Below are 70,338 nucleotides of genomic sequence, written 5' to 3' on the forward strand. Positions count from 1 at the left end.
TTAATGTGGTGTGTCACACTGATTGACTTGCAGATGTTGAAAAATCCTTGCATTCCTGGGATAAATCTCACTTGATCATGGTGTATGACCCTTTTAATGTATTGTTGGATTTGGTTTGATAGTGTTTTGTTGAGCATATTCTAAGAAAAATGCAAATCAAAACTACAGTGAGGTATTACTTCATACCAGTCAAAACGACTATCATCAAAAAGTTTACAAACAATAGGGGAGTTCCCATTGTGGCTCAGTGGTTAATGAATCTGACTAGGAACCATGAGGTTGCAGGTTCGATCCCTGGCCTCGCTCAGTGGGTTAAGGACCCGGCGTTGCCATAAGCTGAGGTGTAGGTTGCAGACACAGCTCAGAGACCGCGTTGCTGTGGCTCTGGTGTAGGCTGGTCGCTACAGCTCTGATTCCACCCCTAGCCTGGGAACCTCCGTATGCTGCAGGTGTGGCCCTAAAGAGACCCCCCCCCAAAAAAAGGCAAATAAAAGAAAATGGGGCTGGGGTCATAATATTTAGAGCAAATAAGTTAGAATCATACAAAAAGAATTATAGGAGACAAAGTGGGATACTTCATTATAGTAAAGGCTACAATGAAAATATAACTCCACAGCTAAAACTTCAGAAACTACAGGTGATGCAAGAATAAAAAAAGAAACAAACCGATAATTGAAGACTTTAACACACTCTGTATTTAAAGATACACATGAGGAGAAAAAGGATTAATATGAAATAACTAAATAATAAAATCAATAAGTTAGATCTTACAGATATGCATCTCTCAATCCCCAAATTTAAAAAAATTCTTGTTGTAAATGCACAGTATTATTTAACAGTGAAAACTTAGAAACAACCCAAATGTCCATTTACAAGGGATTGACTAAATAAACTACCCTATGGCCACAGAATGAACTACTTTGTGGCTGAAATGGAATGAAGACTATCTCAGCATCCTACTGTGAAGTACTCTACAGGATAAATTAATTGGAAAAAAAGCACGTTGGAGCCAAGTGTGTATAGTACACAGCCACTTAGCTAAGAACCGAGGGGGATACCAATATGCAAAAAATACTTATATTTAAAACAGCAATGAGAAGAGAAACTTTCAGGTAGAAAGAGGACTCGCTATGGGGGAGTGAGTGAAGGCGTAGAAAGACCACGGAAGAGAGATGTGACCTCCTGGACTAAGCCTGACTTTGCAGAATTTGCTTCGGAACCATCACTACTGTGCATTACTCACACAACAAAATTTATATATATTTAAAAAGGGATTCCTGGATATCAAAAAGAAGCCACTGATGGTGGGCTCCGTTCCATGCCTGTTGGTGATGATGTATGGTTCACTCAGGTGTTTAGCATCCAGCAGGTGATCTGTGTGAAGGCTGAGCATTCCAAAAATGATACTGAGCAGAGAGGAGGTGCAGATGAGGGTCTGTTTTTTTTTTTTTTTTTTTTTAACTATATCAGGGAAACCTGTAAGAAAGGAGGAGGCTTCTGAGCTAGAACTTAAAGGAAAAATAAGAAAGTGCTGAGCTGATGTGGGAGAAAAAGGGTCCTAAAGGAGATACAGCAGCACAAAGTGTGGAGTTTGTATTACTTACACTTCAGGGACTATGGCAGGATTTAACAGCCTTAATTCACTTCTATGTGAACTCTTAGACAACAGCAATACCTCATGGGTTCTTTGAGAAGAAAATGAAGACAATAATGTCTGGAGTTCCTGTCGTGGCTCAGTGGTAACAAACCTGACTAGTATCCTTGAGGACACGGGTTCGATCCCTGGCCTCGCTCAGTGGGTTAAGGATCCAGCGTTGCCGTGAGCTGTGGTGTAGGTCGCAGACAGGCTTGGATTCAGCATTGCTGCGGCTGTGGTGTAAGCCAACAGCTGCAGCTCTGATGCAGCCCCTAGCCTGGGAACTTCCATGTGCAGCAGGTATGGCCGTAAAACAAACGAACAAACGGAGGCCGTCCATGAGATCCCCTCGTTTCCCCTCTCCAGGGCACCAGTGTTCTGCCCTGTCTGACAGCCAAAGCCTAAAAAATATTGTTTCTGTTTTTTCCTGCTTTTGTTGTTGTTGAAGGCAAGAGGGTAAATCCAGTACCTGTTGCTCCATCTTGACTGGAAGGGTTAGTCCCTCTCTTCTGTTTTCTCTTTTTTTTCTATTCTTCCATTTTTTATTATTATTATTATTATTATTGGCCACACCCTCTGTGTGCAGATGTTTCCAGGCCAGAGATTAAAGCCAGCCCACAGCAGCGACTTGAGCCAGGTCGGCAGTGACTACGCTGAATCCTTATTTACTGAGCCTCTAGGCAACTCCTAGTCTTCCATTATTTAAAAAAAATAATTTTAATGCAAGCAAATATAGTTTCTGTATTTGTTTCCTTGGCTTTTAGGACACTACAGATGCTTTTCTTCATCTGCTTTATTGTCTCTTAACAATATATCCTAGGAGTTCCCAATGCGGCTCAGTGGGTTAAGAATCTGAGTAGTATCCACGAGGATGGGGGTTCAATCCCTGGCCTTGCTCAGTGGGTGAAGGATCTGGCATTGCCACGAGCTGCAGGTGTGTAGGTCACAGATCAGGCTTGGATCTGGTGTTGCTGTAGCTGTGGTGTAGGCTGGCAGCTGCAGCTCCAACTCAACTCCTAGCCTGGGAACGTCCATATGCCATGGGCACAGCCCTAAAAAAAAGAAAAAAAAAAAAACAAAAAACAACACAAAAAACAACGTATCCTGGAGAGTACCTCATAATAGAATACAGAGATAGTCCTTATTAGTTTTCCTGCTGAATAGTACTTCATGATGGGAATGCATCATAGCTTATTCACCGGTACTTTATTGAAGGACATCCAGGTTTGTTGCTGCTTTGTTTTGTTTTTCCAAGTAGCACTGCTATGAAAAATCTTGCATATTTTCATCTTTTCATATTTTTGCTCAGCCCCTTTAGAATCATTTATAAAATGGGGATAGCCAAGTCAAACAATAACACTGCTAGTTATTGTCAAATCCTCCTAAGAAAACTATGAGCGTGCCTATTCCCACATAGTCTTGCTATCAGAGAATGTTGCCAAATTTTGAATTTTTGACATTCTGACAGGTGAGAGGTAATATCCTATCTAATTTCATTTCTATCCTTATGCATGAGATTGAGCATTTTATATGTTGAAGAAAGATTTGCATTTTATTTTTCCATCAGATTTTGGCCTTTTTTTTTTTTTTTTTTTTTTGTCTTTTTGCCATTTCTTGGTCCACTCCTGAGGCATATGGAGGTTCCCAGGCTAGGGGTCTCATCAGAGCTGTAGCTGCCAGCCTACACCAGAGCCACAGCAACGCAGGATCTGAGCCGCGTCTGCGACCTACACCACAGCTCACGGCAACGCCGGATCGTTAACCCACTGAGCAAGGGCAGGGACTGAACCCGCAACTTCATGGTTCCTAGTCAGATTCGTTAACCACTTCAACACGACGGGAACTCCAGGATCTAAGTCTACTGTTATCTAACTTCAGATTTTTGGCCTTTTATCTAACTGAATCTAATTAAAAGTGCTTCAGACATTAAGGCTATTAAACCTTTGCCCTTGATATACATTGCAAGTAGTTTTATTTTCATTTAATCATTTATCTTTTTACTTTGTTTATGGAGGGTTTTTTCCCTATGAGTTTATTTCATACAAATGACGGAATTTTCACTATTAGACATTGATTGCCAAATGCGTGTGCAAGTAAGAGTGAAAAAAAAGTGGCATTCCCATGGTGGCTCAGCAGGTAAACGACCCAGTGTTGTCTCTGAGGTTGCAGGTTCGATTCCTGGCCTCACTCAGTGAGCTAAGGATCCAGTGTGGCCACAAGCTGAGGAATAGGTCATAGATATAGCTCAGATCTGACGTTGCTGTGGCTGTGGCATAGGCCTCAGCTGCAGCTCTGATTCAACCCCTAGCCTGGGAATTTCCATATGAAATAATAACTTGCCCCACACAGACCTAATTCTTCCCTGCATCGGGCTCCTAATTTCGCACCCTCTCCTCTACCACAGCTGTTTTCTGCTGTCACTCCTTCAGCTGCAAAGCAGATGCTTTGAAAGTATAAGCTATGACACTGAATTTGGTTACCATGGTGTTCAGCTCGGGGCTGAGACAGGCATCTTAGTGACACGTGTTTGTTGAGTGAAGGAAGGCATTTTGACAGCATAGGGACAGGTAATCATCCTTTAAAAATGTATGTCTTCGCACTGATGGAGAAAAGAGAGAAACATTCCAAACGAAGGCATCACGGCTACAAATGAGGAAAACCACAAGATTTACATGACATGTTCCTGACACCCGATAAAACCCTTTTCTGGAAGTGAAGAGTCTATCTTTAGAATGAGACTTGTTTACCGGTAACCATGGACACCGATGCCTCTATTAACATAGAAATAAGATGGGAAAGACATTAACCCCCCCCCCCCCAGTGGTGACACTGGGTCTCCTTCAGCTCTAGACTGCCCAGTGTTGCCCTTGCTGCTGGAAATAAACATCATTACCTGTTGAAAGCCAATCAGCCAATAGGATCTGCTGAACATCTACTGTCTTTGCTTGAATTCCACCCAAAGCAGAACCTGAGACAGAGGCGCGGTGGCTGCAAGATCCGGGAAGCACAAGTGAGGAAAAGGGAAGATAAGGCAGGAGAGAAAGGGAAGCCCAAATGTTGGTGTTAAGGAGGGGGTTACCGCTGTGGGCTGTTGGGGAACGAACCTGAGGACATGCCTGAGGCTGGAGGCAGCTGACACCATGCTCTTCTGCCTGCCTAGAAGATCCCGCAGAATCCACTGAGCACGCGCGTTAACAGTGAGTGAAATGAAACACAAGGCAGACTTAGACAATCCACAGATTTCTCATGTGCTTAGTCTTAGGGCAGCCGAGTCGAAAGGGACAGAGACTGGAGCCATGAGATCGCAAGCAGGTTTATCGACCAACAGAGTGCCCGGGAGCACGGAGCAGAGAGAACTCAGGCTCCCCGCCAGTAGGGCAAGGGCATTTTTCACAGGCAGGGGTCTGCGTGTTGGGTCATCTGTGTGTTGGGTCACGTAGTCTTAAGGGGGAAGGGAGCTTGGGAAACAGAGAGGGAGGATTTGGGTCCTCCTGCAAAACTGCAACAGTCCCTTTGATTCTGCTTCTGTTGAGGTGGACAGGTCCTTAGGTTATCTTTGTGCTGGGGCCCCCATCCCTGCTGGGCTCTGCTTCCCGCTGGCTTGGTCAGCTGAAACCCCATCTGGAGCCTGGGTGGACTTTTGATGATATGGCCTGGGTGCTGCAGAGCTGACCTGGACACAGGGAGAGATCAAGCTTCCACGGAGGGTCAGGGGACATCTCAGCAGGGTCCCCGAAAGGGGGTGTGGCCTCGGACACAAAGACCAGCTCTGGCAACCCCTGGGCGCTTTCAGCAGATCTGCCTCATTCAGTTACACCCCCTGCCCGGCAGTGCAGGCGGCCCCTCTGGAAGGCAGACTCAAGCCTCTGCTGGAGTTCTCACCATCAGAATAAAGCAGAACAACTGTGTATGAGGACAAAGGAGTCACTGCGTGTGACTCGAAGTAGAACCTGCAGAGACTGGGCTGAACTCTCTATTGGCGCCTTTCATAGGTGAAAAAATATAATAAAATGAAATAAAATAAAATGAGATAACATAAAATACATGCCCCGAAAGCTGGGGTTTTAAAAGATCGTGCATTGTGTTCGATCTTTCCAAAACTTTTCTCCTCTTACTCTATTTCTGTCTCTTTAAAAATGTTTTATTTAATGATTTTTATTTTTTCCGGCAGAGCCGGTTTACAGTGCTCTGTCCATTTTCTACTGTACAGCAAGGTGACCCAGTCACACATACGCATACGCATTCTTTTTCTCACATGACCATGCTCCGTCGTAAGTGACTAGATGTAGTTCAGTGCTGTTCATCAGAGTCTTATCGCTTATCCAGTCCAAATGCAAGAGTTTACGTCTATTAACCCCAGAGTCCCAGTCCATCCCACTCCCTCCCCCTTGGCGACTGCAAGTCTCTTCCCCAAGTCCATGAGTTTCTTTCCGCAGAAAGGTTTATCTGTGCTGTATATTAGATCCCAGATATAGGTGGTATCATGTGGTATTTGTCTTTCTCCTTCTGACTTATTTCACTTAGTTTGAGAGGCTTTAGTTCCATCCATGTTGCTGCAAATGGCATGATTTTATGACTCTATTCATGGATGTTTTATCGCCTCAGGTTAACTCTCCCCCCGCCCCCCGCCACCCAAGGACTAGAAAGTGATGTGTTAACTTGCCTACTTTCCAGACAAAACTAGACAGGGATCCATGTCCTTTAGCATTTATGGGAAGTTGACTAATCTATGCTGTTTGGCAGGGGTAGGCAAAATACAATTACTCAGGACCCAAATGTAAAATCTTTAAAAGAAGAAAGAGTAACAATCACATTCCCTTTTCAGTGCTAGGAGAGACGTTTATTTTCATACATGGAAATACCAATACATAAGCAAAAGTTGTGCAGATAATACCCAGGAAGACTTCGAGGGCTGCTGTGCCAGGGGGTGAAAACCTGTGGCCCCACCAGTGATGGAGCCAGATTCCTGAAGCAGGAAGGATGGATTCCTGAAGACAAGGGGAGGAGTGTAGGGGGAGTTTAATTTCCGAGGAGGTTCTGAATGAGTTCCCTGAGAAGGGAGGGAGTTTGGACGGAAGTAAGAACGTGTGCTCAGTGGGGCTGGGGTCTGCTCTGGAGACCCAGGAGATCAATTCTCGCGAGCAGGCCGCATTTAAAGAGGAGAATCAGCATCTTTGGGGAGGGAGGAGATGAGGAAGCAGTGTGTCCAAAGGAGAGATTCAGCAGCAGGAGGAGGCACAGCACGTGGGGCGGGGGCAGGTGGAGATGACACAGATGGGGCGGTAGCAAGTGGTGTGGCAGGAGACCCGGCCACAGACGGGGCGCAGGCAGCAGCAGGGGTGGCAGCAGCTGGAGCCACAGGGGCTGGAGCCACAGCAGGAGGGCTGGCAGCACTGGGGCCTGCAGCAGCTAGAGATGCAGCAGCGGGGCTGAGAGCAGGAGGGCTGGCAGCACGAGGACTGGCAGCACGGGGGCCTGCAGCAGCTAGAGATGCAGCATCTGGGGCGGCAGCAGGTGGGCTGGCAGCACACAGACTGGCAGCATTGGGGCCTGCAGCCGCTGGAGATGCAGCATCTGGGGCGGCAGCAGGTGGACACACCGCAGCTGGGGCGGCAGCAGGTGGTCCTGCAGCAGGTGGTCTGGCAGCAGCTGGGGCTGCAGCAGGTCTCCTGGCAGAGGTCTTGGCCACAGCCCTGGTCAGAGCAGACGGAGCCACAACACGAGCTGACCATGGTGTCCGAGGGTGGAGGTTGGGGGTGCGTTTCCAGGGCAGTGAGCTTCTCGAGTTTGGGAGGCTCCCTGGCCCTTAGCCCCCTTTATACCCTGCTGAAGGGCTGCTCGGATTATGTCATCATTTCCTTGTTATTATTTATCCTACTAGAAAAATTAATCACGTAATCACCCAGTGGTGTGCTTCTGGTTAAGTATCCAAGATGGAGACAGTAACCATTTCCTTTCCCCGGTGCGCCCCCGTCTCCCACGGAAAGCCTCGTCACATTTCCTCCTTGGTGGTGTCACCTTTGTCCCTGGTGGGAAAAGCACTTGTCACATGACTCTGACATTGTATCTGGGACTGTCATGGTCCCTCCGCCCCCTGCCCCCTGAATATCGTGGAGACTAGTTCTGAGGCTGCTCGTATATCTTTTATTGTCAGGGACGAGGGGAACGTGCGAGAGGCTGGAGAGGAATTAGAAAGAAAGACACACTTGGGGGGAGGGCGTCCCACCTGCCACGAGGATGCCTGTGGGCCTGTGGGGCATCTTGCTTGGGCGGGGAGAAGGCTGGACCCCAGGGAAGGTCCCAACTCCATGTCTGATCTTATTCCACTGCCTCAGGCTGAGGCGCTGAGTGATTGATGACTCACGGCATCTATTTATTTTACTTTTATTGTATTGTGTTGTGTTGTCCTTTGACTAAGTCAGAAATGTTTGTTTTTATTTGTTATCCAAGTGTAGTGGATTTACCATGTTGTGCCTATTTCTGCTGTGCCACTTAGTGACCCAGTCATGCATATACACTCATTCTTTTTCTCATACTATCTTCCGCCGAGTCCTATCCCAAGAGATTGGATATAATACAGTAGGACCTCACGGCTTAGCTATTTTAAATGTAATAGTTGGCATCCATTAACCCCAAACTCCCAGGCTGTCGCTCTTTCCCCCCCCCCCGGGCAACCACCGGTCTGTTCGCTCTGACTCACTACTTTTCAATAGTGAAAAACACATTTTTGCTCTATGTCTTCCAGGACAGGCATGTCGAGTGGGAAGTTTTGCTTTCTCTTTAAGTCATCAACCTTATACAAGGGATATTTATTACAGAAGCACTCATTATATGCAAACCATATTTAGAGTGATTACGCCTTCCATAATATGTATCCAAGGCATTTTGTGGGTATCAAGAGAACCTAAGAGACAAACCGTCATCTTTTTCCTGTAGATATTTGAATAAGACACATGCATAGGAAAGAGTTTGGCAACAGTGAAAAGAATGACAATTATTTGGATGCAAGAACTAAAATCAGGAGTTCTCGTCATGGTGCAGAGCAAACAAATCTGCCTGGGAGCCAGAAGGACGCAGGTTTGATCCCTGGCCTCACCCAGGGGGTTAAGGATCTGGCGTTGCCAAGAGCTGAAGTGGAGGTCGCAGATGTGGCTCGGATCCCGTGTGGCTGTGGCTGTGACGGAGGCCAGCAGCTGTAGCTCCAAGTCAATCCATAGCCTGGGAACCTCCAGATGCCTCAGGTGCGGCCCTAAAAAAGAAAAAAAAAAAAAAAAGAACTGAAATCACAATATGGAGTGTGTGGGTATGTTCTATACACCTTCAGGAAAAGGTGAGGAAATAAAAACACTTATCGGTTGTAAATTATTCACTCTGTACTGGGCATACAGAGTGAATATCTTCTTATATTTGTTTTTAATCTTGAAGGTGACATATAAAGTAGTGTGTATTTATGCTACTCCTTTAAGCAGTGGGCAAAAGAAGCATAGAGAACTTAAGAGGAAAAAAAAAAGCTGTGCAGAATTAAACAGAAAGTGAGAGTGTCTTAGTCTTAGGACACCTGAGGAAAGGTAAAGAGTAAAATCTGCAAGCCTTTGCTGAAGTTGCTTCATCTTCCCGAACTGTTTCTCCTTTCTTCTCATCTCTGCAAACTCCTATTCCTCTGTCAAAACCCCAACTTCCCCCTTATGCTCCCCCCTCAATAATAACTTGCCACATACAGACCTAATTCTTCCCTGCATCGGGCTCCTAATTTCGCACCCTCTCCTCTACCACAGCTGTTTTCTGCTGTCATTCCTTCAGCTGCAAAGCAGATGCTTTGAAAGTATAAGCTATGACACTGAATTTGGTCACCATGGTGTTCAGCTCGGGGCTGAGACAGGCATCTTAGTGACACGTGTTTGTTGAGTGAAGGAAGGCATTTGGACAGCATAGGGACATGTAATCATCCTTTAAAAATGTATGTCTTCGCACTGATGGAGAAAAGAGAGAAACATTCCAAACGAAGGCATCACGGCTACAAATGAGGAAAACCACGAGATGTACATGACACCTTCGTGACACCCGATAAAACCCTTTTCTGGAAGTGAAGAGTCTATCTTTAGAATGAGACTTGTTTACCGGTAACCATGGACACCGATGCCTCTATTAACATAGAAATAAGATGGGAAGGACATAACTCCCCCCCCAATGGTGACGCTGGGTCTCCTTCAGCTCTAGACTGCCCAGTGTTGCCCTTGCTGCTAGAAATAAACGTCATTAGCAGTTGAAATTTCATTCAGGGCAATTGCTAAGTACCGTATCTATTAAGACGAATCAGACACTGTCTGATCTCATGGGTGCAGATAAAAGAATTGGAAATAAAGATGCAAATCAATTATCACGTGTGATACCCTACATCACAGGCATATCTTGGAGCATAAGGGAGGGAAGGATTCATTTTAAATGTGGCAGATGTCAAGAAAAATATTAGAGATGAGTTGGGATCTGGACTGGATGTTTAAGTATGAGCAAGAATTTGATGAGATGACAAAGGGAGAAATCCTATTTACACAAATGAAAGTATTAATCTATATACCCTCTTTGAACATCCCGCAGGAAAACCACCTTCCCTGTTGACTGTGTGACTTCAATCTCTCTGAGCCTTAATTACCTCATGTCTGAAGAATTAAGAAAATTGTATCTGCCTCACAGAGTCCTTGCCCAATGTAAACAAGATAACAATTATAGAAGACTCGGAAAATTCCTAACAGACAGCAGGCACTCCAAAATAGTAGCTATTAGTCTTGTATTTCTTTAGAGGCTTGTGAATTTAAATACATAATTGTTATTTTGTTTACTAATCACTCAACCCTCTAAATTTTTACCAAACTTTTGTTTGTGTGTCTTATTTGCTTTACTTAAGTGCCTCTGGGACAGAAATTAAACCTTAACCCCTTAATCTCTCATTTATATCAAGGGAAAAAAAACTCAACTCTATCTTGCAGAGATAATGCCTCAGAGTATAAGAATATATTTCCATAACACTTCAATTATAGATATCATTGGGTATGCTGACCTACCAAAACATAGATAAAATATACTCACTTACCATATGTTATCTTTGAAGAACACGTCCACAATAATTTAATAATTTTATGAAGGACTCATCCATCAGGCACATATGTTTTTTACTACTTAAAAGTGGTGAATCACTGCACTAGAACACTTTGAGTATGAATAGATTCAAGAAGGAGAAAAGAGGAATTCCCGTCGTGGCTCAGTGGTTAACGAATCCGACTAGGAACCGTGAGGTTGAGGGTTCAATCCCTGGCCTGGCTCAGTGGGTTAAGGACCCGGCGTTGCCGTGAGCTGTGGTGTAGGTCGCAGACACAGCTCGGATCCCGAGTTGCTGAGGCTCTGGCGTCGAAGGCCAGTGGCTACGGCTCCGATTCGACCCCTAGCCTGGGAACCTCCATATGCTGTGGAAGCGGCCTAAGAAATGGCAAAAAAGACAAAAAAAAAAAAAAAAAAAAAAAAAAGGGAAAAAGAAGAAAAGAAGAAGGAAAACAGATAGGAAGTCTGTCGGGATCTTTGCACTTCACTGACTCTCCAGGAAATACAGAGAAATTGGAGCGTTCTTCGCTATAACGAATGATTCCTTCCCTCCAACCCAGTTCTGGCTCCAAGATAGGTCTTTTATGCATTTTCCTATCAGCAGTTCATGTGACTTAACCCCTTTGACAGCAGAGAAGACTTAGTCCTCTTAAAATCCACTCTCGAGAGTTCCCATTGTGGCTCAGTTGTAAGGAACCTGACTAGCATCCTTGAGGGCGCAGGTTTGATCCCTGGCCTTCCTCAGTGGGTTAAAGATCTGGCGTTGCCATGAGCTGTGGGGTAGCTCAGGATCTGGCATTGCTATGGCCAGCAGCTACTGCTCTGGTTCGACCTCTAGGCTGGGAACTTCTATAAGCTGCAGGTGTAGCCCTAAAGAGTCAAAATAAATAAAATAAAATAAAAGTAAAATCCACTCTCAGTGTATTATCCTGGAGTTAAGTACATGAAGAAGTTAATACCTGTGAAATCCAGTGAAACAAAGTCCTGTAATGGGTCTTCTTTAGAAGACCCATCAGATAAGGAAGAAATAGGAGAGTTAATTCACATAATAAACAGGAAAAGGAAATATGCCTTATCTATATTTAGGACTATTTACCAGATACACACAATTATCTAATTTACTGAAATGAATTAGTCTTCTATTAAGATGAAAAACAACAAAAAGAAGGGTCCTGCACCTGGTCAAAGGAGCCCTCAGTAGGGTATAAAAGGGACAGAGGACAAGGGGAGATCACACTCAAGAAGCTCACTGCCCTGGAAACCCACCCCCAACCTCCACCCTCGGACACCATGGTCAGCTCGTGTTGTGGCTCCGTCTGCTCTGACCAGGGCTGTGGCCAAGACCTCTGCCAGGAGACCTGCTGCAGCCCCAGCTGCTGCCAGACCACCTGCTGCAGGACCACCTGCTGCCGCCCCAGCTGCGGTGTGTCCACCTGCTGCCGCCCCAGATGCTGCATCTCCAGCGGCTGCAGGCCCCAATGCTGCCAGTCTGTGTGCTGCCAGCCCACCTGCTGCCGCCCCAGATGCTGCATCTCTAGCTGCTGCAGGCCCCCGTGCTGCCAGTCCTCGTGCTGCCAGCCCTCCTGCTCTCAGCCCCGCTGCTGCATCTCTAGCTGCTGCAGGCCCCAGTGCTGCCAGCCCTCCTGCTGTGGCTCCAGCCCCTGTGGCTCCAGCTGCTGCCACCCCTGCTGCTGCCTGCGCCCCGTCTGTGGCCGGGTCTCCTGCCACACCACTTGCTACCGCCCCATCTGTGTCATCTCCACCTGCCCCCGCCCCACGTGCTGTGCCTCCTCCTGCTGCTGAATCTCTCCTTTGGACACACTGCTTCCTCATCTCCTCCCTCCCCAAAGATGCTGATTCTCCTCTTTAAATGCGGCCTGCTCGCGAGAATTGATCTCCTGGGTCTCCAGAGCAGACCCCAGCCCCACTGAGCACACGTTCTTACTTCCGTCCAAACTCCCTCCCTTCTCAGGGAACTCATTCAGAACCTCCTCGGAAATTAAACTCCCCCTACACTCCTCCCCTTGTCTTCAGGAATCCATCCTTCCTGCTTCAGGAATCTGGCTCCATCACTGGTGGGGCCACAGGTTTTCACCCCCTGGCACAGCAGCCCTCGAAGTCTTCCTGGGTATTATCTGCACAACTTTTGCTTATGTATTGGTATTTCCATGTATGAAAATAAACGTCTCTCCTAGCACTGAAAAGGGAATGTGATTGTTACTCTTTCTTCTTTTAAAGATTTTACATTTGGGTCCTGAGTAATTGTATTTTGCCTACCCCTGCCAAACAGCATAGATTAGTCAACTTCCCATAAATGCTAAAGGACATGGATCCCTGTCTAGTTTTGTCTGGAAAGTAGGCAAGTTAACACATCACTTTCTAGTCCTTGGGTCGGGGCGGGGCGGGGGGGAGAGTTAACCTGAAGCGATAAAACATCCATGAATAGAGTCATAAAATCATGCCATTTGCAGCAACATGGATGGAACTAGAGCCTCTCAAACTAAGGGAAATAAGTCAGAAAGAGAAAGACAAATACCACATGATACCACCTATATCTGGGATCTAATATACAGCACAGATAAACCTTTCTGCGGAAAGAAACTCATGGACTTGGGGAAGAGACTTGCAGTCGCCAAGGGGGAGGGAGTGGGATGGACTGGGACTCTGGGGTTAATAGAAGTAAACTCTTGCATTTGGACTGGATAAGCGATAAGACTCTGATGAACAGCACTGAACTACATCTAGTCACTTACGACGGAGCATGGTCATGTGAGAAAAAGAATGCGTATGCGTATGTGTGACTGGGTCACCTTGCTGTACAGTAGAAAATGGACAGAGCACTGTAAACCGGCTCTGCCGGAAAAAATAAAAATCATTAAATAAAACATTTTTAAAGAGACAGAAATAGAGTAAGAGGAGAAAAGTTTTGGAAAGATCGAACACAATGCATGATCTTTTAAAACCCCAGCTTTCGGGGCATGTATTTTATGTTATCTCATCTTATTTTATTTCATTTTATTATATTTTTTCACCTATGAAAGGCGCCAATAGAGAGTTCAGCCCAGTCTCTGCAGGTTCTACTTCGAGTCACACGCAATGACTCCTTTGTCCTCATACACAGTTGTTCTGCTTTATTCTGATGGTGAGAACTCCAGCAGAGGGTTGAGTCTGCCTTCCAGAGGGGCCGCCTGCACTGCCGGGCAGGGGGTGTAACTGAATGAGGCAGATCTGCTGAAAGCGCCCAGGGGTTGCCAGAGCTGGACTTTGTGTCCGAGGCCATGCCCCCTTTCGGGGGCCCTGCTGAGACGTCCCCTGACCCTCCGTGGAAGCTTGATCTCTCCCTGTGTCCAGGTCAGCTCTGCAGCACCCAGGCCATATCATCAAAAGTCCACCCAGGCTCCAGATGGGGTTTCAGCTGACCAAGCCAGCGGGAAGCGGACCCCAGCAGGGATGGGGTCCCCAGCACAAAGATAACCTAAGGACCTGTCCACCCCAACAGAAGCAGAATCAAAGGGACTGTTGCAGTTTTGCAGGAGGACCCAAATCCTCCCTCTCTGTTTCCCAAGCTCCCTTCCCCCTTAAGACTACGTGACCCAACACACAGATGACTCAACACGCAGACCCCTGCCTGTGAAAAATGCCCTTGCCCTACTGGCGGGGAGCCTGAGTTCTCTCTGCTCCGTGCTCCCGGGCACTCTGTTGGTCGATAAACCTGCTTGCCATCTCACGGCTCCAGTCTCTGTCCCCTTCGACTCGGCTGCCCTAAGACTAAGCACATGAGAAATCTGTGGATTGTCTAAGTCTGCCTTGTGTTTCATTTCACTCACTGTTAACGCGCGTGCTCAGTGGATTCTAAGGGATCTTCTAGGCAGGCAGAAGAGCATGGTGCCAGCTGCCTCCAGCCTCAGGCATGTCCTCAGGTTCGTCCCCCAACAGCCCACAGCGGTAACCCCCTCCTTAACACCAACATTTGGGCTTCCCTTTCTCTCCTGCCTTATCTTCCCTTTTCCTCACTTGTGCTTCCCGGATCTTGCAGCCACCGCGCCTCTGTCTCAGGTTCTGCTTTGGGTGGAATTCAAGCAAAGTCAGTAGATGTTCAGCAGATCCTATTGGCTGATTGGCTTTCAACAGGTAATGATGTTTATTTCTAGCAGCAAGGGCAACACTGGGCAGTCTAGAGCTGAAGGAGACCCAGTGTCACCACTGGGGGGGGGGGGGTTAATGTCCTTCCTATCTTATTTCTGTGTTAATAGAGGCATCGGTGTCCATGGTTACCGGTAAACAAGTCTCATTCTAAAGATAGACTCTTGGAGTTCCCGTCGTGGCGCAGAGGTTGACGAATCCGACTAGGAACCATGGGGTTGCGGGTTCGGTCCCTGCCCTTGCTCAGTGGGTTGACGATCCGGCGTTGCCGTGAGCTGTGGTGTGGGTTGCAGGCGCGGCTCGGATCCCGAGTTGCTGTGGCTCTGGCGTAGGCCGGTGGCTGCAGCTCCGGTTGGACCCCTGGCCTGGGAACCTCCATGTGCCGCGGGAGCGGCCCGGGAAATAGCAACAACAACAACAACAACAACAAAAAAAAGACAAAAGACAAAAAAAAAAAAAAAAAAAAAAAAAAAAAAAAAAAAAATAAAGATAGACTCTTCACTTCCAGAAAAGGGTGTCATGTACATCTTGTGGTTTTCCTCATTTGTAGCCGTGATGCCTTCGTTTGGAATGTTTCTCTCTTTTCTCCATCAGTGCGAAGACATACATTTTTAAAGGATGATTACATGTCCCTATGCTGTCAAAATGCCTTCCTTCACTCAACAAACATGTGTCACTAAGATGCCTGTCTCAGCCCCGAGCTGAACACCATGGTAACCAAATTCAGTGTCATAGCTTATACTTTCAAAGCGTCTGCTTTGCAGCTGAAGGAGTGACAGCAGAAAACAGCTGTGGTAGAGGAGAGGGTCTGAAATTAGGAGCCCGATGCAGGGAAGAATTAGGTCTGTATGGGGCAAGTTATTATTGAGGGGGGAAGCATGGAGGGGAAAGTTGGGGTTTTGACAGAGGAATAGGAGTTTGCAGAGATGAGAAGAAAGGAGAAACAGTGCGGGAAGATGAAGCAACTTCAGCAAAGGCTTGCAGATTTTACTCTTTACCTTTCCTCAGGTGTCCTAAGACTAAGACACTCTCACTTTCTGTTTAATTCTGCACAGCTTTTTTTTTTTTTCCTCTTAAGTTCTCTGTGCTTCTTTTGCCCACTGCTTAAAGGAGTAGCATAAATACACACTACTTTATATGTCACCTTCAAGATTAAAAAGAAATATAAGATACTCAGCATAATAAATATAAGATATTCACTCTGTATGCCCAGTACAGAGTGAATAATTTACAACCGATAAGTGTTTTTATTTCCTCACCTTTTCCTGAAGGTGTATAGAACATACCCACACACTCCATATTGTGATTTCAGTTCTTTTTTTTTTTTTTTTTTGCTTTTTTAGGGCCGCACCTGAGGCATCTGGAGGTTCCCAGGCTACGGATTGACTTGGAGCTGCAGCTGCTGGCCTCCGTCACAGCCACAGCCACACGGGATCCGAGCCACATCTGCGACCTCCACTTCAGCTCTTGGCAACGCCAGATCCTTAACCCCCTGAGTGAGGCCAGGGATCAAACCTGCGTCCTTCTGGCTCCCAGGCAGATTTGTTTGCTCTGCGCCATGACGAGAACTCCTGATTTTAGTTCTTGCATCCAAATAATTGTCATTCTTTTCACTGTTGCCAACCTCTTTCCTATGCATGTGTCTTATTCAAATATCTACAGGAAAAAGATGACGGTTTGTCTCTTAGGTTCTCTTGATACCCACAAAATGCCTTGGATACATATTATTGAAGGTGTAATCACTCTAAATACGGTTTGCATATAATGAATGCTTCTGTAATAAATATCCCTTGTATAAGGTTGATGACTTAAAGAGAAAGCAAAACTTCCCACTCGACATGCCTGTCCTGGAAGACATAGAGCAAAAATGTGTTTTTCACTATTGAAAAGTAGTGAGTCAGAGCGAACAGACTGGTGGTTGCCCGGGGGTGGGGTGAGGAGAGCGACAGCCTGGGAGTTTGGGGTTAATGGATGCCAACTATTACATTTAAAATAGCTAAGCCGTGAGGTCCTACTGTATTATATCCAGTCTCTTGGGATAGAACTCGGCGGAAGATAGTATGACAAAAGAATGAGTGTATATGCATGACTGGGTCACTAAGTGGCACAGCAGAAGTAGGCACAACACGGTAAATCCACTACACTTGGATAACAAATAAAAACAAACATTTCTGACTTAGTCAAAGGACAACACAACACAATACAATAAAAGTAAAATAAATAAATGCCGTGAGTCATCAATCACTCAGCGCCTCAGCCTGAGGCAGTGGAATAAGATCAGACATGGAGTTGGGACCTTCCCTGGGGTCCAGCCTTCTCCCCGCCCAAGCAAGATGCCCCACAGGCCCACAGGCATCCTCGTGGCAGGTGGGACGCCCTCCCCCCAAGTGTGTCTTTCTTTCTAATTCCTCTCCAGCCTCTCGCACGTTCCCCTCGTCCCTGACAATAAAAGATATACGAGCAGCCTCAGAACTAGTCTCCACGATATTCAGGGGGCAGTGGGCGGAGGGACCATGACAGTCCCAGATACAATGTCAGAGTCATGTGACAAGTGCTTTTCCCACCAGGGACAAAGGTGACACCACCAAGGAGGAAATGTGACGAGGCTTTCCGTGGGAGACGGGGGCGCACCGGGGAAAGGAAATGGTTACTGTCTCCATCTTGGATACTTAACCAGAAGCACACCACTGGGTGATTACGTGATTAATTTTTCTAGTAGGATAAATAATAACAAGGAAATGATGACATAACCCAAGCAGCCCTTCAGCAGGGTATAAAGGGGGCTATGGGCCAGGGAGCTTCCCAAACTCAAGAAGCTCACTGCCCTGGAAACGCACCCCCAACCTCCACCCTCGGACACCATGGTCAGCTCGTGTTGTGGCTCCGTCTGCTCTGACCAGGGCTGTGGCCAAGACCTCTGCCAGGAGACCTGCTGCAGCCCCAGCTGCTGCCAGACCACCTGCTGCAGGACCACCTGCTGCCGCCCCAGCTGCGGTGTGTCCACCTGCTGCAGGCCTCAATGCTGCCAGTCTGTGTGCTGCCAGCCCACCTGCTGCCGCCCCAGATGCTGCATCTCTAGCTGCTGCAGGCCCCTGTGCTGCCAGTCCTCATGCTGCCAGCCCTCCTGCTGTGGCTCCAGCCCCTGTGGCTCCAGCTGCTGCCACCCCTGCTGCTGCCTGCGCCCCGTCTGTGGCCGGGTCTCCTGCCACACCACTTGCTATCGCCCCATCTGTGTCATCTCCACCTGCCCCCGCCCCACGTGCTGTGCCTCCTCCTGCTGCTGATGCCCTGTGACCCCTGTCTCTGTTTACTTCTGTCGCCAAGTGTGTAGACCCTCCTTTTGTGCTGACCCTTAGTTCACATGGAGTCTGATTGACTCATTCAATTATTTGGGCCCCATGAGTATAAGGAGTCCACCACGGTCCCACTGACCCTGTGAGCACAATCTGGTTCATGTTAAACTCTCTCTTGCCATCTCTTCCTTTCAGTATCGGCACCAACTAGGAATTAACTGGCAATCCAACAGGTAAGAAATAATCCCCACCCTCTATATCTCTCCTTTCTCACTCTGGGGGGCTAGATTGTCCTGCCAACAAGTTGACTAAATCGTCAGCAGCCCCTGGGTGGCACTGACTCATCCGTCATCCTCAGACCCAGGCTCCACTTATACCATGTATTTCCTCCTAGAGGGACTTTCTTATGTTTTGTTGCTTCTCTGCTTTCTAATAAACTTTTCTGCATATAAGAATTCATTGGCATTGTTTCCTATTATTTTCATGATCATGATTTGCACTTAACCACGTGACTTGCTTTGGCCAATGGGATGTCAGAGGACATGACTCCAGCAAAGACTTGAAATGGGTTTGCGTGACTGGGATTGCTCCCCTGTTTGTCTTTTTTTTTTTTTTTTTTTTTTAAGAGTATAGTTGATTTACAGGGTTGTGCCAATTTCTGCTGTACCTCATAGTGAAACAGTCATGCATATGTGTACATATTTATATATATATGAACACACATATATACACACATTTATATATATATGAACATATATATATACACACACATTGTTTTTCTTATCTTAGCTCCCATCATGTTCTACCCCAAGACATTAGACAAGGTTCCCTGTGCTGTAGAGTAAGTCCTCATCAGTAATCCATTCTAAACAGAATAGTCTGCATCTACCAACCCCAAACGCCCCGTCCATCCCACTTCCTCCCCCTTGGCAACCACAAGTCTGTTCCGCATGTCTGTGAGTCTCTTTCCGTTTTGTAGATAGGATCACGGGTGCCCTTTTTAGAATCCACATATATGATATAATATGGTATTTGTCTTTCTCTTTCTGAAAGACATACTTTCTCTCACTTAGTATGAGAACCTCTAGTTGCATCCCTGTTGCTGCAAATGCCATTGTTTTTGTCCTCTTTATGGCTGAGTAGTATTCCATTGTATATAGGTCTTCTTAATCCATTCATCGGCTGATGAACATTTAGGTTGTTCCTGGGCATATATCCAGACACAGTTTCCATTCAAAAAGATAGCTGCACCCCTATGTTCATTGCAGCGTTAGTCACAGTAGCCAAGATGTGGAAAGATCCCCCCTGTTCCTGAGCAGTCAAAAGTAGAGGTGTCAGCTAAAATACAAGATGTCTTGTTAAACTGGAATTTCAGATAAACAGTAAATAGTTTTTATGTAACTACCCCCAAGCATACTTAGATATACTTACACTACAAAATTATTTGTTGTTTATTTGCAATTCAAATTTAACTGAGGGATGTGTGTTTTGTTTGCTAAATCATCTGGCAACTCTAATTCCGAAGAAAGTCCAAAAACTAACCTGCAGCCAGAAGCCAAGGCCAGCTTTCAACAGACAAACCCAACTGGCCCGTAGACAACTGACCAAGAAATAAAATGCTTGTTGTTGTATGTTATGAGAGTTTGTGGTTACTTTTCATGCAGCCATAGCTGACTAATTCGACCACAGCTGCAATGAGAAACTAGCGAATACACCTGCTGGTATGAAAAGATTAAAAGATAGTTTTCTATAAAGAAAATAAAAATTGGGGAGCTCTCAAGTGTTTGTTTAGGGGTTGAGTTTATTTCATCAAACTTTCTAGAGGATCTAAATAATAATCTATAGGTTGGTAGATAAAATTAAGCTCTCATGGATAATAAAAAGGGCATTTATTCCCCTTACATTGAAGGAAAATCCCACTGGATTTTATAAGCATATTCTTTACAACACAGGCTTAGGGGTCAGGCATGCTTGGGTTGAGTCCAAACTCCTGTTATTCAAGAGATGTGTAAGTTTGGGCAAGTTACTTAAACTCTCTAATTTTCAATTCTTCATCTACAAAGTAGAAATAATAATACCCAACTCAGGTGACTGTTATGATGATTGATAAGATCGGCAAAAAGGAATTCTCTTGTGGCAGAGCGGGTTAAGAATCCAGCACGTGGAGTTCCCGTCGTGGCATGGTGGTTTACGAATCCAACTAGGAACCAGGATTGCGGGTTCAATCCCTGGCCTGGCTCAGTGGGTTAAGGATCCGGCGTTGCCGTGAGCTGTGGTGTAGGTTGCAGACGCGGCTCAAATCCCGAGTTGCTGTGGCTGTGGTGTAGGCCGGCGGCTATAGCTCCGATTCGACCCCTAGCCTGGGAACCTCCATATGCCGTGGGAGCGGCCCACGAAATGGCAAAAAGACCAAAAAAAAAAAAAAAAAAAAGAATCCAGCACGGTCACCGCAGTGACTCCAGTCGCTGTCGTGGTGCATGTCCAAAAAATTTAATTCATAAATAAGATACGTAACGATACCGATTACAGTCCCTGGAACATACTTAGTGCTTGATAAATATTAAAGTTCTTACATATTGAGAAGAAAAGCAGGAACTGATATCCAGCTCTGGCAAAGAAACAAACACACCATCCAGAGGGAACTGTTATAAACTGTCCTTAGAGGAAAATGGATCTAAGCTTCCAGGAAGAGCCTAGTTAAGAAAGCAAATCTGAGTCCACGTAAAACTGTGATACATTTAGTTGAAAGGAGCGTGGGGCCAAAAATGTCCACAGAATCTTAATCATAAATAAAAGCTATTTGTAAACAAATCAGAAAATATTATCGTCACATCAAATAAAAAGCTGACATTGCCTAGAACATTGTATGGAATTCTAGCCACATTCTCTCAGAGAATTATTTCACTTCTACAGTAAAAATTAACTAATAATATAAAAGGAGCCAAGAGGGAATCTTGGCATAAGGACTATAGAGAATGAACTATATGAATTACTGTATAGAATAATTCATATGCATGGTCTCTTCCATAGCCCTGTTGAAGCTAAAACTAATACCCCCATGACAACCACAAAAAGCTTCTCTCTCCATTGAGGCTTGAGGAAGGTCATGGTAGGACAAATGATGTTTGGTGTTTGGTTTGGGGGGGGTTTTTGACCCTTCATTCATCTCTATTCTTTTTTAATTTAATTTTTAATTTTGTATTGGAGTATGGCTTTGCAACGATTTACAATGTTGTGTTAGTTTCAGGTGTATAGCAAAGCGATCGGTTATGCATGTACATATATCCATTCTTTCTCAGATTCTTTTCCCCTATAGGTTATTACAGAATATTGAGTAGAGTTTCCCGCACTGTATGGTGGGTCCTTGTTGACTATCTGTTTTATTTTATTTTATTATTTTATTTTTATTTTAGTATAGTTGGTTTACAACATTGTGCCAACTTTGCCGTATAGCAAAATGACCCAGTCTTACATACATATATATATTCCCTTTCTTATATTATTTTCCATGATGGTCTATCCCAAGAGACTGGATACAGTTCCCTGTGCTGTATAGCAGGACCTCATTGCTTAAAAGGATGTTTTAAAAGTATTTTATTAGTGATTGGCAAGCTCTCGGCCCCTCTTTTTTCATTTGGTAGTATGTGGTTGACTGGCCAGGATTTTTTTTTTTTTTAATTCAAAGGAAAAGGTAAATCGACTTCATACATGAGAAGTAAATTTATGGGAACTCATCATAAAGCATAAGGTGTAGGCTGAAGGTACAAGTAAAAAAAACAATAAAGGAAATTAGCCAAGTGTATAACTCACAGTGCCACCAAGCGTTATCAAGGGAAACCAAACTATACTTTAAGATTGGCACTTGGTTCCCGCCGTGGTGCAGCGGAAACGAATTCGACCAGGAACAATGAGGTTGAGGGTTCGATCCCTGACCTTGCTCAGTGGGTTAAGGATCTGGCGTTGACGTGAGCTGTGGTGGAGGCTGCAGCTGTGGCTCTGATTAGACCCCTAGCTACATATGGGACCCTCCATATGCCATGGGTGCAGCCCTAAAAAGCAAAAAAAAAAAAAGATTGACTCTTGGGGAAAAAAGCAGCACCCCAACTCCAACAGATCAACCTCAATGGATGCTCTGTGCTGGTGCACGGGTCTGACCCAGCATGCAACCCCGGAGGCCCTTTTGGCTTATCTGTCACTGGGGTAAGACAGCTCCTAATTCCCTTCCAGTATCACTTTTAGTGATGCTACTTGAGATAGTACTGTATCTTAATAAAACTGGGGAAGAAGAAAATACTCTTGATGTTCTCCTGTCTGAAGACTGTCATCTCTGGAGCCTGATAAGCATAAAATTCATAGCAGAGGCTGCTTACTGAGGAAGGCAGAGACCTGGACCCATCAGGTGCCTATGGTGACCTCACCTGACCTTGCCTGTGAAATGAGGAGAGAGGTCTTTGTATTCTCTGCCATCTCTTCCCAGAATCTAGAGCGACAATGACTAATCCTAAATAAATTACGCACGTAAAAGTCTTGATGCAATTTTTTTTTTTTTGCTTTTAGGACTGCACCTGCAGCATATGGAAATTCCCAAGCTAGGGGTCGAATTAGAGCTACAGCTGCCGGCCTATACAACAGCCACAGTCACACCAGATACAAGCCATGTCTAGCTCTTGGCAACACTGGATCCTTAAGCCACTGAGCGAGGTCAGGGATTGAAACCGCATCCTCATGGATACTAGTTGGTTCATTTCCGCTGAGCCACAATGGGAACGCCTGCAATGGATCCTTGAGGGTTTTCCAAGCAAGGTAAAAGGTGAGGTTGTCTTGGCAGATGAGGAGGGCATTCTAGGTGGCAGAGACAATGACAACCACAGCAGGACACCACCGCCTCCCAGGCCCTCCCAGGGTGGGGGGAGTAACTAAACTAGGTGGCAGCGATCCAGGGGGGCATGTGGTCCCTCCTCATCGGGAAAACCACAAGGCTGCCTGGCAGTGAGTCATGGAAGGAGATGCCTGGGAAGCAGGTGACCGCTGGGCTGCACTGCCGTGCTGCCATGAACCTGCTACCTTCACGTGCTCAGCGGCTGTAAACACCAAGTCACTGTTTGGATGGCAATTATGCGAGTCTTTGAAGTCCAGGAATAAAATGTGAACTTCAGGGCCAAAGGGTAGGGTGATTAGATAACCCTAATAACTTAGAAAACACATTCTTTTTTTATGAGTTAGGAATATTTCAAAGGAACACTCACTAGACTCTAGGTGTAGATTTGGTGTAAATAAACAATACAAGAAAATGGAAAATATCCCTGGTGCGTCTGCAGGGCTATTTTTGTGGCCCGAGTGTTACCAAAACCACTAGTATTAGTCAATGCTAAGTCCTCTCTTAATTGATCAGAATATTCACAAGGAAATGACCTCGTGTGGTGAGGGTCATGAGCACCGGGCCAGGGTATATAAAGGGCCCAGGGCAGGAGGAGGACAGTCACACCTGAGAACCCTCCGCTCCTCTCACCAGCTCCACCCGCCTCAGCCCCAGGCACCACCATGACCGGCTCCTGCTGCGCCCAGCCCTGCTGCCAGCGCGACCCCTGCTGCTGCCGCCCCGTGTCCTGCCAGACCACCGTGTGCCGCCCCGTGACCTGCGCGCCCCGCTACACGCGCTCCATCTGCGAGCCCTGCCGCCGCCCTGTCTGCTGCGACCCGTGCAGCCTGCAGGAGGGCTGCTGCCGCCCCATCACCTGCTGCCCCTCGTCCTGCCAGGCCGTGGTCTGCCGCCCGTGCTGCTGGGCCACCCCGTGCTGCCGGCCGGTGTCTGTGCAGTCCCCGTGCTGCCGCCCGCCCTGCTGCCAGCCCGCCCCCTGCCGCACTGTCTGCAGGACCTTCCCCTCTTGCTAAGAAAACCCCCTCATTCCTCCAACCTCCTGCAAAATGCCCACAGAGCCACACCCTGGAGCCTAAGCATCTATTCTGCATTTTATTCAGGTTGGAAGAAAACTAGTCATTTTTCTTTACATCTTACCGTCGGGGTGCATAAACAGATGTCCACCACCAGTCTGAGTCAAATTCCCAGGTGTCTTCATCAGCAGAAGACATCAAGGATCATAAATCCATCTTTAAAAGTCCCAGGAGTGGGCGATGTTGCAAAGCCATCCTGGATTCCAGAGACCACGCGACCTCCCCCACTTCATCTTCCATAATATGCTGCTCACTTGTTTTCAATAAACTGATTTTTCCTGTAAACCCCCTTGCTACCCGATTCATTCTTCAGTGCATGGCTGTTAGTGTTCACAGATGAGCAGACGATGAAAAGAGAGAGATGGGGAGCACAAGGGAGACGGGAGAGGGACAGAGGGAGGAGCTAGGCATCTTGGTATCAGGCTTGGGAGGTGGTACAGGACCAGGAGGCTATCCTGGGATCACTCACATGGGTAGGAAATCTGAGCACATCAGGTCCTCTGTGGCCTGGCTTTTGCCCACACCTCCAGGGTCATGTCTCGACACCCCTACTGAGTTCTGCTTTAAGCCACACTGATCTTCTCTCAGTAACGGGTATAAACCACCAAGTTCCATGTCTGTGCTTTTGTCATGGTCTTCATTTATTTGGAATATCCTTTCGCCCACCCCTTCCCTCTACCCTCTTCACCTACTCAACCCTGAGTCACTTCCAAGATTCAGCTTGATCCTCCCCAATAGCCCTGTCCTAAGCCCTCCACCACACAAACACACAGGCACATACGCACATGAACATGCATGCACACACGAGCGCAAACACACACACACACAAGCTAGGTTAGGTGCCCCCTAACATGTGCCAATAGCATCCTGTGCTTACTTCCCTCCCCCTCAGGCATTGCATTAAGATTATCTTCTCTGGCCACCTGTGAATTTATTTGCTCTGGTTCCCAGGTTTGAGCTCCATGTTTAGAATACAGCTGGTACTAGATTTCTCTCTATTGAATCAAAATAAATTAGAAGAGAATTGGCTTTATGATAAGAATTCTAAAAGACAGATATTCACTTAAAGCAAAAACTTCAGCATCAGTATAACTTTTAGCTTTTCTGACCCTTGGGTTTCTTTATCTGCAAAATGGGAAAATTAATACTTAGCCATGTAGATGGATGGATAAATGAAATAGCTTTGTTTCTATAAACTGCCTGGCACATGGTAAGCACCCAGAATGTTACAAAATCAGTCTTGGATCTGCCCACCCATGCACCATAAAGCCAATCTGTTGACCCTGGGTGGTGGTGAAGGAGGTACAGAGTTTATTGCAAGGAATCCAATATGGCGCCATGCAAGGGGAATAGGAAGCTCATGCTCAAAAGATCTGAACTCCCCAATGGTTTTTAGGAAAGGGTTTTTTAGAGTCAAAGTGAGAGAGAGGGTGCAGAGTCATTGATCAGCTCAGGCTCAATTCTTTGGTTGATGGTAAGGTAACAGGTGATATTCTGGGAATCTTCTGGTCGCAGCTGGTCTATGGTCTGCGTGCTTGTGGTCAGCATGCAGGCACGCAGTTAACGTCTTCCACCTGGTGGGGTTTTAGCAGCCGAAAAACAGTCAGAGGGTATGACTCAGAATATTATCTATAGCCCTTGAGGAGGAACTAGAGGCCCTTGACTTTGTTTTATGGCTAAACAATTACTATTTTGTTTTGTTTGATTGTTTTCCTTTGTTTCTGCATTTTCTCACTTCTCTAATTTAATTCGTTCTTTGGAACTTAGAGGAGGCCGAGGAGCCTAGAACTTTTCTGCAAACAAGAAGCAGGCAGGGGACACAGGGGATTTGTCCCTGGGAAGACCCCGCAGGTCTTCCTCAGGTTGATGGCACCCCTTTTTGCAGAGCTGACCATCACGCTATGAAACAGCCTCAAAATGTGCGCTATTTATTACATATCATGTCATTCTGAGCCGAAAAAGATTCAGGGGGAGGTTTTTCTTCAGAGTCGTCTACGTCCAGGGGCAGAAACAAATTTCCTATTAAATATAATAAAAAAGGCAAAAAAAAAAAAAATCCTCAGATCGGGGCTGTCACAGGATGCGAGGGCTCTGCAGAGGCTCATCTACAAGTCCATAGGAAAGATGACAGAATTTATACATAGGGGTTTATCATCGGGACCAAAGAAGAACTGGGGAAAGTTACTTTTTTCCTTTAACCCTGAACCACCCCAAGGATTTAAATAACTCAAAGCTGTGAAAGACTCTAGAAGATTACTTGTTTAGTCTCTCGTGGCTTTCAGCAGATAAATATTTAAACCACTTGGAAGAGACTTGTCTTTTTAATTCCAAAAATAAATCCTACCAGTTCCCTAAATTATGTAGAGTTTTTCTCTTTTCAACTAAAATAGTTTCTCTTTTCCATTAATAATACCCATCTCTGGAGTTCCCGTTGTGGCTCAGCGGAAACGAATCTGACTAGCATCCGTGAGGATGTAGGTTTGATCCCTGGCCTCACTCAGTGGGTTAAAGGATCCGCCGTTGCCATGATCTGTGGAGTAGGTCGCAGACGCAGCTTGGATCCCTCGTTGCTGTGGCTGTGGCATAGGCCGGCAACTACAGTTCCGATTTGACCCCAAGCTTGGGAACCTCCATAGGCCTTGGGTGCTGCCCTAAAAATACAATAATAATAATAGTACCCATCTCTTCTGTCTTCCATATTTTTAATGGATTTTATGATAACCTAGATTATGAAGAACAGCAGAGGTAGAAGGCCCTTCCCTGTTCATAGATGAGGAAACCGACCCTGGCGGAGTTAAAATATTCTGAGTTATACAAGTGCCAGGTGACGGAGGAAAGGGCTGAAATCCTTCTTTCTCTTCCATCCTTCTCCTGCCCTTTCTCCCTCAATCTTTCCCATCCCCTTCTCAGACTTTTAAAATTGGCAGATATTTTAAAGATCATTTTGGAGTTCTCATTGTGGCTCAGCAGGTTAAGAACCTGACACAGCCTCCAGGAGGATGTGGATTTGATCCCAGTCCTCGCTCATTGGGTTAAGGATCCCGTTTTGCCCAAGGTGCGGCATAGGTTGCAAATGCAGCTTGGATCCAGTGTTGCTGTGGCTGTGGCGTAGGCCTGCAGCTGCAGCAGTGATTCGACCCCTAGCCTGGGAACTTCTGTATGTGGCAGGTGCAACCTTAAAAAGAAAAAAAAAAAAAAAAAAAAAAAGAGAGAGAGAGATCATTTTGGAGAACATGGAATGCATATTCTATTTTCAGAATTTTCTTAATGTCCTAACATCAGTGGCCCCCAAACTAGTTCTTAACAGAACACAACTCATGAAACTATTAAGATAAGGGTGTGGCTTTTTCTGACCATCGGAAAAGTTCATCAACACCATCTTTTTTTTCCTTCTAATCACAAAACTCCCACAATTTAACACCACATTGGTTAGCATTTACTTGCTCCCACTCTAGTGATTTTGCTCTTGCAGAAGGTCTTGAATTTAAAGAAATGACTAAAAAAGCCCATGTCATCAAGACCAGGGACACATCTCTTATACAACAAATTTGGTCCATTAATGTGCTACAGCAAGGGAGACCACATCGCCTTAGGACCCCAGGACATCCCACCAAATGAACAGCTTTTATAAGATTTTGAGCAACGGTAGAGGAATTTAGGTAACATTACAAGAAATGGTGTCTGATAGAGTCAGAACAAATCAGGCCTTTATGCAAAAGGATTAACATCAAGAGTGGGCTTTCAGGAGTTCCCATGTGGTTCAGCAGGTTCAGGACCTCATGTTCACATTGCAGTGGCTCGGGTTCGATCCCTGGCCTGGGAACTTCTGCATGCTGCTGGTGCAGAAAAAAAAAAAAAAAACCTGGGCTGTGAAAAGGACTTAGTCACCTGAAACTAACATAACATCATAAGTCAACTCTACGCCAATGAAATTTTATTTTATTTTATTTTATTTGGAAAATAGCAAATTAAAAAAAAATTTTTAATTTTTAAAATTTTTAAAGTACTCAATGAAATTTACTACACTTATAATTGTACAACCATCATCACAAGCAAATTTCATGGCATTTCCATCCCGAACCCTCAATAAAATATATATATATAAAAGATTAAGAGCATTTAAAAAATAGAGGCTGGAGTTTCCATTGTGACTCAGCGGAAACAAATCTGACTAGCATCCATGAAGATGCAGGTTCAATCCCCTGCCTTGCTTGGAGGGTTAAGGATTCAGCATTGCCGTGAGCTGTAATGTAGGTCACAAAAGCGGCTCGGATCCTGTGTTTATGGCTGTGGTGTAGGCTGGCAGCTATAGCTCTGATTTGACCCCTAGCTTGGGAACCTCCACATGCCTTGGGTGCGGCCCTAAAAAAAAGACCAAAAAAAATTTTTTTAAATAAACTAATTGATTAAAAATAGAAGAAAAGAGAAGGACTTAGTGTCTTCTTTCTCTAGAAACCACAAGTTAAGGTAACTGGAGAATGTTGTCTGAAAATCTCTTACCTGAAACTCTGCCTCTGGGTTGAATATTGCAACTGCTTCTCTGTGTTACAGTGACCAAGCCCACTCCAGTCAATAGGATATTCGCTTCTTACTGACGTGACTTCAAACAGCAAAGTCTGGCAGTCTATGACTGTAGAACACAGGATTTCTTAGAACTATGCCTTTCTGTTAGCTAACAAAAGCAATGAGTTTACTGATATATTCCTATTCCTAATATCTGGATCTCTCTATATGTTCTTTTTTTTTTTTTTTTTTTTGGTCTTTTTAGGGCCACACCCTCGGCATATGGAGGTTTCCAGCCTAGGGGTCAAATTGGAGCTGTGGCCGCTGGCCTACACCACAGCAACACGGGATCCGAGCTGTGTCTGTGACCTACACTACAGCTCATGGCAACGCCAGATCTTGAACCCACTGAGCAAGGCCAGGGATCAAACCTGTGTCTTTATGGATGCTAGTTAGACTCACTTCTGCTGAGCCTCGATAGGAACTTTCTATATATTCTAAACCAAATAACAATACGCTAAGCTCCAAATCAAGCAAGCTCTGATTTTATTTCCCTAGATGAGAGAATGTTTGATAATGACTAGAACACATTCACTATTTTAAGGTGACTCAGAGTTGGAAAAAGACCGGGGCCATGCCTCAGCGTTTATACTTCACGGCAGACGTGTAGTATGGTTAAAGCTTTGCCACTCTTTTTTCTGTATGACTCTGGAGAAACCAATTTGGCCTCTGAAACCGGGGATGGGTCACAAACTCAAAAGCCTTTAAAGACCAGGGGTAGGGCGGACCAGAGAGAGCATACAAAATGACCACACCAAACAAAACACACTTCAGAGGCAAATTTGATCTGAGAGCCACCCACAACCCTTGGACAAGGTTCTTTTTTAACCTTTCTTCCTTCCACCTTGTACATTTATTTTCTATATGTCTATTTTTCTTAGCTGTGGCTGAAAAAAAAAACAAAAACAAAAAAACAAAGTTATCTTATCAGTCACAAGCACTTAGTTGCTCTTGTTTTTCCCGAGGCCAACTTCACACTTCATAAGCAATCAAAACCCTCAACCAACAAACCAAGCATCTCTACAGAAAGATAACTGGTTCCTTTAGAAATATTTTCAGGGAGTTCCCGTCATGGCTTCGTGGTTCCTGGTCATGGATCCTGACTAGGATCCATGAGGATGCAGGTTTGATCCCTGACCTTGCTCAGTGGGTTAAGGATCCAGGGCTGCCGTGAGCTGTGGTGCAGGTCGAAGACCTGGCTCAGATTCTGTGTTGCTGTGGCTATGCTGTAGGCTGGCAGCTATAGCTGTGATTTGACCCTGACCCAGGGACTTCCATATGCCTTGGGTGCAGCCCCAAAAAACCAAAATGAAAAAAGAAAGGAAGGAAGGAAGGAAGGAAAATATTTTCAATAGGTATTGTAGAACTCAGCAAAGTCCGTGCAAAGTCACACCTAGAAACAACAAATATTCCAATTTAAATGTTATTTCTCAGATTGCTCTCAAGGAGGACACTCATAAAGATACAATGTAAATAAAACTCTACTGAAGAAAAATTGTTCTCCTTTCATTGATTTCTTGCCTTTGTCTTGCCTTCCTAAAATCTGTAATTACTCTGTGATGAGAAATTGAGTACAGCCTTGTTTACTGAGTAAGTGTCCCCTAAGTCACTGTGAAGTTAGAAGCCAACCCTGGTCACTAAACAGTATCACTTCAGTGGCTTTAGTGGACATTCCCTTATAAACAGGGTGAAGCAGTCTGTGGTTTTACAGAAGCACTGGGCCATTCTTTCCATAGCAGAATCAGTACGCATCTCCTTTTATAAGCCATTGTGGTTTTTAGAAATTCTTTCTGCATTTCTCTGTTTATCAGAAACCAGGCTTCTGACTTCATCGACATTAGAGGGGCGGGCTTAGTCATGGACGGTGAACAAGAAGAAAGTGTGATGGTGGCAACACTGGATTCTTTAGCCTTTCAACTTGTCTCTCTGTCACATGACATGGTCTGCTCTGCAATGAGTAATTGCTCTGATGATATTAATCATTAAGTATTCATGCCAGGGGAAAAAGACAGGAAGGAAGGAAAGCTTCCTTCAGTGATGCTGGAATTGCTGCCTCAGCCTTTGGATCCACCAATCTGGGGTTCCTTCTCATTTCAGTGGACAACCACAACTCCAGGAAATGACCTTGTGTGGTGAGGGTCGTGAGCACCCGGCCAGGGTATATAAAGGGCCCAGGGCAGGAGGAGGACAGTCACACCTGAGAACCCTCCGCTCCTCTCACCAGCTCCACCCGCCTCAGCCCCAGGCACCACCATGACCGGCTCCTGCTGCGCCCAGCCCTGCTGCCAGCGCGACCCCTGCTGCTGCCGCCCCGTGTCCTGCCAGACCACCGTGTGCCGCCCCGTGACCTGCGCGCCCCGCTACACGCGCTCCATCTGCGAGCCCTGCCGCCGCCCTGTCTGCTGCGACCCGTGCAGCCTGCAGGAGGGCTGCTGCCGCCCCATCACCTGCTGCCCCTCGTCCTGCCAGGCCGTGGTCTGCCGCCCGTGCTGCTGGGCCATCCCGTGCTGCCGGCCGGTGTCTGTGCAGTCCCCGTGCTGCCGCCCGCCCTGCTGCCAGCCCGCCCCCTGCCGCACTGTCTGCAGGACCTTCCCCTCTTGCTGCTGAGCAGCCCTGCAAGATAGCTTCCCAGGTATTAAGACACACGAGCAAATCCTTCCCACACCCCCGCCCCATGCATGGGCTAAGTGACACCGCTTTTGCAACCTACCTGCCTTCAAACAACCAACAGCAACTATCCACTTTCCCACATAATTATGCAGCGAATCCTGGCCCTCTTTGACCGTCTTTAGACAAATTCCAGCTTTCAGCATTTGAATTCCTGGCTTGAAAAAAAAAAAAGAGTAAACAAAGATCAAAGTTGCTCTTGAATTGGAGCTCTATCCCACTGACTCATCATCACTTTGCTACTCTTTCAAGAGGGGATATTTTTTTCCAGGATAATGTTATATTTTTAGGGCTTTGCACAGTGAATAATAAACTTTTATTTCTGGGAAGCAAATGTGTTTCTCTTTATTGTTTTTGGATCTTAAAAAGCTTATTTTTACCTTAAGTGATGATATGCAAAATCAGAAGAACCAAAAGAAGAAGGATTTTCCAAGGACTTTTTTTTTTTTTTTTTTTTTTTTTTTTAGTTTTAAGAAAAATTCAGGCAAAGGGGCTATAATTTTAATAGCAATTCAGAACCTCTTATGTGAAGCACCTTCCTATTTCAAGCCATAGTTTTCCTGGGGAGGCTGAGGAAATGCACGTCTCTCTGATCCTGAACTTGACTAATGCCTCATCCTCACACAGGTGATGGGTTGGGGGTGGGAAGCCTAAGTCATGATCCCATTTGTTCCCCGATTTAGAAAACTGTGCAAGGATTCACATCCATGGATACCTGGAATTCCTAAGCACTGAAATGCCTGACCTGGAACAACCACTCACTATCCCATCTTTTCCTGGCTCCCTCCAGCCAAGCAGGGAGACAAGTAGTTTCTTTGGAACCCTTCTAACTTAGAACTCGAAATAATTTGACCAGTAAAGCCATGCCAAAGTGTGGATTTGTTTTTGTCATTAAACACTCTTAACCCTGGTCGGGAAACTAAGCGTCGTTGTTTTCCTGAGAAATAAATATTGACGTCCCAACATTCCATCTCCAAGTGATTTTGGAATGTGCTTCTTGTATGCTTGGCTGTGTCTACCTGCCCAGCCAGAGGCATCAAGCAAGGAAAGCTTTGTGAAGGCCCAGATCTTGATGGATTTTGTTCACTGCCGGATTCCCACTGTCCCACACCGTATATGGCACAGAGTATATAATCAAAAATTATTTGTTGAATGATTGCATGGATACGTTCTCAGGGGTGGAACAGAGAAAGACTTCATCTCACCCCAACTCTCACCTCCAGCTAGATACGTGCATTCTTACAATAAAGCCATCAGCTACCTCAGGAAGGAAAGTATTTTTCTTGAAATACGGTAAAGGCTTCTCAACAACTAGCCCCACTACGTTGAGAACTTTCACACTGTCGGTATGCGCACTATGGAGTTTGCTCTTAATTGAGTTTGATTGTTTACTGGTGCAGTTTACAAGTTCAATTTCTTTCTACATATTCTGGATCACCATGTTTCTAAAATTTAAAGAAATATTTTTTCCTTCTTACGACTGCACCATATGGAATTTTCCAGGCCAGGGGTCAAATCAGAGCTGCAGCTGAGGCCTATGCCATTGCCATGGCAACACCAGAGCGGTGCTGCCTCTGCAACCTACACAGCAGCCTCGGCAATGCCAGATCTTTAACCCCCTGAGAGAGGCCAGGGATTGAACCTGAATCCTCATGGAGACTACATGGCGTCCTGTACTCATTGAACCACAATGAGAACTCCAAAAAAATTTAAGTTTTTTTTGGTTTGTTTGTTTTGTCTTTCTAGGGCCACACCTGCGGCATATGAAGGTTCCCAGGCTAGGGGTCTAATCAGAGCTGTTGATGCCGGCTTTCACCACACCACAGCTCATGGCATTGCTGTATCCTTAACCCACTGAGCGAGGCCAGGGATCGAACCCACAACCTCATGGTTCCTAGTCCGATTCGTTAACCACTGAGCCATGATGGGAACTCCTTTTTAAAGTTATTTTTATAAATTCTCCACTACATCTGTTTTCCTCCTCTCAGAATTACCCCTGTGTGCCTTTGAGAGATTTGCCCCTCTTACAATATTTTCTCAGATGCAGAGAGAAATTTGCTTCATACTTCACAATACTTTCTCCAGCATTTGTTATTTGCAGACTTTTTAATGACCGTCATTTGGCCCCATGTGAGATGGTATCTCATTGTAGTTTTGATTCATATTTCTGTAATAATTAGTGATGGTGAGCATCTTTTCATGTGCCAGTTGGCTCTATGTATGTCTTCTTTGGATAAATATCTATTTAGGTCTTCTGCCCATTTTGTTGTTGTTGAGTTAAATGAGTTGTTTGTGTCTTTGGGAGATCAGCCCCTTATCAGTTGTATCATTCGCAAAGATTTACTCCCATTCTGTGGGTTCTCTTTTCATTTTTTTTTAAAGGTTTCCTTTGCTGTGCAAAAGATTTTGAGTTTACTTAGATCCCATTGGTTTATTTTTGTTTTTATTTTTATTCTAGGAGGTGGGTCAAAAAACATGTTGCTTAGATTTATGTCAAAGAGCATTCTGGGAGGTCCCGTCGTGGCGCAGTGGCTAACGAATCCGACTAGGAACCATGAGGTTGCGGGTTCAGTCCCTGCCCTTGCTCAGTGAGTTAAGGATCCAGCGTTGCTGTGAGCTGTGGTGTAGGTTGCAGACGCGGCTCGGATCCCGCGTTGCTATGGCTCTGGCATAGGCCGGTGGCTACAGCTCCGATTCAAACCCTAGCCTCCCACATGCCGAGGGAGCGGCCCAAGAAATAGCAAAAAAAAAAAAGCATTCTGCCTATGTTTTCCCTTAAGAGGTTCATAGTATCTGGCCTTACATTTAGGTCTTTAATCCATTTTGAGTTTATTTTTGTGTTAGATAATGTTTGAATTTCATTCTTTTACATGTAGCTGTCCAGTTTCCCCAGCACCACACACTGAAAAGACTATCTTTCCTCCACTGTATGTGCCTGCCTCCTTTGTCATAGATTAGTACTTGGGTTTATGTCTGGGCTTTCTATCCTGTTCCATTGATCTAGATTTCTGTTTCTGTGCCAGTACTGTTTTGATAACTGCAGGTTTGTAGTATAGTCTGAAGTCAGGAAGCCAGATTCCTCCAGTTCCATTTTTCTTTTTCAATATTGCTTTGGCTATTCAGGATCAAACCCACGTCATCAAGGATACTATGTCAGGTTCTTAACCCACTGAGCCACAGATTATTTTCCATTATAGGCTATTAGAAGAATTGGGTATAGTTTCCCCTGCTATACCATAGAATCTTGTTGTTTACCTATTTTATATATAGTAGTGTGTATATTTTAACCCTAAAGTTTCTAATTTATACTCCCCCACCAGTATAAATAGGTAGCCTGTGTCTCATAGGATTTTTATGAAGAATAAATTAATACATGTATTTCTTTTTGCATAATGCTTCAAATGTAGTTAGAACTCCATGATTCTGGCTATCATGAAGGTACTAAGTCATAAATAAATAGTAAAATTCACCATGGTTTGGAAAGATACAACTACGGAAATTAACGGCCATGTATCTAAGACAAAAAAAAAAAAAGCCAAACTCATATTAACAGAGAGTAGAACGGTGTTTTCCAGAGGCTGGGTTTATATTCCACATTTTACACATAAGGTAACAGAACTGATTTGCCTAAGGTCACAGACCTGGTTGGGTTGGAGCCAATAATTATGGGCTGTGAAGGGAAAAAGAGATTTGATTTCTTTTTAAAGTTACTATGGTGGTTTCCACCGGGAAGAGGAGGTCTTGGGGAGTTGCTTCATGGATGCAGAATTTCAGTTTTGCAGGATGAAAAGAGTTCTGGGGATGGATGGTGCTGACGGTGGCACAATATGAAGGTGCTTAACTATCACTGAGCTGCACACACAAACACGGTTAAGACAGTAAGTTTTCCCTTATATGCATTTCACCACAAAGGGGGGGGGGACCCTGCAGATAATAAGAGTTCTACTAAGATGCTTTCTTATAGCTTCCAAAAGTAAACTGGAAATTCTTTTAATGACAAACCATGACTTTTAAAATATCCCTAGAGTAGTTTTCTGAACTCATGCTGCCCAGGAAGCTCAGCAGTGGAAAAGGACACTCACAACTTGGGGAATTCATTTCCACTATTAGGAAGTCACCCTCGGAGCATGACAACTACTCTGCTATCAAAACATGAACAGGCAAAGCCATCGCTGAATTATAGATAATTGGAAACTTTGAAGTTACCCTCATTAAGTTCCTACTTGAGCCATAAATAGCAAAAGACAACGAGTCTTCACTAAATAAGGAAAACAAATGGTCTTTTATGAGTTGCTGAGCATCAGAAAAAAATGTTAGAGAACTTACTGACTTGCCAAACCCAATCGAAAAGAATAAACAAAAATCAGGAATGACCTTGTGTGGTGAGAGTCGTGAGCACCTGGCCAGGGTATATAAAGGGCCCAGGGCAGGAGGAGGACAGTCACACCTGAGAACCCTCCGCTCCTCTCACCAGCTCTACTCGCCTCAGCCCCAGGCACCACCATGACCGGCTCCTGCTGCGCCCAGCCCTGCTGCCAGCGCGACCCCTGCTGCTGCCGCCCCGTGTCCTGCCAGACCACCGTGTGCCGCCCCGTGACCTGCGCGCCCCGCTACACGCGCTCCATCTGCGAGCCCTGCCGCCGCCCTGTCTGCTGCGACCCGTGCAGCCTGCAGGAGGGATGCTGCCGCCCCATCACCTGCTGCCCCTCGTCTTGCCAGGCCGTGGTCTGCCGCCCGTGCTGCTGGGCCACCCCGTGCTGCCGGCCGGTGTCTGTGCAGTCCCCGTGCTGCCGCCCGCCCTGCTGCCAGCCCGCTCCCTGCCGCACTGTCTGCAGGACCTTCCCCTCTTGCTGCTGAGCAGCACATCCCAGGCGGCATCACCACTAAGGTCCCTCCGTAGGTCCCCGGTCCATCCTGCTGTCCCACAGCTTTGCAGCCCAACGATATGGGGTTAGTTGGTTGGTTTTTTGAGAAGCCCACTCCTCGTCTCTTCGAACTTGCTCATAGGGAGAAACCGAAGACACTTTTCAAACTAATTACTGAGAAAGCATATCCTGCCCTCTCAACACCCAGCTTGCCCCTGTATCATGTTGCTGCTTTTCTAATAAACTTAGCACTCCCAGCATAAAAATCATGGTCTTGGTCATTTTTCCTTTCAATAGATTCTATTTTGTCCAGAGATATTCAAAGCAAGATGTGAAAGAATCCTCTTTTTTGAAAAAAAAAAAAAAAAAAAAAAAAAAACTATTGAAGCAGAGTTGATTTACAATGTTGTGCTAATGTCTTTGGCACAGCAGAGTGATTCAGTTATACACACATATATATATGTGTGTGTGTGTGTATACACATTCTTTTTCATATTCTTTTCCATTAAGGTTTATTACAGGATATTGAATACATTATTAGAGGGTATTGAATACAGCAGAACCTTGTCATTTATCTATTTTACATACAGTAATTTGTAGCTGCCATCCCCAAGTCCTGATTTATCCCTCCCTGCCTCCTTTCCCCTTTGATAACCATTCGTTTGTTTTCTTATGTCTGTGAGTCTGTTTCTATTTTATAAATAAGTTCATCTGTGTCATAGTTCAGATTCCATATTGTAATAATCCTCTTCAATTGTTCTTGAAAATAACTTAAGTCTGGGTGGTGTCCTTATTACCACAAATGGCACGTACAGGGAACAGTAGCAGAGTAAGCAAGGGGCACCTGCCTGGCTCTAATATCCTCACCATATAGCGTCACTTGTGCCCAGAGTTCTAGACACATGGCAGGTACCTAAGAAATGTCCCTCAACGGTGGCCAGGAAGGAGTCCGAGTGCTCATTTGCTGAATTCACACATTTTAAGCCCAGTAGGTGAGAGGGGGAAGAACGCTTGGGTGGGCATCTAGCCAGTCACTGTATCTTGAAGCCAAAGAACAAGAAGTAATGAAAGTTCATATAAGTTTCTTACCAATATAATTATAATGCAGTCGTAATCACTGATGTTCAGAAAAGACCCGGGAGGATGCAAGCCCCCCAACCTTAAGCCTTTAAGCCAAACACGTCCTCTTGGTAGGATCGATACGTGTTCCTCTGCCCAGGAACTTGTACTCTCTGACCAAGTACAACTGCCTCCTCTGATAATGCGCTCCCTTCTGTGTGTACAGGTCTCCTTGTGATTCTGAATGTTATTTGCAATGTCAGCTTGTGTAGATATTCAATCTATACTGGCTTTCAAGGGCTGCTCAGCTTTGTGCACAGGAATTGGGCTTTGATGGCATTTTGCAAGCAAACTAATCAATCACTATCCATCTACACATATGTATTGAACATCTATTATGAATAAGACACTGAGTTGACCACCCTGAGGAAATACAAAGGAAGAAAAGCGGGTCCCTGCTGCAAATGATTATAATCTACTCATGGAGATGAGATATACATAAGAAATAAGGCAAGTAGCAGATAATTGAAGCAATATAAATATAAAGGAAGTACCCGAAATGGTTAAACATAGTTAAACAGGGAGCTGCTGTAGAGCACGGAGAACTCTACCCAATATTCTGTGATAATCTATGTGGGAAAAGAATCTGAAAGAAAGTGGATGTGTGTACATGTATAACTGAATCATTTTGTGGCACAGCAGAAATTATCACAACATTGTAAATCAACTATACTTCAATAAAGCCTTAAAAATGCAAAAAAAAAAAAAAGCTGAAGATTGCAAAGCTAATAGGAAACCTCATGCAATTGTCCTGTCATTTTTATTTTTTATTTTTTTGTCCTTTTAGGGCTGCACCAGCAGCACATGGAGGTTCCCAGGTTAGGGGTCCAATTGGAGCTGTAGCTGCTGGCCCACACCACAGCCATAGCAATGCCAGATCCAAGCCATGTCTGTAACCTACCCCACAGCTCACTGCAGTACCGACTGAATCCTTAACCCACTAAGTGAGGCCAAGGATCGAATCTGAGACCTCATAGTCACAAGTCGGATTCGTTTCTGCTGAGCCACAATGGGAACTCCAAATAGAGGAAGCTTTATATCTTCCTTCAAGATATTTTCATTTTATGTTATTAGTGAAACTCTCACTGCATAATCTTATTTAATATGGTGACTGAGCAGAAAACTGGCTGCCGGCCATATCAGATACATTCATCTTTGTTCTAAATTCAAACTTTAGAGTTTATATGGCACCAATGTAACATGACCTATTAAAATATATTTACTAACAAATCCAGAGTTCCTGTCATGGCGAAGGAGAAACAAATCTGACTAGGAACCATGAGGTTGCAAGTTCGATCCTTGGCCTCACTCAGTAGGTTAAGGATCTGATGTTGCCATGAGCTGTGGTATAGTTCACAGAAGCAGCTCAGATCTGGTGTGGCTATGGTGTAGGCTGGTGGCTACAGCTCCAACTGGACCCCTAGCCTGGGAACCTCCATATGCCACGGATGCAGCCTTAAACAACAAAAAGTCCGAACCCCCCCCCCCAAAAAAATACAAGACACTTACTAAGCGCCAGGCACTGTTCTTAGTGCTTGACATTTATGAGCTCATTTTATCCTCACAACAGCCTTGACATATTTCTATTATTAGCCCTCAAGGCTCAAGGACACATAGTAAGTGGCAAAATTTTCAATGAGTGTTGTCTGGTTTCAGGATAAGTGGCTTTAGAAAATAGCATATGACTTGCCACCAGTGTCAAATCATAGAGCTCAGTGACATGAATTATTCAGACATGACCCATGTATTTTCTTCCTGGAAATGAAACTTGGTTATGGAGTAGGATGAGTATCTTAGACTGAATAAGCACCAGCATTGCTTACTGAAGCACTTGTGGCTATTTTGGGGGCTATTTGTAAAGAGGAAGGAAAAATCTTTTAAGAATAATTTTGGATTAGAAGTATTTGGAGTAGAGAAATTAGTCTTCTTAACTGAGGTTATCCTCCAAAGAGGTTCTCTTTGCACAAAATATGATCATTATGAAGACACCCCACCCCCAGCATTGGGAAACACTGATTAAGAGATGATGTGCCTTCAAATGAACCTATCTACAGAAAAAAAAAAATCAAAAACAAAAACTCATGGACATGGAGAAAAGACTTGTGGTTGCTAAGGTGGGGTGGGGGAGGGAATGGGATGGACTGGGAGTTTGGGGTTGGTAGATGCAAACTATTGCATTTAGAGTGGGTAAGCAATGAGATCCTGCTGTATAGAATAAGGAACTATATCTAGCCACTTGTGATGGAAAATGATGGAGGATAATGTGAGAAAAAGAATATATATATATATATATATATATATATATATGTATCTGGATCGGGTTGCTGTACAGCAACAGAACATTGTGAATCAACTACAACAAAACAATTTTAAAAAGCTATTTCATATAAAAAAAGAGACAATCTGACTTGAGCAAATCATAAGCAACAAAAGCAAAAATCAACAAGTGGGACTCTCAAACTACAAAGCATCTACACAGCAAAAGAAATGACCAACAAAATGAAAAGGCAACCTACCAAATGGGAAAAAATATTCTCAAACTATATCTGATAAGCAGTTAATATCCAAAGAATATAAGGAACTCCTACAACTAAACAGCAACAAAACAAAAAACCAATTCACTTTAAAAATATCAGAGGATTGGCGTTCCCATCATGGCTCAGTGGAAATGAATCTGACTAGTATCCATGAGGACGCAGGTTCGATCCCTGGCCTCCAGTTTGATCCCTGGCTGTGGTGTAGGTCACAGATGCGGCTCAGATCCTGCATTGCTGTGTCTGTGGTGTAGACTGGCTGCTATAGCTATGATTAGACCCCTAGCTTGGGAACCTCCATATGCTGAGATGCAGCCCTAAAAAGACAAAAAAAAAAAAAAAGAGAGAGAGAGATAGAAGAAAAAATAAAAAGAATAATGATTAAAAAAAAAAAAGAAATATCAGATTTGTAGACTTTTTTTTTCAAAGAAGACATAGGGGTGGTCAAGAAGCATAGGAAAAGGTGTTCAGCATCATTAATCACCAGGGAAATGCAAATCAAAACCATAATGTGATAGCACCTCACACCTCTTAAAATGGATATTATCAAAAAGACGAGATAATAAATGTTGGAAAGGATGTGGAGAAAAGGGAATTGTCCTACATGTTGGTGGGAATGTATATTGGTACAACCACTATACATGCACCCCAATCTTCATTGCAGCACTATTTACAATAGCCAAGACATGGAAGCATCCTAAATGTCCATCTACAGAGGAATGGATAAAGAAACTGTGGTACATATATACAATGGAATATTACTCAGCCATAAAAAAGAATGAAATCATGTCATTTGCAGACAAGAATGGACCTAGAGATTATTATGCTTTAGCATAATTATACTTCATTTATGAAGTATGTCAGACAGAGAAAGACAAATATCATGTGTTACCATTTATACGTGGAATCTAAGGAGGGATATAAGTGAACTTATTTATAAACAGAAATAGACTCACAGACTTTGAAAACAAACTTAGACTTACCAAAGAGAAAAGGTAGGGGGTGGGGAGGCATGGATTGGGAGTGTGGGATTGGCATATGCACTCTCTTGTCTAGGGAATGGATGAAGCTTGGTACACTGTTGGTAGGGATGTAAATTGGTATGGCTACTAAGGAATATATGGAAGGTCTTCAAAAAATTAAAAATAGAACTACCCTATGATCTAGCAATCCCACTGAAAGGAGATGAAATCATTATTTCTAAAAGCTATCTGCCCTCCCGTGTTCATTACAGCGTTGTGCATAACAGGCAAGACATTGAAACAACATAAATGTCCCAACACAGATGAACGGACAAATAAAATGTTTTCTATATATAATTTAGCCATCCGAAGAAGCCTCTGGGACAACATGGATGGACCTTGAAGGCATTAGGCTAAATGAAGTAAGTCAGAAAGAGAAAGACAAATATTGTATGACCTCCCTTATAGGTGGAATCAAAAATATCAAACTCAGAGTAACGGAGTAGAAAGGGCCTGAGGGGTAGGAGAGACGGGGAGATGCTGGCCAAAGGATAAAAACTTTCAGTTATAAGATGAATACATTCTGATGTAGGTCATGGTGACTCTAGGAAATAATACTGCAGTTGACCTTGCACGCTTGGGGGTTGGGGCCCTGATCCTCTGCACAGTCAAAACTCTGAGTATAACTTAGACTCTATCCTCCATGGTCAAGGCTCCATTTCCATGGTTCCTCTCTATTTGCATTCCCTCCATATCTATGATGACACCAACCACTGTCTGTGTGGTACCGGAGCATTTACTATTGAAAAAAATCTGCCTATAAGTGAAAAAATATCTGCTGATAAGTGGGTTCATGCAGTTCAAACCCATGCTGTTCAAGGGTCAGCTGTATACTGTATACTTGAAACGTGCTATGAGAATAGATTTTTAATGCTCTCATCATAACAACAACAAAAGGATAATTAATTCAGGCGAGGGACATATTAACTAACCTTATTGTGGTCAACATTTTGCCATGTATTAACCTGACCAAGCACACCTTAAACATTACCCACCATGCTATGTCAATTATGTCTCAATGAAGCTGGGAAAAAGGGAAAAAAGAGCAGAAGATACAAGCTTTTATTTAGGTTCTGGTTTCTGCTTTGAAAAAAATCATGAGGGAGTTCCTGCGGCGGCACAGTGGAAATGAATCTGACTAGGATCCATGAGAATGAGGGTTTGATCCCTGGCCTCGCTCAGTGGGTTAAGGATCCGGCGTTGCCGTGAGCTGTGGTATAGGTCGAAGAGGTGGCTCAGATTCTGCACTGCAGCGGCTCTGTTCGTAGGCTGGCAGCGGCAGCTCTGATTTGACCTGTAGCCTGGGAACTACCATATGCCCTAAAAAGCAAAAAAAAAAAAAAAAAAGAAAAGAAAAAAGAAAAAAAATCACGAGTGTCCATGGACCACAGAGAGACAGAGTTAAGAGTCTTCCTCAATGAGGTTCTGCTTTATTTCTTCCTCCTCTGTTTCCCCAGTTGTGACTCTATGTTCAGTCAATTTACATGACTTTAAAGTTTTGAAATTATGTTTGAAATTCCGTTGAGGGAGCTTTAGCTTCTGGGGCCTGCAGCACATTCTTTTAAATAATGCGAATGATTCTAAAGTGATCCAAACGCTGGTCTGGTGAATAATCAGGAGAGTAAAGCTGAAAGAAGGAGACCATTTCTGTTTCCCCCAGGCAATTCCTCAACTGCCCGTGGCAATGATGCCCAAGGAAGCCTGTCCAGCAGTCACACTTCCAGCTGTGCCATCACGGAACAGCTGCATAGCCTCTCCACCCACCCCTCTCTGCACAGGGTATATGTTTTCCATGTTTGTTGGAAAAAACCTCCATCCTGTCATTTTCTGGTTGGAGCATCCATGTCAAGAGATACGAAGAAAAAAAAAAAAATTCTCATTACATGATTCTTTACAAGGAAGGCAAGTTAAAAAAAAAAAAAAGTCATGCCTTGGAGATATAATCAGCACTCTGTGACCAGAAAGGCCAGAATTGCCACAACCTGAACTGGAAAAAAAGAAAAGAAAAAAAAAAAAAATGAAACGGAGAGCAGTCTTGGATTTTTTAATTCTAATACTTAACTTGGTTTATAAAAGTAAATTTTTTCTTTTCCAATACAAGCATATGAGCTGCGGGCTTATTCAGGGCATGTACATTTCATTTATCAGGTTGAAACTGAAAACACCTCTGACTCGAACCTAGGGAGAACCCCGATTGGGACTTGAACCCGGGGTTTTTTAAATTAGAATCACTCACCCAGTGTCTGGACTTAACTGAGGTTCAGGTTCTTTGTGGTTCGGCCCAGAAGGAATTCAGTAAGAGAGAATATGATAGGCGAGAGATAGATTTATTAAGATAGGACGCCTGTGAGACAGACAAGCAGGCAGGCTAGGAAGCTCTGCCCGGAGGATGAGGTGGGCTACATTTTTATAATCCAAGGAAAGAGGGGAGGGAGAAAAGAGCTCCCTTGGCACCTGGTAAGACGTCAGACTAGGACTGTCAAGCCGCTTATTCAAATCAGCAGAAAGGTGGTGGCATATGCTAAAATATGTTGAATCGGCTCTGGATTCCATATATGAGGGTCCCCTACTCTGGAATGTCATCTTTCTCTTAAACTCCTGTCCTTGGTCCTAAGGATCATTATCTTGTGAACTTGAATACAGGTCTCATTTTATCTTTTACTTAATGTCCTGAGGCCTATCTCGTGCTTTTATTTATGGTTTTATAGTGAAGCAAGCCTGCTTCATTCCACCACGTTCTGCTGGCTTTCTTGAGGGACCATGAACTTACATTGGTCTCCCCAAGGTCCCTAAGTTTCCCTGTCTATGGTCCCCTTCTGGGACTTCTACAAGACCTGTGTAACTATCCTATGCCACCCCATTCAAAGCGATATCCACACCCGTCTGACTCGCAGGTAGGCTTTTCAGGGGATTTTTGGGGGTGATGGATAGGAAGTAGTCAGGGCTCTAGAAACCCCCTTGTGTGTAATTTCTGCAAATACTGCAGCTCATGTAGGACCATTTTGGCCAGGGTTTGTCACACGCCATCTACTCAAAATAAGCATCAAGAGCTGTCATCACCCCCAAATGGCCCCAAATACTTAGATTTTGATGATGAACGGCATGAATACATTCATAGGGAGGAAGCAGAAAATGTGCTTTAACGAGACCATGAGTATGTCACCAGCAATGCAGCCACGAGTCAAAACAAGTTTCTACTTAATTGGCCAAAAGATAAACAAGAGGGGTTCATGAGCACCGGGCCAGGTATATAAAGGGCCTGGGGCAGGAGGAGGACAGTCACACCTGAGAACCCTCCGCTCCTCTCACCAGCTCCACACGACTCAGCCCCAGGCACCACCATGACCGGCTCCTGCTGCGCCCAGCCCTGCTGCCAGCGCGACCCCTGCTGCTGCCGCCCCGTGTCCTGCCAGACCACCGTGTGCCGCCCCGTGACCTGCGCGCCCCGCTACACGCGCTCCATCTGCGAGCCCTGCCGCCGCCCTGTCTGCTGCGACCCGTGCAGCCTGCAGGAGGGATGCTGCCGCCCCATCACCTGCTGCCCCTCGTCTTGCCAGGCCGTGGTCTGCCGCCCGTGCTGCTGGGCCACCCCGTGCTGCCGGCCGGTGTCTGTGCAGTCCCCGTGCTGCCGCCCGCCCTGCTGCCAGCCCGCCCCCTGCCGCACTGTCTGCAGGACCTTCCCCTCTTGCTGCTGAGCCACGCACGGACTGCCAGGAGCAAACAACCAACCTTCTGAAAAAGTTCTACTCTCATTTCTCTACCTGACAAACTTCTTGCCCTGAACCATCAAGACCCCAAATCAACCAGGAGTTGAAAAGGATCCAGATTCACCCATTAAGCCTTGGGCTGTTCTCAAGGAACAGCAACAACTTCTTCTTCCCCTCTGAGATCTTAAGTCTTGCAGCATGATCGTTTTCTAATAAACTTCTCTTTTTTTGGCCTGGCAACCACAGCTTTGGTTTTACTTATTTATTCTCATTTTTTTTTTTTCATTAAACGTAGACCTAATAAAAATGCACTGATTGTCTACCATCTGTGAGCCATAGACTGTATGGTACACAACAGAATTTAAAATTGAGTTTAAAATGTTCCCCTGTCCAAGAAACTCCTAGGGAGATGAATCAAATTCACAACAACTCACCTACAGATCAGAGTATGGAGGGAGTTCCCACCGTGGCTCAGCAGAAACGAATCTGGACGAGTATCCATGAGGACGCAGGTTCCATCCCTGGCCTTCCTCAGTGGGTTAAGGATCCAGCATTGCTGTGAGCTGTGGTGTAGGTCACAGATGCAGCTCAGATCTTGTGTTACTGTGGCTGTGGTGTAGGTCTCAAATGCAGCTCGGATCTCGTGTTACTGTGGCTGTGGTGTAGGCCGACAGCTACAGCTCTGATTCCACCCCTAGCGTGGGAACCTCCATATGCTGTGGCTGTGGCTCTAAAAAGACCAAAAAAAAAAAAAAAAAAATTAGAGTATGGAAAAAAAATACAACACATGGTCTGGTGTCCACAGAGAAGTTGCTATTCATTGGGGAGAACAAAAAAGATTGAAAGAAGCTAACAGTTCATGGGGCTTAAGATTAAATGTGCAGATTTGTTGGGAAGACGGCATTCTTAATCATGGAAATGGTATGCACAAACGTACATGGAGTTGTTCAGAGATCGTTTGACTGGGAGCCCTGGGTACATGTAGACTAATAATGAAAGATGAATTTGGAAATTTTGTGTACTTTGAATACTAGCCAAAGGAGGATGCCCTTAATGCAAAAATATAAGCACCAAAGAACTGTTGGCACACTTGGGGCAGAGGAATGCATAACAAGACTTGGGCATAAGGATGATTCTTCTGGTAGCTGCTTATAAAAATAAAAGGCCAAAGGCTAGACCTATAATGACTATACAGTAACAAACCAAGAGGCCATTATCCTGGTCCAACTGATAGCCTGTGAGAGTTAACTTAGATGATGACCATGGAATAAAGAAGACACAAAGAATATGGCAGACATAGAAACCTAGAGGGAGTATTAAATCATCTGAAGGTAGGAAACAGGAATTAATTAGGGATAAAATCATGGGGTACTAAAGGATTATTAGAAGGCAAGACCCAATCTGTCTGCCTCCTATCTTGCTCTAGTGCACAAATCAGCATGGTATTGCCACTCTATAGGAATTCTTCTGGCCAGAGATGCTTAAAAGAATTTTTTTTTTTAATTTTATTTTCCCACTGTACAGCAAGGGGGTCAGGTTATCCTTACATGTATACGTTACAATTACAGTTTTTCCCCCACCATTTCTTCTGTTGCAACATGAGTATCTAGACATAGTTCTCAATGCTATTCAGCGGGATCTCCTTGTAAATCTATTCTAGGTTGTGACTGATAAGCCCAAGCTCCCGATCCCTCCCACTCCCTCCCCCTCCCATCAGGCAACCACAAGTCTCTTCTCCAAGTCCATGATTTTCTTTTCTGAGGAGATGTTCATTTGTGCTGGATATTAGATTCCAGTTATAAGTGATATCATATGGTATTTGTCTTTGTCTTTCTGGCTCATTTCACTCAGTATGAGATTCTCGAGTTCCATCCATGTTGCTGCAAATGGCATGATGTCATCCTTTTTTATGGCTGAGTAGTATTCCATCGTGTATATATACCACATCTTCCGAATCCAATCCTCTGTCGATGGACATTTGGATTGTTTCCATGTCCTGGCTATTGTGAATAGTGCTGCAATGAACATGCGGGTGCATGTGTCTCTTTTAAGTAGAGCTTTGTCTGGATAGATGCCCAAGAGTGGGATTGCAGGGTCATATGGAAGGTCTATGTATAGATTTCTAACGTATCTCCAAACTGTTCTCCATAGTGGCTGTACCAGTTTACATTCCCACCAACAGTGCAGGAGGGTTCCCTTTTCTCCACAGCCCCTCCAGCACTTGTTATTTGTGGATTTATTAAGGATGGCCATTCTGACTGGTGTGAGGTGGTATCTCATGGTAGTTTTGATTTGCATTTCTCTTATAATCAGCGATGTGGAGCATTTTTTCATGTGTTTGTTGGCCATCTGTATATCTTCTTTGGAGAAATGTCTATTCAGGTCTTTTGCCCATTTTTCCATTGATTGATTGGTTTTTTTGCTGTTGAGTTGTATAAGTTGCTTATATATTCTAGAACACACCCTCACACCATGCACAAAAATAAACTCCAAATGGCTGAAAGACTTAAATATACGACAGGACACCATCAAACTCCTAGAAGAAAACATAGGCAAAACACTCTCTGACATCAACATCATGAATATTTTCTCAGGTCAGTCTCCCAAAGCAATAGAAATTAGAGCAAAAATAAACCCATGGGACCTCATCAAACTGAAAAGCTTTTGCACAGCAAAGGAAACCCAAAAGAAAACAAAAAGACAACTTACAGAATGGGAGAAAATAGTTTCAAATGATGCAACTGACAAGGGCTTAATCTCTAGAATTTTAAAAAATCTACGCTGACTTGCTGTGCATTTGAAACCATAGCTCTATAGTGTATTCTGCCACCACTGATATTTCTACTCTTGAGCTATTATAAAATGTTAGGGGAAAAAGCACAGAAAACAATGAGTTTTGCTGATTTCTATTGATCTTGGAAGGCAGTGGGTTATAAATACAACAAACTGATCTAGGAATGAGGGCTAGGTGTTTTATACCCAGCTTTTCTAGCTGCATACTGGCTGTGAGAATGGAGCAAGTCACTTACATCTCCAAAGTGCAGCCAATCCCAGGCTCAAGAGTATTCTAACATCAGCTGCTGCAAAGAGGAAATTAAAATTGTAGTCCACACCACAATACCAATGTTCCAATTTAAAACTTTGAGACCGAATGATTCTGTTTCCCTCTTTTTGACAATAAATCTGGCCTACGGGTACCATGCTGATTTGTGCACTAGAGCAAGATAGGAGGCAGGCAGATTGGGTCTTGCCTTCTAATAATCCTTTAGTACCCCATGCTTACTAAGATTTAATAAACATGCGCTATTTATAAAAAAAGAATGATGTCAGTTTCTACACCTATGAAATTAAATTGTTGGGCAAGATGGTTTATTAAGTTTTTGATCTCTAACATTTGGTGACTACCCTAACCATCTTTCAACTTCATACCTGTAGTCATGGTTACCATCTGACATGAATGTCTTTATTGGACACTGGCATGAATCACACTGTAATATAATTCTATCACTGTCCAAACCAATCCCTCTACCTCATAAAAGCTAACTATGAACTTCTATTTATGCTTGGAAGGCAAGAATAAACCTACACAAGTAGAAATAATGTTTTCTTTTGGCCACTACTTTTTTCATTTTCTCCCACATAACCCTAAACTTCTACACGAAAATCACCTTCTTTTCTTTAACAACCACCAGGAATTGTTTCAATTTTTATTTTGTTGAAATTTATCTTAATCTCTTTGCACTTACGCTTATTGAATTATATTTGTTCCTCCATTCCCTAACCTACCTATAAGACTATGATTGGAAAAGGTATTTCATAATTCCTACTTTTTCTTTGATTGGTTCCCCTCCATAAATTCAGTTGTCATGATCTTTGGTCTAGTGTCATTCTTTCATAGGAAATAAGTTGTAGTTACATAAAATGACATAAATTGAAAATGAGGAGTTCCCTGGTGGCTTAGCAGTTAAGGACCCAGCATTGTCATTGCTGTGGCTTGGGTTTGATCTTTCGCCTGGGAACTTCCACATGCTTTGGGCGTGACCAAAAAAAAAAAGAAAAAGAAAAAGAATCCCACCTTTAAGAAATAAATGTCCAGATAATTCATACAGCAGTGTCTTTTTATCCTTCATAAGAAATGTCAGTTATACCTAAAATTTCTTATGATTTTCCCCTAATTTCTGGATATGAATTTTAGCTCTTCTTTTAAATTTGTGCTAACAAAATATCCACAGTAAATTGGAATGGAACAGATTTTGTTTCATATACCCTCCTCAGTGATAAATGTTTCTTCATTTATCATGTCTGAATGTGTGAAGTGCAAGAGAGAGCACAGAAATTGGAAAGATCTAATTTCTGGAAAGATCTATGAACTCCTATGAATGCAGAGTTTATCAGAGTTTCTATCTGGCTGATTGTAGAAACTGTAATCTTAATGATCTAAAAAGATGGAGAGATAGGTTTACATGAAGGAAAATTCATGGTTCATAATTTTATCCTGGAGACTAGGAGTTAGTTAGGTGAATATGACCCCTAAGTCACATTGTCTAATGAGTGACAAGCGATGTGATCATAAGCACAAAACAGAGGCTGAGGCTTGAGAAATTACAGCATTGTTTGAAAACAAAACATGACTATTTCCACCAAGGACAAACACATTTGGTGAGTATTAGTTGAGCAATAAGGAAAAACCAATTTGGAAATATATTTAAAATAACACAGTATTTGATCAATCAGAGGGTCCTGGAAAAGCTTGTTTAAAGAGTAAGGAGATAAAAATGCTGTCTGTCACAAACACAGGAACTGGCCAAGGCCTATAAAAGGCCCGAGTGGAACAAGCAGATCTCAATCAGAAACGTCTGCAAGCACCACAACTCTCAGCCCAGCTCCTGACACCATGTGCTGTTCCACGAGCTTCTGTGGATTTCCCATCTGCTCCACCGGTGGGACCTGTGGCTCCAGCTGCTGCCAGCCAAGCTGCTCCCAGACTAGCTGCTGCCCATCAACCTGTAGCCAGACCAGCTGCTGCCAGCCACCCTGCGTCCAGACCAGCTGCTGCCAGCCAACCTGCGTCCAGACCAGCTGCTGCCAGACCAGTGGCTGCGAGATCGGCAGTGGCATTGGCGGTGGCATTGGCGGTGGCATTGGCTCTGGCCAGGAGGGTAGCAGTGGAGCTCGGAGCTACCGCATCAGGTGGTGCCGCCCTGACTGCCGCGTGGAGGGCACCGTCCTGCCACCTTGCTGCGTGGTGAGCTGCACGCCCCCCACCTGCTGCCAGCTGCACCACGCCCAGGCGTCCTGCTGCCGCCCCTCCTACTGTGGGCAGTCCTGCTGCCTGCCAGCCTGCTGCTGCCAGTGCTCTGAGCCCACCTGCTGTGAGCCCACCTGCTAAAAACCTCTTCTGCCTAGAATCTTAAGCAAATCGGCCCTTCAATATTAGCCAGTGCAGAGACCCAACACACTTCTGAGCTCTAACAGCCATAGCCCAGCCTGCAACCTTGTGTCACATGGCTATGATATTTCCCTAAGATGGATATTGATTTATAAGAGAGGATCAAAAATATTTCATAGACCTGGATATCAATAGAAGCCCTACCATGTGAAAAGAGATGTCTTAATACTTTACTGTAATTATCACCGGGAATATTTCAACAGCTCATTGGTTTTGGATTTAATAAAACTTTTCATTCTTCAGAGATGAAGTCGTTGTTGCAGCTTTCTTTCCTTTGGTATTTTTTACCGATACTGGGGTACTAGGATTTTTTAAAATGCCAATAAATGTGGCACAGCACTATGGTTTTTCTTTACTGTTGGGCTTTAAATAGTGGCCTTTAAAAGGTAGTTTACTTTGTTTTGTCATTAAATAGTCCAATATTCTGCAGCCATATATGTGATGAAAAGAATACATCACTATTTAGAAACTATGTCCCCAAATCCTCACACACGGAAATTGATGGGTCGGGGGTTCCAGAAGACTGGTTACGAAAAGGAATTGTATGTCATTTAGCTTCTTGAGCTGTTGCCAAATCTATTTAGTTCATTCCTACATGACTCTGCAGACAATTCTTTCAGCCATCAAGGGTATAAAAGGGTAATACATAATTGGAAAGACAGTTATTAACATAAGGTGCAGGAGTTCCCATCGTGGCTCAGCAGAAATGAATCTGACTAGTATCCATGAGGACGCAAGTTTGACCCCTTGGCCTTGCTCGGTGGGTCGGGGATCCGGCGTTGCCTGAGCTGTGGTGTAGGTCACAGATGTGGCTTGGATCTGGTGTTGCTGTGGCTCCAGTTGTAGGCTGGCTACAGTCCCGATTCGACCCCTAGCTTGCAAACCTCCATATGCCGTGGGTGTGGCCATAGAAAAAAAAATAAGGTACAAAGGCATCTGAGTTCTGGTCCCCACTTTGTAACCCGAAATCCATGAACTCCTGGGCAAGTCCCTGCCCTGCCTGGACACTCGTTTCTAACCTGGAAAGTGAGAGAGTTGAGTTTTATTACTCGCAGTGTCCTTCCAGGCACAGATCATTTTCTAAAGAGGTGGCGCACCGACAATTAGTCCCTTCAGATGCCCAAAGGGGAGAAAATATTCAATGGTTAAACAATGCTGTATGCACTGTCACCATTTTTTTTTCTTTTTTTGCCTTTTTCCAGGGCCTCACCCTCGGCATATGGAGGTTCCCAGGCTAGGGGTCTAATCGGAGATGTAGCCGCCAGCCTACACCACAGCCACAGCAACTTGGGATCCAAGCTGCGTCTACAACCCACAGCACAGCTCACGGCAACGCCGGATCCTTAACCCACTGATCAAGGCCAGGGATCGAACCCGAAACCTCATGGTTCTAGTCAGATTCGTTAACCCCTGAGCCACGACGGGAACTCTGTCACCATCTTGGAGGTTTATGCAGCACATTGGAATAGAAAGGGGACTGAGACGTCCTGTAATAAAGGAACTTCTATAACCGTCACTCCCCAAACGATTTCACCATGGAATCCTCTCTGCCTTTCTTAGCAACTAACATTAGCATCACCAGCGAATATGCTGTCAGGTTCCACTGGTTATTACCTGCCCACATTTGTTGTTAATGCTAAGGTTGCTCAAAATACACTTTGAAAAATGAGGGAAGCGGGGCCCATTGTGGCTCAGTGGTAACAAGCTCAACTAGTATCCAGGAGGATGCAGGTTTGATCCCTGGCCTCGCTCAGTGGGTTCAGGATCCAGAATTATGGTGAGCTGTGGTATAAGTGGCAGATGTGGCTAGGATCCCGCATTGCTGTGGCTGCGGTGTAGACCGGCAGGTGCGGCTCCGATTCTACCCCTACCCTGGGAACTTCCATACGCCCTGGGTGCGGCCCTAAAAAGCCAAAAGAAAAAGAAAAATCAAGAAGGGGAATTTCTACTACTCTTTTGATGTTTTTATAATACCTGCACAATTCTCTTATGAATTGCAACGTAGAAAATACATGTCCATTACAAGGTTGGGTATGTAAATGGACATGATGTTGGCATCCACTCTCCCCCTTCTTGTTGAATCTCCAGACAGCATTCTAGAAAGAGGCAAGGATGAAATAACAGACACTTAATGGAGCTTCCATTCTAATGGATGAAATCTGTGGTTATAAAATCAAAGTGGTGAATCAATGGCTGGAGGTAGGGAAGAAGAGGAAGGATTCTTAAAAGCTGTTAGATGTTGAGGATTAAATGAGATGACAGGTGAAAGACCCTGTGGTACAGGGTCTTATCGAGCGTTTGCTCAGTAGGTACCACCTGTTTTAACGAACACGAACACAGTACAATGACAGAGACAGGAGGGCCATTACTGGAGCACAGTCTGGGGGCCCCCACCCTGGGTTTCAGAGAGCATTTCTGGAGGAACTGACTCATAGAGAATGGCTTTAATAAATGGCTTGTTCATAAAAAAATTTTTAAAAATTGTTAGATGTTCTTCTGGGGCGATGAAAAAGTTTGGCAGCCGGAGAGAGATGTGATAGTTGCACGACACTGTGAATGCCCTAAATGCCACTCAGTTGTACACTTTATCTTTTAATTTTATTGGAAAGGAAAGGAAAGAAGGAAGATAATAGCTAGGAAGATAAATAGATAGATCCCAGCACTTAGGCTTCTCTGGAAAACCCAAATATACCTTACTCTTGGGTTTTGTTTTGTCGCTCTTTAGGGCCACACCTGCAGCCTGTGGAAGTTCCCAGGCTAGGGGTCTAATGGGAGCCACATCTGCTGCCTACACCACAGCCACAGCAATGCCGGATCCTTAATACACTGAGCGAGACCAGGGATCGAACCGGCCTCCTCATGGATACTGGTGGGGTCCGTAGCCTGCTGAGCCACGGTGGGTTATACCTTACTCTTCATAATTCTCTAAGGGCAACCAAAGACCAGAAACATGAAAATTGAGGTAATTTTTGCCCTGAGGGAGATGTCACACACAGTGCCACAGTGGAAAAGCAAACTAAAAAATGGAAATATGACAGACAAGACTATTATCTCCAGTGCCCTAATCAATATGCATTTCAACTCCTCAAACATTTGAACTTTTTATGGGGAGAAAAATCCGTTTAGCATAAAACTTCTGCTGAATTTTGCTCTGAATTAAATCGCTGCAGAGATCATAATAATGACAGATCCACATATTTCAAACTTCCAAGGTGGGAAAAGTAGCTAATCAAAGCATCTGTGTTACAGATTTGTTTAAGGAGAAGCAGCAATACATTCACAAAGAAACGTACCAAATCGGATGTGGGATTCAAAAAGGCTTAATTCAGACTTAGAGTTATGATCTCAGCTCAAAGCTGGTCGTTCCTGGAAAGGCGCAATGAACACTTGGGGTTCTGGTTTAAACCCCACAAGTGGCATTTTGACTTCTGTTCCCTGCAAGAATCCATACTCCATGGAGACCGGGTCACCTTTCATTGTACCTAAATCAAACCTGCATCTTCACCTTCATCGGCTGCCTCACTGAAATTATGTAAATTCTCCAGCTAATTGGACTGCTTTCTAACCTCTGCAAGAAACTACTCACTGAAGCTCTAATGTCCTATAGTATGCCACCTACTCTGGTACGAATACACTAAGAGTGTGATTTTTCTGCAGTTAAGAATATTTAAATCTGGAGTTCCCATCACGGCTCAGTGGTTAACAAATCCGACTAGGAACCATGAGGTTGCGGGTTCGATCCCTGGCCTCCCTCAGTGGATTAAGGATCCAGCGTTGCCGTGAGCTGTGGTGTAGGTTGCAGATGCGACTTGGGTCTGGCGTTGCTGTGGCTGTGCTGGAGGGTGGCAGCTGTAGCTCTGATTCGACCCTTAGCCTGAGAACCTCCATATGCTGCAGGTATGGCCCTAAAAAGACAAAAGCCACCCCCCCAAAAAAAAAGAATATTTAAATTTAAATCTATAGAAGAGCCTAAGATCAAAGCATAGATGAAGTCATACGTCGAGGAGGGTAACTATTTTTAGGACTTGAGATGTCTTTGAAGTGCGCTTGTATGCAGTTAAAAAAAAATCGCTACCCAACAGTGTTATTACTCACCCTAAGTTCTGCCTGTCTTCCCTTCACTCTAAAAAAAAGTCTAAAAAAGTGGGCAAAGTGGGCACCGCTTTCTTTCACCTGTTGATTTTCCTTCCAACAATTGCTTACCTGGAAAAGAGGGAAGGGACTAGAGTGGATAAAAGGGTTTAGTCTGCAGTCCGATGGTGTGGGTTCCAGAAGCAGGTTCAGACTTGTGGGTGTGACTTTGGACACCCTGTTTGTGTCTGTTTGTGGCTCGGTTTTCTCACATGGATCTTGGGAATGGCAATGACACCTCTCCTATAGAACTGCTGTGATAGTGAAGTGAATTGATAAGTGAAAAATCTCAGAACCTTTGGGGTGCATAAGAAGTGCTCCCAAAAGATTATCAGGAGCAAGTCATTCACCTGTGTCTGAGCCCTCAAGAGAGGACCCCTGCCTGACCAGCCTCACAGTCAAGGCCAAGAGGAGAAAAGCAGAGAATGGACAGCATTTAACACGAGAGGCCGCCTAGCTAGGAAGCAAACCGTCCCGTGAGACCCAAGCGCTCAATTATAAGGGTCAACATTGAGTAATGCTGACACTCAAAGGTGAAGCAATCATCAATTCTTCTTTGGGCAATGAGAAAATTTTAACAAACATATAGAATTAGGGGTTGTGTACCCAATGAATGCGGATGACTATTTGACTATGGTGAAGAATCCTACCCAAAGACCAAATAAAATTAAATTTTAAAAGCTTTTGGAGGTTGAACAAACAACACAGGGACAGGCCAATTACCATTCAGAGACAAGTCCTTTTAAAACAAACAAGGAAAGGATGCTAAGCATTATGTAAACAGCAGGAGGGTCAAGACTTATAAAAGGCCCAACGTGGAAGTCACCGTCAAAACCCAAAAATTCCTCCAAGCAACTCAACTCTCAGCCCAGCTCCTGACACCATGTGCTGTTCCACGAGCTTCTGTGGATTTCCCATCTGCTCCACCGGTGGGACCTGTGGCTCCAGCTGCTGCCAGCCAAGCTGCTCCCAGACTAGCTGCTGCCCATCAACCTGTAGCCAGACCAGCTGCTGCCAGCCACCCTGCGTCCAGACCAGCTGCTGCCAGCCACCCTGCGTCCAGACCAGCTGCTGCCAGCCAACCTGTGTCCAGACCAGCTGCTGCCAGACCAGTGGCTGTGAGATCGGCAGTGGCATTGGTGGTGGCATTGGCGGTGGCATTGGCGGTGGCCAGGAGGGTAGCAGTGGAGCTCGGAGCTACCGCACCAGGTGGTGCCGCCCTGACTGCCGCGTGGAGGGCACCGTCCTGCCACCTTGCTGTGTGGTGAGCTGCACGCCCCCCACCTGCTGCCAGCTGCACCACGCCCAGGCGTCCTGCTGCCGCCCCTCCTACTGTGGGCAGTCCTGCTGCCTGCCAGCCTGCTGCTGCCAGTGCTCTGAGCCCACCTGCTGTGAGCCCACCTGCTCTGAGCCCACCTGCTAAAAACCAGGTGGCAGATTTTCAACTTGAAATTTCAACTTCCAACTCAATCCACGAAGAAATTATCTCCTCAACCACCCCCGAACCACCACCACGTTCTTAAACTTTTATTCAACTTCTTTTGAAGGGTTACCAAATATTTGGACCTCACAGACCTATCTGAGTCCATTCGACACTAGAAAGATCTTGATCTCTATGCTGAGGCTGCTGAAATATCAATTTGACCCCAGAAATGGGAAGACCAGTTGGCCCTGGGTTTGGCCTTCAGCAAGCCTCTTATCTCCATCTCAGTGCTGCCAAGACTGATGAAGAACCATCTGCCCTTCTCAGATGATTTCACCTCCTAAACTCTACAGTCCTGCAACTTGCACTTTCTGTGAAAGGGGACTAGTATACCAAGGTCTAATAAATTATATATCTGGTACAGCAAATATATCTCTTTTTCTTCACTGAGTGTGTTCATGATGTATATATTTCAGAGAAAGTCACACAAAAGATTCTAATTCGGCTTTGATATCCCACTTGGCTCTGCTTATACCATGTTAGCAAATATTAAATCCAGGGTCAATTGATCCCATAAAAATGTACAGCAAAGGTGGTTTACAAAGGCCTTAAAAAATGGTACAGGCTCGGAGTTCCCACTGCAGCTCAACAAGTTAAGAACCTGACATAGTGTCCATGAAGATGCAGGTTGGATCCCTGGCCTTGCTCAGTGGTTTGAGAATCCAGCATTGCCGCAGGCTGCCGGGGTAGGTCACAGATGTGGCTCAGATCCGGTGTTGCTGTGGCTGTGCATAGGCCTGCAGCTGCAGCTCTGATTCGACCCCTGCCCCAGGGTACTTCCATATGCCACAGGTGAGGCCCTAAAAAGAAGGAAAAAAATGGTACAGGCTTTATTATCATATCCTGACCTCACACGATGTTTTCACATCCAGAAACTCAGGAAGGTCAGGACCTTCTGAATCTAGAGCAGAATGTGATTTATCTCTTCAAGTCTGTAAGTGAAATACACTCTTTCACACAATCTTCAGAGATTATTATTCGTGTGTGTGTATTTGTTTCTGTCTTTTTTTTTTTATGGCCACACCCACAGCATATGGAGGTTGCCAGGCTAGGGGTCGAATCTGCCAGCCCACACCACAGCCACAGCAATGCAGGATCCAAGCTGAGTCTGCGACCTACACCAGAGCTCACAGCAACGCCAGATCCTTAACCCACTGAGCAAGGCCAGGGATCGAACTTGCAACCTCATGGTTACCAGTCGGATTCATTTCAGCTGCGCCACAAGGAGAACTCCGTAACGGCGATTAATTATACTAATAAATCACACTCCTTTACATGTCATCTCACGGAGTAAAGTAAGTAAACTCTAGGTTGGGGAAACCTCTAGGAGGAGGTTTTTATACCCCACCCAAAAAATGTTTCCCTAGTTTCTAAACGGGAAGTGAGAATAATAAATATTTTGTTCTGGGAGTTCCCTAGCGGTCCAGTGCTTAGGGCTTAGAGCTCTCGTCGTTGCAGCTCAGGTTCCCAGATCCCTGGTCTGGGAACTGCTGCACTTCGCAGCAAAAATAAATAAATAAGTATTTTGTTCTATTTTTAGAATAAACTTAAATACTTTGTCATAAAAATGTTCACTTAACAGAAATACACATATATTTATTATACCTATACATGCATTTGTATATAATGCACATATGTAATACATTCATATACACTTAAACACAACTATCAGGGAATGCTTCATAAATGTGGTGATTTTGGGGGAACAGAATCAAAATCAACGCCTAGTTCCTTGGACTTTGAGCTGAAGAAGACGGCAAAGTATTCTTTTTTTATTAATAATATACATGGTTACCATTATAATGCTTTATTCATTCAAGCGTTCATGAAAATCAAGACATTAGCCTCGCTCAGTGTGTTAAGGATCCTGCGTTGCGATGAGCTGTGGTGTGGGTCACAGACACGGCTCGGCGTCGATGTAGCTGTGGTGTAGGCCGACAGAGCTGATTCGACCCCTCGTCACGGGTGCAGCCCTAAAAAATGACAAAAGCCAAAAAAAAAAAAAAAAAAGAATAGAAACACGAACTAGCCTCTTGCTCCTTTGATTTTAACTACTGACGCTTTTAGGTATCCCTACCTAAGAGCTCTTGTTGAGGAGAAAAAAAAAAAAAAAACATAAAATAAAATGACAAGTGGAACCCTCTTACACTGTTGGTGAGAATGTAAATTGGTACAATAATTATGGAAAACAGTATGGAGGGCCCTCAAAAAACTAAAAATAGAACTATCATATGATCCAGCCATCCCCCTCCTGAGCAGCTCTCCAGAGAAAACTGTAATTTGAAAAGATACATGCACCCCAATGTTCATTGCAGCATTATTTAAAATAGCCAAGACATGGAAGCCCATCTACAGAGGAAGGGCTAAAGGAGATGTGGTACATGTACACAATGGAATATTACTCAGCCATGGAGAAGAATGAAATAAAGCCATTTCCAGCAACATGGTGGACTTAGAGATTATTAGACTAGGTGAAGTTAGACAGTGAAAGACATATCACTTATATGTGGACTCTTTAAAAAAGGATACAAATGAACTTATTTGCAGAACAGAAACAGACTCACGGACTTTTTGAAAAACGTAGGGTTACCAAAGGGAACAGGTTGAGGGGGAGGGGATGGACCGGGGGTTTGAGATTGGCTTGTGCACACTGAGGTATACGGAAGGATTAGCCAACAGGGACACGCTGTATATACAGCACAGAGAACTCTACCCAATATTCTACGATAATCTATGTGGGAAAAGAATCTGAAAGAAAGTGGATGTGTGTACATGTATAACTGAATCATTTTGTGGCACAGCAGAAATTATCACAACTAGGCTTCAATATAACTTTTAAAAATGAAAAAAGAATAAAATTACAAGTGACTTTGGTAAAATGCACATTTGGCTGTCCATTGTTACCATACACAGCTAATCATTCATTCCCTCTTTCATTTACCAAGCATTTACCGAGCACCTATCTACATGCCAGATGGCCCGGAAAGCACTATGTAGGCTATCAAGGTGAAACCAGACATAAGTAGATCCCACCCTTAAGGAATGAATGATCTGGCGGGACAGCTACAGAATTTTAGCCCTACAGGTGCCTGAGATGTCATCTCATTTTACAGATGAATAAACACATGCTCAGAAGGGATTAAGTGGCTTTTCTGAGATCATATAGTCACTTCATAGTAAGAACCAGTTTGAGAAGCCCATTTAATTTAATTAACCCCATTAGCTCTCAGTTAAGAGCTCAGTCCCCTATATCATATGACTATTCACAATCTCCTAAAGCTGGACCCATTTAAAGTCCCTTTCAGCTTAAAATTCTATGATTTTCTTTTTTTGTTTGTTTGTGGGGTTTTTTAAGGGCTGCACCCACAGCATATGGAGGTTCCCAGACTAGGGGTCAAATCAGAGCCATAGCCGTTGTCTCATGCCACAGCCACCGCAACAACAGATCCAAGCCTTGTCCATAGTCTATGCCACAGCTTACACAACATCAGACCCTTTAACCCACTGAGCAAGTCCAGGAATCGAACCCGCCTCCTCATGGATACTAGTTGGGTTCTTGACCCACTGAGCCACAACAGGAACGCTCCATGATCTTCTTAAATCCAAAGGTACAACAAACTAAAAATAGTTGAGGGTTTATCAATGGGGGATGATTGAAAAAAGTGTGGTATGATCATACTCTGGAATATTACATAGCTATTTAAAAGAATGAGTAATTATGCATAGGATAGACTGACAAATTGAATAGCCTAGATGACACAGATCAGTTCCTAGAAACACACAACCTATTGAAACTGAGTCATGAAGAAAGAGAAAATCTGAACATATCTCTAGCTAACAAGGAGATGGAATCAGTAGTAAAACTTTTTGACAAAAGAATCCTGGTCCCAGAAGGCTTCACTGGTGACTCCTAGCAAACATTTAAAAAAAAAAATTAAGCATCAATCCTCCTTTGCCAAAACATCGAAGATGAAAGCCATCTTTCAAACTCATTCTACAAAGCCAGATTTACTCTAATATCAAAGCCAGATAAAGATCTGACAATAAAGCAAAATTACAGAGCAATATCCCTGATGACTACGAAAATTCTCAATGAAATACTGTCAAACAGAATTCAATAGCAAGTTGAAAAGGATTATACACCATGACCAAGTGGGATTTTATCCTAGAATGCAAGAATGGTGTAACCCACAAAAACCAATCAATGTAATACATCATATAACACAAGAAGGCAGGAGGGGACACTTGGTTATCTCAACAGATGCAGAAAAAGCATTTGCCAGAATTCAACACTCTTTCATGATTAAAAAAAAAAAAAAAAAAACAACAACTCAACAAACTAGGACTAGAAGGAAACGACTTCAGCATAATAAAAGCTATATATGAAAAGCCCACACGAATGTTAACTCAGCAGTGAAAGACTGAAACTTTTCCTCTCGATCAGGAACAAGGGAAGGACACCCACTTTCACCTGTTCTATTTATCACAGCACTGGAAGTCCTAGCCAGAGCAACTAGACCATAAAAAGAAATAAAAGACACTCAAATAAGAAAGATGTAAAATGGTCTCTATTTGCAAATGACATGATAGTATATTTAGAAAGCCCTAGACTCCACCAAAAAAAAAAAAGATACAACTAACCAACAAATTTAGTATAGTTACAGAATATAAAATCAATATATAAAATTAGCTGCATTTTTATACACTAACAACAATCTCTCAGGAGAGAAATTAAAGAAACAATCCCATTTACAGTAGCATCAAAAAAGAATGAAATACTCATAAATAAAGTTAACCAAGGAAGTGAAAGATCTGTACACTGAAAACAGTAGGGCATTGATGAAAGAAAACGAAGACACAAATAAAAGGCAGGTATTTCATGCTCATGGTTGGAAGAATTACTATTGTTAAAAATGTCCATAGTAGTCCATACTTTCCAAAGCAATATACAGATTCAATGCAATCCTCTTAAATTTTTAATGGCATTTTTCACAGAGATAGAACAAACAATCCTAAAATTTGTATGGAACCACAAAACACCCTGAATATGCAAAGCAATCTTGAGAAAGAAGAACAAAGCTGGAGGTATCACACTTCCTGGTTTCAAACTATACTACAAAATTATAGTAATTAAAACTGAAATAAAGGCAGATATATAGACAAATGGAATAGAATAGAGAGCATAGAAATAACCCTTACATATATATGGTCAAGAGATTTTCAACAAAGGTGCCAAGACCATTCTACATGAGAAGACACTTTTTTCAACAAATAGGTATTGGGAAGACTGGATACCCACATGCGAAAGAATGAATTTGGACTCATCTTAAAATGTCTACAAAAATTAACTCAGAATAGGTCAAAGACTTAAATATAAAACCTAGAACTATAAAGCCCTTAAAAGAAAACATAGAGAAAAAGCTTTATAATATTGGATTTAGTAATGACTTCTTGGATATGAGAAAACGAACAGGCAACAAAAGTTTAAATTAACAGATAAATGAATTATATCAAAATTTAAAACTTTTATGCATCAAAAGACACAATTAACAAAATGAAAGGTAATCTCATATATCTGATAAGGGATTCATATTACAGAATATATAAAGAATTCTTGCAACTCAATAAGCACAACAACAAAACAATTAAAAATTGGGCAAAGGATATGAATGGACATATCTTCAAAGAAGATATACATAGGCCAAAAAACATGAAAAGATGCTCAGTATCACTGGCCATTAGGAAAATACAAACCCAAATCACACTAACCTTCCACCTCATATACACTTGAATGGCAACTCTCAAAAAACCCAAAAAGTGTTTGGAACCCTTGACATTGCTGGTGGGGTATAAAATAATATACTCATTATGGGAAACAATATGGCAGTTACTCAAAAAAATCAAAAACATACCATACTTCTATTCTACTTCTAGACATAGACCCCAAAGAATTGAGAGCATGGTTTGAAGAGATGTTTGCACACCCATGTTCCTGGCATCATTGATTACAATAGCTAAAATGTGGAGTTTCTGATGTGGCTCAGGAGGTTAGTAATCTGACTAGTATCCAGGAAGTTGTGGTTTGATCCCTGGTCTCAGTCAGTGAGTTAAGGATCTAGCGTTGCCACAAGTTGTGGTGTAAGTCACAAACTGTGTCATAGGCCACAGATGACACTCAGATAAGGTATTGCTATGGTTGTGGCATAGACCTGCAGCTGCAGCTCCGACTTGACCCCTGGCCTGGGAACTTCCATATGCTGCCGATGCGGCCCTAAAAAGAAAAAGAAAAGTAGCTAAAAGGTGGAAGCAACCCAAGTGTCATTGATGGATGAATGGATAAACAAATTGTGGAATATACATACAATGGAATATTATTTAGCCCTAAAAAAGGAAGGAAACGCTGTCATATTCTACGATATGGATCTATCTTGAGGGTATTAAGCTAAGTGAAATAAGCCAGTCACAAAATGATAAATACCATATGATTGGACTTATATGAGGTACTTAGACCGGTCAAATTCATCAAGACAAAAAATAGAAGGATGATTGCCAAGAGCTTGGGGAGGGGAGAATGGGAAAGTTGCATAATGGATGTAGAATAATAGTTTTGAGAGGAAAAAACTCTGAAGACTGCACGTCAATGTGAATATGCTTAACACTAGTGAATTGTACACTTAAAATGGTTAAGATGGTAAATTACATTAAGGGTATTTTATCACAATTAACGGTTTAAAAAAAAAAACAAATAGGTAGAGGAGACCCCAACTGACTAAGCTAGATCATATACATATACATGCACTGATTTATGTTTGCAATGGCAGGGAGAACTATTCAAAGAAGGGACACCCAAACTGTTCCTATTGATTATCCCTAAAGTACTAGTTTTGGAAGGAATGTGTATGTTTTGGAAAAGGGAGGAAGAACATTAGCTTTTCTTTGTATGCCTATTAACTGTTTGACTTATTAAAATACATATTTTAATGTTAAAGAAGTTAAATTTAACTTATTTAAATGTGTTATTAAAATGTGCATCATTACTAACATATTTTTAATCTAATAGGATCAGAAAACAATCTACAAGCAAAAGTCATTAAGGGTTTCATTGGGAATATGGACATTGATGACTGAGGGCAAAAATACTCAGTGCTCTGAGGAATCTGTAAATTGCACAGACAACACAGAAAGGCATATTTCTTTTGACGATCAATCAGGTGCTAGCTCATGTTTTAATGACACGAATGGTAGTCATACCAAGTCTGGACAAATTGTTTATGAAACCATGGAGTGACCACTAGGAAGAGAATGCTCAGTTTAGGTAAACTCTGCCTAAAGATTATAGAAGGGCATTCATGACGAAGCAAGTAAGGGCAATGGTTGGCCCAAGTCTAGCCTGTCATGTGACCTGCATAAAAAGTGCGGCTGTGGTTGGCTTCCATAATGAACCTTCGCTTGATCCAAAGGTCAAAGAAGAAACAAAAGGAGAGTTAATTGAACAATGACCAAAGCAGGCTATTATGAATGCTATTTATAACTTTCTAAACAACTCAGGGATTAGCCAATGGGAGACTGACTTTGCAATGGTATCCAGGAAAAAATGCTCACTGTTGGGGAAATACACAGTTCTCCAGAATATATAAAAGGCCAGATGTAGAAGCTACAGTGGAAACTCAGAAACTTCTCCTAAAAACTCAACTCTCAGCCCAACTCCTGATACCATGGCCTGCTGTTCAACCAGCTTCTGTGGATTTCCCATCTGCTCCACCGGTGGGACCTGTGGCTCCAGCTGCTGCCAGCCAAGCTGTGTCCAGACCAGCTGCTGCCAGCCACCCTGCGTCCAGACCAGCTGCTGCCAGCCACCCTGCGTCCAGACCAGCTGCTGCCAGCCACCCTGCGTCCAGACCAGCTGCTGCCAGCCAACCTGTGTCCAGACCAGCTGCTGCCAGACCAGTGGCTGTGAGACTGGCAGTGGCATTGGCGGTGGCATTGGCGGTGGCCAGGAGGGTAGCAGTGGAGCTCGGAGCTACCGCACCAGGTGGTGCCGCCCTGACTGCCGCGTGGAGGGCACCGTCCTGCCACCTTGCTGCGTGGTGAGCTGCACGCCCCCCACCTGCTGCCAGCTGCACCACGCCCAGGCGTCCTGCTGCCGCCCCTCCTACTGTGGGCAGTCCTGCTGCCTGCCAGCCTGCTGCTGCCAGTGCTCTGAGCCCACCTGTTAAAAGCCAGATGGCTGATTACTTAAGAAGGAAAGGGGAAGCAGAGCAGAATTGTGTTGATCTCGGAAGAAATGCTCCGTTTTATTTGGATGCTAAGTGTCATGATGTTTCTAAGGTACACAGAAATGAAGTCTTAGGACCCTCTTGGAGGTTCTGAATTAGCACACTGAAAATATGCATCATGGTGTCTGGATATCCTGCCTTGCTGGAGCAGGGTACCAGGGTGGAGTAGTTCACTTCAGTGGCATCTCTGGTTCCCCCTTCCCTCCAACTCTTGATCCCCACATATTTTCAGACCTGCTTTCACCTCGAATAGCCTTTGTTAATTTCAAATAAAATACTTAAATATGCAAAGCAAACAGCATTATTTTCTTCTTTCTACCTTCAAGCTTGTCCACCTTTAGCTGGACTTCAGGAAGAGTGAATTTGCATTATGATAATAATACGAAGGCGTAAACATGAAGTTTAAACCAGAAAGATGAAATACAAATTACATGCTTGAGTCCATCAGTTAATAAAATGTTCCATGTATTAAATCAACTTTATAGTTATTCAAATACTAACCTGACCTCATCTATTATGCTCAGGGCTAAATCAATAAAGCCGCTTCTGGAGTTCTCCTTGTAGGACCTCGGAAACGAATCCGACTAGTAACCATGAGGTGGTGGATTCAACCCCTGGCCCCAGTGGGTTAAGGATCTGGCATGGTCGTGAGCTGTGATGTAGGTTGCAGACATGGCTTGGATCTGGCGTTGTGGCGTAGGCTGGCAGCTGTAGCTCTAATTCGACCCCTAGCCTGGGACCCTCCTCATGCCGTGGGTGTGGCCTTAAAAAAGGCAAAAAATGAATGAATGAATAAATAAATAAATACAGCCACTTCTACCTAAAATGTTCAGGTTGATCAAAGCTATGGGATTTCCACCTAGATAGACTTCCACAATTTTTAATCTCCTTCCACTTAACATAACAGATGTTCTCCTTCACCCACACCACATATCTACAAAAATTGTAATATCTACTAACTAGATTTTAAAATATTTACCAGATGCTAGCTATTGGATACTACCTATTTTCCAAGAGCATTTAGGTTTCATTCCTATACTCTCGCCGATTATTTTCTCCCCACTGATGCCCAGATTGCTGGCTAAGCTTCAACTCCTAACATGTATCGGTATTTAGAAAGTGTACCTATGGTCTAAATGAGAGTAGGACAAATAGCTGTGACGATACCCAGTGAATTCCACCATCGCCGTCGTCAGACATGTGCCTTAGAAATCTGAAACAGCTATGTAATTTACAACCCACTTTGAAAAATGTTCTCTTAATAAGTTAACGCAGGTCTAGACCACAAAATACAGTTTACCATTGAATGTTTCAAATTCTTCATTAAGTATTTGAGAACAATATACACAATACAATAGGGTAAAACCTAGGACACCTTCAGAAAAATGTTTTCTGAGATATTTACAAGCACCCAGCCCTTACCCCTCTCATTCAGTCTATAGCAAGGATAGATCACACATTTCTTCTCTGTGCATTTCAGAGAAGAATAAAGCAGATGGCACTGCATTCTTCTAACTGTCATAGCTTGTAGATTTGTTTTTCCTGAGCCTTAGTTGGACTCTTAAATGTAAAATTTTTTCAGCATTTCCTATCCTCTTTTGACAACAATAAGGACTCCTTCATGAGAGGAGCTACAGGTTGAAAGTTCTATTTCATCATTTATTAGTGGTACAGGCAGCCATGAATCATGCCTTTTACTCCACTCATTCAAAATCAGAATCAATAAATATTTACTAAGGTTCTATCAGAAGCTAAGCTCTGTGCAAGTTACTTTTTAATTTAATTTAATTTTATTTTATTTTACTTTATTTTATTTTTAGGGCCGCATTTGCAGCCTATAGACGTTCCCAGGCTAGAGGTCACATTGGAGCTACAGCTGAGGCCCATGCCACAGCCACAGCCACAGCCACAACAATATGAGATCAAAGCCACATCTGCGACCTACACCACAGCTTATGGCAACACTGGATCCTTAACCCACCGAGCAAGACCAGGGGTGGAACCTGCATCCTCATGGACACTATGTCAGGCTCTTAACCTGCTGAGCCACAACAGTAACTCCCTGTGCTAGTTACTTTTACGTATACATCATTTTGTTCACCAGAAAATATTTCTGGCCTAGTACACGAAATAATATTGACACATTTCAATTTGGTTGAAATCAAAAGAACTGTGACGGTAATTTGATTTGCTGTTAGAATAAAGGAGTTGCAGGGAGTTCCTGTCGTGGCTCCGTGGTTAACAAACCCAACTAGGAACCATGAAGCTGCGGGTTCCATCCCTGGCCTCGCTCAGTGGATTAAGGACCTGGTGTTGCCATGAGCTGTGGTGTAGGTCACAGACTCGGCTCGGATCCTGCGTGGCTGTGGCTGTGGCATAGGCCGGCGGCAACAGCTCCGATTCGACCCCTAGCCTGGGAACCTCCATATGCCACGGATGGGGCCCTAAAAAGCAAAAAATAAATTAATTAATTAAAAAATAAATTTAAAAATTTTTTAAAAAAAGAATTAACGAGTTGGAAGCTTTTAATTATACATGACCAAAGGTTTTCTTTCAATTCCGTGGATGTCCTAATATCCTAAATTGGAGAGAATTCAGTCTATATATCCAGAAAAAAAGAATAATAGTTAAAAATAGGAGCACAATTACTCTCAGCCTAGAGATTGGACAGAGTATCACGGGGAATAAATAACTCTACAAAACAAGGGTATTGACGTGGACTAAAATGGGAGGACTCTTTGAACCTGGGAAACCACACACTTACTCCAAAGGGCAAAAGAACCACACGTGGAGCCCAAATGAAACTATAAAATGAAGTAATTTCTAAAGTGCTGCTCATAATGTATCATAACCATTTCAGTGTAAGCCAATCAGAGGACAACTATGGAATAAATTTAAACAAAAACAAGGAAGACAGGCTAAGAATTTTATAAATAGCAGTTGGCCCAGATATATAAAAGGCCCGACCACAGAAGTCAGCACCAAAATTCCTCCAAGCAACTCAACTCTCAGCCCAGCTCCTGACACCATGTGCTGTTCCACGAGCTTCTGTGGATTTCCCATCTGCTCCACCAGTGGGACCTGTGGCTCCAGCTGCTGCCAGCCAAGCTGCTCCCAGACTAGCTGCTGCCCATCAACCTGTGGCCAGACCAGCTGCTGCCAGCCACCCTGTGTCCAGACCAGCTGCTGCCAGTCACCCTGCGTCCAGACCAGCTGCTGCCAGCCACCCTGCGTCCAGACCAGCTGCTGCCAGCCACCCTGCGTCCAGACCAGCTGCTGCCAGACCAGTGGCTGTGAGATCGGCAGTGGCATTGGCGGTGGCATTGGCGGTGGCCAGGAGGGTAGCAGTGGAGCTCGGAGCTACCGCACCAGGTGGTGCCGCCCTGACTGCCGCGTGGAGGGCACCGTCCTGCCACCTTGCTGCGTGGTGAGCTGCACGCCCCCCACCTGCTGCCAGCTGCACCACGCCCAGGCGTCCTGCTGCCGCCCCTCCTATTGTGGGCAGTCCTGCTGCCTGCCAGCCTGCTGCTGCCAGTGCTCTGAGCCCACCTGCTGTGAGCCCACCTGCTGTGAACCCACCTGCTAAAAACCAGGTTGCTCATTTTCAGTTGCCCAGGATGCAGTATCTCTGAACAATTTATCCCCTTAACCACCTAAGGAACACTAACAAATTCTTAGACTTCCGTTTTGGTTTTTGAGTTCTCTTTGATTCCACTCTGCAATGAATATCTTGACTCTCCACTGTGGACACAGAAATGCTGCAGACTCACCTGCTGACCAGTAAATTGCTTTGGATATACTATTTCTGATTTTCATGCAAGGTTGAAAATTACCAACATATTATGGACCTTATCTTTATGAACTGTCCACAGCCTCTTCTTCCATGCTTCACGATCTAGTTTTAGCTTCTGCTGACCTGAAAAGTTTTCCAGCATCCAAGCCACCAGAGTATAGCCAAGTGTGAAGATGTCACCAGCAAGAATGGAAGCTCTTCACCCAACACTCAGCCTCTAAGACGGAACCTAGACTTTTCGATATTTCACCACCTGATTCGAGGTCCCTTTTTTGGGTGGGGGGGTGGCATAATGATCCTGCCTGTTGGCTATTTCAATTATAATCTGTGACACAGTGTCTTCTGTCATTTCTTAATAAATGGTCTATACTGGGCAAAAAAACTATGGTCTTTGTTTTCACTTGTACAGAAAAATGGGTTAATTTCCAGGTAAGGATGCCTACTTGAAAGCAATACATTTGCTTCTTTTTAAAAGAAACTGAAGCCAGATAGAGTGTAGCCATTCACTCATTCATTTCTTCAGTAAAAAATTATTGGCCACAACTTCTGAAGCAGAAACGATGGAAATCAGAACGATGAAGAATTCATTCTTGGGAGTTCCCATTGTGGCTCAGTGGTTAAGAATCTGACTAGTATCCATGAGGACATGGGTTCAATTCCTAGCTTCGTTCAGTAGGCTAGGGATCTGGCATTGCCGTGAACTGTGGTGTAGGTTGCAGATGTGGCTCAGATCCTCCGTTGCTGTGGCCGTGGCATAGGCAAGCAGCTGCAGCTTCAAATCAACCCCTAGACTGGGACCTTCCATGTGCCACAAATGTGGCCCTAAAAAGCAAAAGTAATAAAAAATAATAATAATAATTAATTCTTATCCTTGAGGACCTTACTATCCAGAAAGAAAAAAGACTTATGTATGAAAACAGCTACATACAATGTGATAAGATAAATTACAGTCCCCTAGCAGTTAATAGAAGAAAACTCCCCCATCTTAGGGATAGATGCTTGTGTGACCTTAATAGTTTGAGAGTGAACTTTCCATAGGTTCAGCCACATGGGACAAGCATGCTGGCAACCTCCAAGCCTCAGAGAAGGATGTGAAAGAATTACACATAAGACAAAGAGGGGACTATTTTTATGCCATAAAGGGACTGAGAAGAAAAAACAAAGAGAGGAGAGATCTGTTCAGGAAGTTATGAACATGACGCTTTTATCCTTCGCCATTAAGCTACCAAACTCACAGACTCCTTGCCGCTAGGTCAAATTGCTTGTGGAAACCAGTGAAGGATCTGAGTTTCATGTCTGGGTTTCATGATTCAGAGGAATGTGGAGAAAGCCGGGAGACAGAGAGAGGGGGAACCTCTAAGAAAGTGATGCCTCAGGAACTCTCAGAAATTGGGGAGGAGTTTGGATGGCCATGTAGAAGGTAATATCTTGGTTATGTAGACATCAAAGAAAACAGAAGGGCCGGAAACAGGATTTCAAAAAGGAAGAGACCACTTTGGGACCAGCAGGGGCTATGCTGGTAGAAGCATGGGGGAAGGCTTCATGAGGGAGGTAATCTTTGAAGTGGGCCCTGAAGGTCATTCTAAAAGGAAAGAAAAGAGTGAGTTAAATACCTTCTTGGTTACATCATTTGCAAATATTTTCTCCCACTCAGTAGGTTGTCTTGGCATTTTGTCAACAGTTTGCTTTGCTGTGCAAAAACTTTAAGGCTTAATTAATTATTTGTTATTCCTGCTTGCTTGCTTTCTTTTGCCTTAGGAGATAGATCAAAAAAAAATATTGCTATGATCTATGTTAAAGAGTGTTCTGCCTATGTTCTATTCTAGAAGTTTTATGGCTTTCAGTCTTCCATTGAGGCCTTTAATCCATTTGGAGTTGATTTTTGTACACTGTGTTAGAGAATGTTCTGAATTAATTCTTTTTCCATGTAGCTGTACAGTTTTAGCAGCATCACTTACTGAGGAAACTGTCTTTTTGCCTTTGTGTATTCTCCTCCTTTGTTGTCAATTAACTGACCATAGGTCCACAGGTTTGTTTCTGGGCTCCCTATTCTGTTCCATTAGTCAATGTGTTTGTTTTTATGTCAGTACCATGTTTTGATTATTGTAGGTTTGCAGTATAGGATGGCAGCTCCAGCTTTCTTCCTTTTTCTCAAGATTGCCTTAGCAATTCAGGGTCTTTTGTGAGTCTACATAAATTTTATGATTATTTGTTCTAGTTCTGTGAAAAAAGTTATAGATATTTTGATAGGGGTTGCATTAAATCTATAGATTTCTTTGAGTAATATGGCCATTTTGACAATATTCATTCTTCCAACACAAGCGCATGGGTTATCTTCCCATTTCTTTGTATCATCTTCAGTTTCCTTCATCAGTGTTTTATAGTTTTCAGAGCATAGGTCTTTTACCTCTTCAGTTAAGTTTTTCCTGATATTTTATTCTCCAGGCCGAGCTTTCTAAGGATCTCACAGGCTTCTGTCACTTGCAGGCTCCTGGATTAGATCCTTTCCTCACCACTGTCACCAGATTCTCACAGCCAAGATTCCTTGACCAGTCAAGGAAATGCAAGCCACTGATCCTGACTTAGTTGAGCCTCTAAGCTTAACTGCCTGC

At 44.0% G+C, this 70,338-nt stretch overlaps 9 protein-coding genes across 9 annotated transcripts; all 9 read left to right on the forward strand.

Moving 5' to 3' along the window:
- Positions 1-12,019: 12,019 nt before the first annotated feature.
- LOC100523463 (uncharacterized) lies at positions 12,020-18,620 on the forward strand. Its single transcript, XM_084984504.1, has 2 exons — positions 12,020-12,433; positions 17,797-18,620. The coding sequence occupies exons 1-2, from the start codon at positions 12,020-12,022 to the stop codon at positions 18,154-18,156; spliced, it is 774 nt and encodes a 257-aa protein (XP_084840630.1). The 3' UTR covers positions 18,157-18,620.
- A 5,022-nt stretch (positions 18,621-23,642) lies between these two features.
- Positions 23,643-24,402, forward strand: LOC102163700 (keratin-associated protein 2-2). Its single transcript, XM_005668838.4, has one exon. It carries the CDS (start codon positions 23,707-23,709, stop codon positions 24,055-24,057), a length of 351 nt encoding a protein of 116 aa, XP_005668895.3. The 5' UTR covers positions 23,643-23,706; the 3' UTR covers positions 24,058-24,402.
- Positions 24,403-30,869: 6,467 nt separating this feature from the next.
- LOC146398130 (keratin-associated protein 2-2-like) lies at positions 30,870-32,220 on the forward strand. The gene has a single exon (XM_084984506.1). The coding sequence runs from the start codon at positions 30,934-30,936 to the stop codon at positions 31,285-31,287; it is 354 nt and encodes a 117-aa protein (XP_084840632.1). The 5' UTR covers positions 30,870-30,933; the 3' UTR covers positions 31,288-32,220.
- Positions 32,221-35,786: 3,566 nt separating this feature from the next.
- Positions 35,787-36,478, forward strand: LOC106504189 (keratin-associated protein 2-2). Its single transcript, XM_021067008.2, has one exon. It carries the CDS (start codon positions 35,851-35,853, stop codon positions 36,202-36,204), a length of 354 nt encoding a protein of 117 aa, XP_020922667.1. The 5' UTR covers positions 35,787-35,850; the 3' UTR covers positions 36,205-36,478.
- Positions 36,479-44,164: 7,686 nt separating this feature from the next.
- LOC100518930 (keratin-associated protein 2-2) lies at positions 44,165-44,834 on the forward strand. The gene has a single exon (XM_021067007.2). The coding sequence runs from the start codon at positions 44,229-44,231 to the stop codon at positions 44,580-44,582; it is 354 nt and encodes a 117-aa protein (XP_020922666.1). The 5' UTR covers positions 44,165-44,228; the 3' UTR covers positions 44,583-44,834.
- Positions 44,835-49,442: 4,608 nt separating this feature from the next.
- On the forward strand, positions 49,443-50,293 carry LOC100523088 (keratin-associated protein 9-3). Its single transcript, XM_005668845.4, has one exon. The coding sequence runs from the start codon at positions 49,489-49,491 to the stop codon at positions 49,981-49,983; it is 495 nt and encodes a 164-aa protein (XP_005668902.3). The 5' UTR covers positions 49,443-49,488; the 3' UTR covers positions 49,984-50,293.
- A 4,717-nt stretch (positions 50,294-55,010) lies between these two features.
- LOC100523275 (keratin, high-sulfur matrix protein, B2A) lies at positions 55,011-56,025 on the forward strand. Its single transcript, XM_003131478.6, has one exon. It carries the CDS (start codon positions 55,058-55,060, stop codon positions 55,595-55,597), a length of 540 nt encoding a protein of 179 aa, XP_003131526.4. The 5' UTR covers positions 55,011-55,057; the 3' UTR covers positions 55,598-56,025.
- Positions 56,026-63,372: 7,347 nt separating this feature from the next.
- On the forward strand, positions 63,373-64,050 carry LOC146398131 (keratin-associated protein 1-1-like). The gene has a single exon (XM_084984505.1). It carries the CDS (start codon positions 63,373-63,375, stop codon positions 63,871-63,873), a length of 501 nt encoding a protein of 166 aa, XP_084840631.1. The 3' UTR covers positions 63,874-64,050.
- A 2,876-nt stretch (positions 64,051-66,926) lies between these two features.
- On the forward strand, positions 66,927-68,108 carry LOC102164863 (keratin, high-sulfur matrix protein, B2D). Its single transcript, XM_005668844.4, has one exon. The coding sequence runs from the start codon at positions 66,962-66,964 to the stop codon at positions 67,517-67,519; it is 558 nt and encodes a 185-aa protein (XP_005668901.2). The 5' UTR covers positions 66,927-66,961; the 3' UTR covers positions 67,520-68,108.
- The last annotated feature ends 2,230 nt before the right edge of the window (positions 68,109-70,338 follow it).

The sequence above is a fragment of the Sus scrofa genome, chromosome 12 (assembly GCF_054392235.1).
Source record: "Sus scrofa isolate SSC_HxYL_T2T_F1_AM1 chromosome 12, Sscrofa_HxYL_maternal_Yorkshire_Landrace_v2.0, whole genome shotgun sequence".
Lineage (NCBI taxonomy): Eukaryota > Metazoa > Chordata > Mammalia > Artiodactyla > Suidae > Sus > Sus scrofa.

Excerpts from the sequence above, each read along its gene's own strand:
- LOC100523463 (XM_084984504.1), top strand. The coding sequence starts at position 12,020 with ATGGTCAGCTCGTGTTGTGGCTCCGTCTGCTCTGACCAGGGCTGTGGC. Across the intron at positions 12,434-17,796 it reads CCTGCTGCTGCCTGCGCCCC|GAGACCTGCTGCAGCCCCAG; the intron begins GTCTGTGGCCGG and ends GACCTCTGCCAG.
- LOC102163700 (XM_005668838.4), top strand. The coding sequence starts at position 23,707 with ATGACCGGCTCCTGCTGCGCCCAGCCCTGCTGCCAGCGCGACCCCTGC.
- LOC146398130 (XM_084984506.1), top strand. The coding sequence starts at position 30,934 with ATGACCGGCTCCTGCTGCGCCCAGCCCTGCTGCCAGCGCGACCCCTGC.
- LOC106504189 (XM_021067008.2), top strand. The coding sequence starts at position 35,851 with ATGACCGGCTCCTGCTGCGCCCAGCCCTGCTGCCAGCGCGACCCCTGC.
- LOC100518930 (XM_021067007.2), top strand. The coding sequence starts at position 44,229 with ATGACCGGCTCCTGCTGCGCCCAGCCCTGCTGCCAGCGCGACCCCTGC.
- LOC100523088 (XM_005668845.4), top strand. The coding sequence starts at position 49,489 with ATGTGCTGTTCCACGAGCTTCTGTGGATTTCCCATCTGCTCCACCGGT.
- LOC100523275 (XM_003131478.6), top strand. The coding sequence starts at position 55,058 with ATGTGCTGTTCCACGAGCTTCTGTGGATTTCCCATCTGCTCCACCGGT.
- LOC146398131 (XM_084984505.1), top strand. The coding sequence starts at position 63,373 with ATGGCCTGCTGTTCAACCAGCTTCTGTGGATTTCCCATCTGCTCCACC.
- LOC102164863 (XM_005668844.4), top strand. The coding sequence starts at position 66,962 with ATGTGCTGTTCCACGAGCTTCTGTGGATTTCCCATCTGCTCCACCAGT.